The sequence below is a fragment of the Stomoxys calcitrans genome, chromosome 1 (assembly GCF_963082655.1).
Source record: "Stomoxys calcitrans chromosome 1, idStoCalc2.1, whole genome shotgun sequence".
NCBI classification, from domain to species: Eukaryota; Metazoa; Arthropoda; class Insecta; order Diptera; family Muscidae; genus Stomoxys; species Stomoxys calcitrans.
The window spans coordinates 49,616,056-49,688,144 of record NC_081552.1 but is presented as its reverse complement, the minus strand read 5'-3'; the positions used below and the strand labels follow the sequence as shown (position 1 = coordinate 49,688,144).

At 36.2% G+C, this 72,089-nt stretch overlaps 1 protein-coding gene across 1 annotated transcript; it reads left to right on the top strand.

Annotated features, from left to right (window-relative positions):
• The first annotated feature begins 26,272 nt into the window (after positions 1-26,272).
• Positions 26,273-59,200, top strand: LOC131995836 (uncharacterized). Its single transcript, XM_059365012.1, has 3 exons — positions 26,273-27,828; positions 28,786-29,314; positions 59,081-59,200. Exons 1-3 carry the CDS (start codon positions 26,273-26,275, stop codon positions 59,198-59,200), a joined length of 2,205 nt encoding a protein of 734 aa, XP_059220995.1.
• The last annotated feature ends 12,889 nt before the right edge of the window (positions 59,201-72,089 follow it).

Genomic DNA, 72,089 nt, shown 5'->3' with positions numbered 1-72,089 from the left:
CAAATCGGATGAGAATTGCGCCATCTAGAGGCTCAAGAAAACAATATCCAAAACCGGTTTATATGACAGCTATTCCTGGTTATTTACCGATTTGCGCCATACTAAGCGCAGTTGTTGGGAATCATAACAAAACACCACATGCAAAATTTCAGCCAAATCGGATGAAAATTGCGCCCTCTAGACGCTCAAGAAATCAAGACCCAAGATCGGTTTATATGGGAGCTATATCAGGTTAGAAACCGATTTGAACCATATTTGACACATTTTTTGGATATCGTAACAAAACACGTCGTACAAAATTTCATTTAAATCCGATAAGAATTGCGCCCTCTAGAGGCTGAAGAAATCAAGACCCCAGATCGGTTCATATGGCAGCTATATCAGGTTATGAACAGATTTGAACCATATTTAGCACAGTTGTTGGAAGTGATACCAAAACACCGTGTGCAAAATCAAATTCAGCCAAATCGGACAAGAATTGTGTCCTCTAGAGGCTCAAGAAGTCAAGACCCATGATCGGTTTATATGGCAGCTATATCATCGATATGGCCCATTTACAATACCAACCGACCTACACTAATAAAAAGTATTTGTGCAAAATTTCAAGCGCTTAGACTACTCCTTCAAATCTTAGCGTACTTTCGACAGACAGAGGGACGGACGGACATGGCTAGATCGACTTAGAATGTCATGACGATCATGAATATACAGGGTGGCTGATGAAAGCCGCTACCAAAAAAAAATGTAATAACTTTTTTTCTATTTAATAATAATAATTTAATAATTAATTTAATTAATTAATTAATTAATTTAATTAATAATAATTTAATAATTAATTTAATAATTTAATTTAACATGAATAAAAGAAAAATGTATTCCATACACCGAAAAAAAAATGTAGCAATATTCATCATTGTAGCAATATTCATCAGCCACCCTGTATATACTTTATGGGGTCTTAGACGCATATTTCGAGGTGTTACAAACAGAATGACGAAATTAGTATACTCCCATCCAATGGTGAAGGATGAGGTCCCTGAGGTAACTAATAAAACGTATCTGATATCCAATTGTCGGACCAAATGTCAGGGGGACCACCCCAACCCCCACAACACCCCTAAATCAGACATATTGACCGACCATAGCAAAACGGGACTAACTGGATGGGTTTTTGCGAGTAAAATACGAATCTAATATCCAAATGTGAGCCACGTTTCTGGGGCTCCACCCCTTCGCCAAAACACCCCCAAACAGGACTTATTTACTGACCATGGGAACATGGGGCTTAAATAGAAGGTATTTGAGAGTGAGAATTCGAATCTGATATCCAAATATGGGACTAAGTGTTTAGGCCTCTCACCAAACACATCCCGCAAAGGGGACAAAACTACGACCATAGCAATATGGGGCTCAAATGAAAGGTCTTTGATATCAATATTCGGGAAGTGTCTATGGGGCCATCCCACCCCCACAACACCACCCAAATAGGAAGTATTTGCTGACTTTTGCAATATGAGGTTTGTAGAGTAGAACACGCAGAATGACCGCCCATCCCCAAGCCGGTCATGTTTGCCCACTATGGAAATATGGGGCTCAAATTAAAGGTATTTGGGAGTAGACCACGTATCTGATATCAACATTAGGGACCAACTGTCTAGGGGACGTCCCACCACCATAACAACCCCCAACACAATATGGGTCTTAAAGAGAGTGTAACTAAATATTTATAGTTTTATAGGGGCCAATACCTCAACCCGGACTAATTTGCTGACTTTTGCAAAAAGGAGTTTAAATGAGATTTGAAAACGAATTTGATATCCAATTTTGAGGCCAATGGCAATATGGGGTTGCTGATATATTTTCCGCGCTTAGTATTTGGGGGACCAATCCCATTCCCAAAACACCCCTAAATCGGGTATATTTACCCACCATGTCAATGTGGAGCTTAAATGAAAGGTATTGGGGGATAGAGCAAGAATTGATACCCATTTTCGGGACCAATTTTCTGGGGGTCTACCCCTTTCCCAAAATACTCCACACACAGCAATTTTTTGGTGACCATCGCAATATGGGCCTCAAATAAAGGTATTTGGGAGTAGAATACGAATTTGATATCTAAATGATAACCTATTTTGGGGCCATGTGTTTGGGGGACGCCTCATCCTGTAAACTCCTCTTAAGCCATTAAATAGTATTTGAGAGAAGAGGACGATGCTGATATTTTTTCAACGCCAAGTATCTGGTAGTACACCTTTTATTCATACTTAAATTCGTAGACCAATAAAGATCATATGACATTCAGATAAAGGCACTTATATTGTTAAACTGTTAGTCAAGCGATATACTAATTTCGTAGCATGTTATTTCACTAAAAATCTTTAATTGCCGAAAATAAATATTCCAAGGAAACTTTTGTTCCGTATAAAGTAAAAGAAGGCGCAGCGGAGCGGCCCCGGGTCAGGTAGTTTGTTATACATAATTGAACAATGACTTGTACCGATTAGTATTTGGTCTAAATCGGAACATATTTCAATATAACTGCTATGGGACATAAGGTATGCAATTTACACCGGATTTGGATGAAAGGTGGTTTACCCGAGATGGTGGGTATCCAAAGTTCGGCCCGGCTGAACTTAACGCCTTTCTTTGGAGAAAGAGAGCTCTGGTAGCTGAGTTGATAGCGTGCTCTGAGTGATGACTGTGAGTTCGATTCCCAGCGGAGCTTTTAGTTAGAATGAAAATGTTCTAAGATGGTAATAGCCTCACCTACTCTAGAGAGGTAAAATTTCTTTCCTTAACTGAAAAATTCAGTCCAGTATTTCGGAATTTAAGAAAATTTAGAATTTGTCCATATGACAATTTTTATTAAATTTTAACGCATTTATGGCACTGATAGCCACACACATATGAATACCATAAACTTCATTTTATTTGCCACACAAAAAAAATTCATTTATTTAAAACATCTCTGTATACGACCAAGATACATTCATGAAGTTATCATTTTGATAAATGTCTGGAGAGATATAAAATATAGAGAAATAAAAGAACATAAACTATGTGAGTATGTACATATGTCTAAATTCTAAATTGATTTGAATAGAGTCTCATACAAGATAAATAAACGAAAGAAAGAAAGAGAAATGGAGCAGTATAAGGGTGGAACGAAAAAAACACACAAACAAATTTTACATAAATTTTGATATGAAAAAGTTGTAAATATCGATTTACAAAGCTATACAAAAGACTTCTAAGATGGAAATCAAATTCGTAGGGGCGAAAAATATCTCCTGATAAATCTATTTGAACCGAATTAGCTGTGGGTATTAAAGAGTGCAACTGAACTTCAGCTATCAGTTACGCATATTGGAAAGACATTGAGGCTTCAAGGGGCTAAAGATGTCAAACTAGGGGAATGAGTTATATGGCGACTTTATCAAAGCAACAACCAATATGGCCAATTTGCAATCCGCAAAGATCAATAAAATATTTCTGTGCAAAATTTGAAGCAGATCAATTAATTGATTTGAATCCTATCGTGATTTAAGCAAGCCAATGGAAGGGAGGACTTAACTTAGACTGTCAAAATGGAGCTCCAATGAGTGTAAACCTCATCATCTGGTGTAAAAAAAAGGTGGACAAAAATATTTTAAAAAATTAAAACTGTTTAAACCAAACTTTGCCTTAAATTCAATAATTTTATCCATGAAATGAATTTTTTTTTAAATTTTTTTTCATTTTGAGAGTTTTTGCCAAGCCTTTTGTTCTATCTCACTCTTCCATTTCTAGCCACCCTTATATTCATATATACGTACGTAATTTATCCGACACTTATGAATATTTCTAGTAGAATTTTCCTTTTCTTTCAAAGAGTTGGTCCGTCCACCCTTCAGCTATAGCCTCATTTGCCATCTTATGTATATGTATGTGTGTTAGCTAGTCTGCTTTTTTTTCACTTTTCCCATACTTTTGGTCTGGAAAAACTATATTTCCACTGCATTTCGCAGTAATAAATCACTTTCTCTCAAACAACTCTAAAAGTAACTAGAAAATTTTTTCTTTGAAAAAATGAAAAGTTTTTTGCGTTTTCTTTGTTTTAAGTCTTATCACCGAGAAGAAAAAATTTGCCATGTCTAAGATAGCAAGCAGCAGCCCAGAGACTATGAATATTTTTGTAGACATTTTTGGGTTGAAAGGGCACAATTGGTGGACAATTTGTAGCGATATATTGGCATTATGAGGTCACATGTTGATATTTTACTTTTCTTAGAATTTAAATGTTAACCAAAATTTCCGATTGGAGTTAAGGAATATGTTGTCAAAATTTATTACAGATAGGAAAATTTGTCTAAATTTCCTTAGATAGAATATTTGAACAAAATTTCCTACAAAAAAAAAATTTCCAATGAAAAAAAATCTTATAAAATAAAATTTTGACAAAACTTTTCTAACAATCCATTTTTTTTACAAAATGAAATTTTGACAAATTTTCCATAAAAATGAAATTTTAACAAAATTTCCTATTGAAATTAAATTTGGACGACAAAATTTCCCCTAGAAATGAGGTCATGACAATATATTTTATAGCATCGACATTTTGATAATTTTTTTTTGAAAATGAAATTTTGACAAAATTTCCACCAGATATGAACTTTTGAAAAAATTTCTCCTTAAAATGAATTTTGACAAAATTTCCTATAGAAATGAAATTTATCAAGTTTTTTGCCTGTGAGGGAGAAGATCATTAAATTTTTACAACTTTTGTTTGTTTCTCTTTCGAGAAATGAAATGTAATTTTGACAAAATTTCCTATAGAAATGAAATTTTGACAAAATTTCCTATAGAAATGAAATTTTGACAAAATTTTCTATAGAAATGAAATTTTGACAAAATTTTCTATAGAAATGAAATTTTGACAAAGTTTCCTATAGAAATGAAATTTTGAAACAATTTCCTATAGAAATGAAATTTTGACAAAATTTCCTATAGAAATGAAATTTTGACAAAATTTCCTATAGAAATGAAGTTTTGACAAAATTTCCTATAGAAATGAAATTTTGACAAAATTTCCTATAGAAATGAAATTTTGACAAAATTTCCTATAGAAATGAAATTTTGATAAAATTTCCTATAGAAATGAAACTTTGACAAAATTTCCTATAGAAATGAAATTTTGACAAAATTTCCTATAGAAATGAAATTTTGACAAAATTTCCTATAGAAATGAAATTTTGACAAAATTTCCTATAGAAATGAAATTTTGACAAAATTTCCTATAGAAATGAAATTTTGACAAAATTTCCTATAGAAATGAAATTTTGACAAAATTTCCTATAGAAATGAAATTTTGACAAAATTTCCTATAGAAATGAAATTTTGACAAAATTTCCTATAGAAATGAAATTTTGACAAAATTTCCTATAGAAATGAAATTTTGACAAAATTTCCTATAGAAATGAAATTTTGACAAAATTTCCTATAGAAATGAAATTTTGACAAAATTTCCTATAGAAATGAAATTTTGACAAAATTTCCTATAGAAATGAAATTTTGACAAAATTTCCTATAGAAATGAAATTTTGACAAAATTTCCTATAGAAATGATATTTTGACAAAATTTCCTATAGAAATGAAATTTTAAGAAAATTTCCTATAGAAATGAAATTTTGACAAAATTTCCTATAGAAATGAAATTTTGAAAAAATTTCCTCTAGAAATGAAATTTTGACAAAATTTCCTATAGAAATGAAATTTTGACAAAATTTCCTATAGAAATGAAATTTTGACAAAATTTCCTATAGAAATGAAATTTTGACAAAATTTCCTATAGAAATGAAATTTTGACAAAATTTCCTATAGAAATGAAATTTTGACAAAATTTCCTATAGAAATGAAATTTTTACAAAATTTCCTATAGAAATGAAATTTTGACAAAATTTCCTATAGAAATGAAATTTTGACAAAATTTCCTATAGAACTGAAATTTTGACGAAATTTCCTAGAGAAATGAAATTTTGACAAAATTTCCTATAGAAATGAAATTTTGACAAAATTTCCTATTGAAATGAAATTTTGACAAAATTTCCTAAAGAAATGAAATTTTGACAAAATTTCCTATCGAAATGAAATTTTGACAAAATTTCCTATAGAAATGAAATTTTGACAAAATTTCCTATAGAAATGAAATTTTGACAAAATTTCCTATAGAAATGAAATTTTGACAAAATTTCCTAAAGAAATGAAATTTTGACAAAATTTCCTATAGAAATGAAATTTTGACAAAATTTCCTATAGAAATGAAATTTTGACAAAATTTCCTATAGAAATGAAATTTTGACAAAATTTCCTATAGAAATGAAATTTTGACAAAATTTTCTATAGAAATGAAATTTTGACAAAATTTCCTATAGAAATGAAATTTTGACAAAATTTCCTATAGAAATGAAATTTTGACAAAATTTCCTAAAGAGATGAAATTTTGACAAAATTTCCTATAGAAATGAAATTTTGACAAAATTTCCTATAGAAATGAAATTTTGACAAAATTTCCTATAGAAATGAAATTTTGACAAATTTTCCTATTGAAATGAAATTTTGACAAAATTTCCAATAGAAATGAAATTTTGACAAATTTTCCTATAGAAATGAAATTTTGACAAAATTTCCAATAGAAATGAAATTTTGACAAAATTTCCTATAGAAATGAAATTTTGACAAAATTTCCTATAGAAATGAAATTTTGACAAAATTTCCTATAGAAATTAAATTTTGACAAAATTTCCTATAGAAATGAAATTTTGACAAAATTTCCTATAGAAATGAAATTTTGACAAAATTTCCTATAGAAATGAAATTTTGACAAATTTTCCTATTGAAATGAAATTTTGACAAAATTTTCTATAGAAATGAAATTTTGACAAAATTTCCTATAGAAATGAAATTTTGACAAAATTTCCTATAGAAATGAAATTTTGACAAAATTTCCTATAGAAATGAAATTTTGACAAAATTTCCTATGGAAATGAAATTTTGACAAAATTTCCTATAGGAATGAAATTTTGACAAAATTTCCTATAGAAATGAAATTTTGACAAAATTGCCTATAGAAATGAAACTTTGACAAAATTGCCTATAGAAATGAAATTTTGACAAAATTTCCTATAGAAATGAAATTTTGACAAAATTTCCTATAGAAATGAAATTTTGACAAAATTTCCTATAGAAATGAAATTTTGACAAAATTTCCTATAGAAATGAAATTTTGACAAAATTTCCTATAGAAATGAAATTTTGACAAAATTTCCTATAGAAATGAAATTTTGACAAAATTTCCTATAGAAATGAAATTTTGACAAAATTTCCTATAGAAATGAAATTTTGACAAAATTTCCTATAGAAATGAAATTTTGACAAAATTTCCTATAGAAATGAAATTTTGACAAAATTTCCTATAGAAATGAAATTTTGACAAAATTTCCTAAAGAGATGAAATTTTGACAAAATTTCCTATAGAAATGGAAGTTTGACAAAATTTCCTATAGAAATGAAATTTTGACAAAATTTCCTATAGAAATGAAATTTTGACAAAATTTCCAATAGAAGTGAAATTTTGACAAAATTTCCTATAGAAATGAAATTTCCTATAGAAATGAAATTTTGACAAAATTTCCTATAGAAATTAAATTTTCACAAAACTTCCCATAGAAATGAAATTTTGACAAAATTTCCTATAGAAATGAAATTTTGACAAAATTTCCTATAGAAATGAAATTTTGACAAAATTTCCTATAGAAATGAAATTTTGACAAAATTTCCTATAGAAATGAAATTTTGACAAAATTTCCTATAGAAATGAAATTTTGACAAAATTTCCTATAGAAATGAAATTTTGACAAAATTTCCTATGGAAATGAAATTTTGACAAAATTTCCTATAGAAATGAAATTTTGACAAAATTTCCTATAGAAATGAAATTTTGACAAAATTGCCTATAGAAATGAAATTTTGACAAAATTTCCTATAGAAATGAAATTTTGACAAAATTTCCTATAGAAATGAAATTTTGACAAAATTTCCTATAGAAATGAAATTTTGACAAAATTTCCTATAGAAATGAAATTTTGACAAAATTTCCTATAGAAATGAAATTTTGACAAAATTTCCTATAGAAATGAAATTTTGACAAAATTTCCTATAGAAATGAAATTTTGACAAAATTTCCTATAGAAATGAAATTTTGACAAAATTTCCTATAGAAATGAAATTTTGACTAATTTCCTATAGAAATGAAATTTTGACAAAATTTCCTATAGAAATGAAATCCATAGTTATATCAAAATAGGGGCTGATCTCGATCATATTTTATTCAGGTCCCCAGAACTCATATACAAGTAACAGTTTCAGCGAAATCAGACAAAAAATCCGCTTTTTTATAGGATTTAGACCCTAAATTGGAAGATCTGATTTGATTTATATTTGGGTCAGATGGTGAAGGGCTTAAAACAACTCACTGCTTCAAATCTCAGCGAAATCGGATAATAAGTAAAGCTTTTATGGGCTTCAGACAGTTTTTCGGCAGACAGATCGAATATGGCAGCAATATCAAAATATGGTCCGATCTGAACCATTTGGATCGGATGTCGTGAGGCTTAAAACAACTCACTCACAACTCAATTCCATCAAAATTTGATAAGAAATAAAGCTTTTGTGGCCTTCAGACGCTTTATCGGCAGATCGGTCTATATCGCAGCCATATCCAAATATGGTCCGATTTGGCCCGTTCAAGCAAAAATACGTATTTGTGCCAAATTTCAGCTCAATAGTTCAAATTTTGAAGGCTGTAGAGTGATTACAATAGACGGACAGACACACGGACATCGTTAAATCGTCTTAGAATTATACGACGATCCAAAAAATATATACACTTTGTATGATCGGACATAGATATTTCGATGTGTGCAAACGAATATGATCCCCATCCTTCGGTGGGGAGTATAAAAAGAGAAATTAAAGGTTTTCTTTTAATTTCCCTAAATTGTATTTTCATAAAAAATTTCGCAGAAATTTAATTTTTCACCACCTTATGTTTTGCTTTATTTTATTATATTTCCCTAAAATGACTGTAGTAGGGTATCATTTCCTTTTTTGTTTTTTCCAACTACCACGCACTCTTAATAAACACATTCAGTAAATGATTGTCTTAAGAACTGCAAAAGAAAAACTACAAAAAGAAATCTTTTTTTCACTTCCAAAGTGCTTACCAGCCAAAAGAATAAAACAAAACAAGCAAACAAGAAGGAAACCACACAACACATAGGTGCCAATGCCTGGCAAGGATAGAGCGCCAACAGCTTGCCCAAGACCACCAACATAGATGCTCCTGGCAGTTGAATAAAATTTAAATCGCTGTGCTTATTTCTTTTTTAAATTCCTGCAAGTGGAACAACCGAAAATAAAATGAGACACGACGATAAGGCACACATAGATTTATAATGCATTTGCCTATGTGTGTGAGTATGCGTTATGTTTGTTATAGTATGTGTAAATGCAAGTCCTTAAGGAAAGAAATGTCTGCACAGTTTTTATTAAACCGCCGCTTACAAACCTCTACTACTTCCACCTCCACGCAGCACAGCTGCCTTGTGATTCCCATCACCAAAATTCCTGTTGCTGTGGCACATTCTGTGGCGGATATTGTCATCACGAGCCATGTGTTTCGGTCTATGGAGGAGCGACGCACTCAAGTGCACAATGACAATCTTAGCGCAATTTCAAGTACACTTTGCATATCCGTTTTCTTAGTCGTCGTTCTTCTCATCTACTTCTCCTTCATCTTCTACATTCTCAATCGCTTTTGCCATTGTCTCGAAGGCAGTCTAACATATCTTTAAGGACATTCTTGCCATGTTACTACTGTTGTATTATTGCACAGCGCCTTGGCGGCTATATCTTATCGGAACTCTTGCACTTGAACCTCAGTTGCCGATGTGTGGTATAGCAAAAAAAAAAAAAAAACAAAAAACAAAAAAAAACCAAATTGGAGTTACATTTTCCTGCAATTCCCATAAGAATTAAAATTGTCTTGATGCAATGCAGTTACAATTGCTGGCTGTTTTCACTTATATGAAAGAAATTCTGTTCCTTTGTCTAGGTTTTTGAGCAAAACAGTTAGAATTGACTTAAAAGGGCATCTAGGAATTGGAAACTATGGGAGAGCATTATGAAAAAACTATAAATAAAAATATTAAACATATTTTCCACATCCTGTTGAATTTTTTTTAATAGTTTTTTAAATAGAAAACAAAAATTTTACAGAAAATTTTGAAAAAAAACTGTATATGGCGATACAATTCTGACAAAATTTTGTAAAGAAATAAAATTTTCAAAAATCTATTTACATAAAAATGAGTTTGTGTTTGTTTGTTTATTTGTGGGTATGTAAGTTTGTTTTTGCTCCTTATAGGCTCAAAAATGGCTGAACCTATTTATACCCTACACCACCACTGTGGTACAGGGTATTATTTTATTATCGGAAAGTGGCGGACCCTCCCCCGTTACCCCAAAAACATCGACCAAAATCAAAAACGGACAATAGGGACCATATGTGTATCAAATGAAAGGAATTGGAGAGTAGAATACGAATAATGTATTAAAAAAAATTGGGTCCAAATTACCAGGGGGCGCCCCATCCCCAGAACTCCCTCAAACAGACATATTAGACGTACACATCAATATAGGACTCAAATGAAAGTTATTCGGCAGTAGATCACGAATATGACATAAACAAGTAAAAAGGCGATAAGTTCGGCTGGGCCGAACTTTGGATACCCACCACCTCGGGTATATATGTAAACCACCTTTCATCAAAATTCGGTGAAAATTTCAAACCTTATACTCATACACCTCATACCGATCTGAACTATATACGACACGGATGTCGAAAAGCCGAACATAAGTCACTGTGTCAAATTTCAGTGAAATCGGATTATAAATGCGCCTTTTATGGGGCCAAGACTTTAAATCGAGATATCGGTCTATATGGCAGCTATATTCAAATCTGGACCGATCTGGGCAAAATTGAAGAAGGACGTCGAAGAGCCTAAACAAACTCACTGTCTCAAATTTCAGCGACATCGGACAATAAATGCGTCTTTTATGGCCCCAAAACCTAAAACCTAGATATCGGTCTATATGGCAGCTATATCTAAATCTGGACCGATCTGTACGATATTGCAGAAGTATGTCAAGGGGCCTAAGACAACTCACTGTCCCAAATTTTAGCAAAATCGGATAATGAATGTGGCTATTATGGGCCTTACACCATAAATCGGAGGATCGATCTATATGGCAGCTATATCCAAATCTGGAGCGATCTGAGCCAAATTAACGAAGGATGTTGATGGGCCTTACACAATTCACTGCCCCGAATTTCATCAAAATCGGATAATAAATGTGGCTTTTGTGGGCCTAAGACCCTAAACCGGAGGATCGGTATATATGGCAGCTATATCCAAATCTAGACCGATCTGAACCAAATTGACGAAGAATGTCGAAGGGCCTAACACAACTCACTGTCCCAAAATTCAGCGAAATCGGACCATAAATGTGGCTTTTATGGGCCTTAGACCCTAAATCGGAGTTTCGGTATATATGGCAGCTATATCCAAATCTAGATCCAAATCTATCCAAGATCTAGCTGAAGGACCTAACACAACTCACTGCCCCAAATTTCAGCTAAATCGGATAATAAATGTGGCTTTTATGGGCCTAAGACCCTAAATCGGAGGATCGGTCTATATGGCAGCTATATCCAAATCTGGACCTATCTGAGCCAAATTGACGAAGGATGTCGAAGGGCCTAACGCAACTCACTGTACCAAATTTCAGCAAAATTGGATAATAAATGTGGCTTTTATGGGCCTAAGACCCTTAATCGGAAGATCGGTCTATATGGCAGCTATATCCAAATCTGAACCGATCTGAACCAAATTGACGTAGGATATCGAAGGGCCTAACACAACTCACTGTCCAAAATTTCAGCAAAATCGGATAATAAATGTGGCTTTTATTCGCCTAAGACCCTAAATCGGCGGATCGGTCTATATGGGGGCTATATCAAGATATAGTCCGATTTGGCCCATCTTCGAACTTAACCTGCTTATGGACAAAACAAAGAATCTGTGCAAAATTTCAGTTCAATATCTCTATTTTTAAAGACTGTAGCGTGATTTCAACAGACAGACGGACGGACATGTTTAGATCGTCTTAGATTTTTACTCTGATCAAGAATATATACTTTATAGGGTCGGAAATGGATATTTCGATCTTTATAGGGTCGGAAATGGATATTTCGATGTGTTGCAAACGGAATGACAAAATGAATATACCCCCATCCTTCGGTGGTGGGTATAAAAAGTACAAATTTGGGGCCAAATGTTTGTGGACACCCCATCCCCTTAAACCAAAGGCAATATGGGGATTAAATAAATGGTATTTAAGAGAAGGGAACGATGCTGATATTTTTTCCAGGGTCAAGTGTCTAGGGGACCACCTCACCCAGAAAACAACCCTAAATCGGACATCATGAGAGTATCGGGCTGAAATAAAGTCTTTTAAGACCTTAAACCCTCCGAGCGAATTCATAGACCAAGCGAATTGATAGATCATATAGGATTCAGATAAAAGCATTTTTATACCCTCCACCATAAGATGGGGGGTATACTAATTTCGTCATTCTGATTGTAACTACTCGAAATATTCGTCGACACCCCATAAAGTATATATATTCTGGATCGTCGTGAAATTTTATGTCGATCTAGCCATGTCCGTCCGTCTGTCCGTCCGTCCGTCCGTCTGTCTGTCGGAAGCACGCTAACTTCCGAAGGAGTAAAGATAGCCGCTTGAAATTTTGCACAAATACTTCTTATTAGTGTAGGTCGGTTGGTATTGTAAATGGGCAATATCGGTCCATTTTCTGATATAGCTGCCATATAAACCGATCTTGGGTCTTGACTTCTTGAGCCTCTAGCGTGCGCAATTCTTATCCGATTGGGATGAAATTTTGCACGACGCGTTCTGTTATAATATCCAACAACGGTGCCAAGTATGGTTTAAATCGGTCCATAACTTGATATAGCTGCCATATAAACCGATCTTGGGTCTTGACTTCATCAGCCTCTAGAGTGCGCAATTCTTATCCGATTGGGATGATATTTTGCACGACGTGTTTTGTTATTATATCCAACAACTGTGTCAAGTATGGTTCAAATCGGTCTATAACCTGATATAGCTGCCATATAAACCGATCTTGGGTCTTGACTTCTTGAGCCTCTAGAGTGCGCAATCCTTATCCGATTGGGATGAAATTTTGCACGACGTGTTTTGTTATGATATCCAACAACGGTGCCAAGTATGGTTGAAATCGGTTCATAACCTGATATAGCTGCCATATAAACCGATCTTGGGTCTTGACTTCTTGAGCCTCTAGAGTGCGCAATTCTTATCCGATTGGGATGATATTTTGCATGACGTGTTTTGTTATGATATCCAACAACGGTGCCAAGTATGGTTCAAATCGGTCCATAACCTGATATAGCTGCCATATAAACCGATCTTGGGTCTTGACTTCTTGAGCCTCTAGAGGGCGCAATTCTTATCCAATTTGAATGAATTTGGCACGTAGTATTTTGTTATGATATCCAACAACTGTGCCAAATATGGTTCAAATCGGTTCACAACCTGATATAGCTGTCATATAAACAGATCTGGGGACTTGACTTCTTGAGCTTCTAGAGGGCTCAATTTCTATCCGATTTGGCAAGATGTTTTTTATACCCACCACCGAAGGATGGGGGTATATTCATTTTGTCATTCCGTTTGAAACACATCGAAATATCCATTTCCGACCCTATAAAGTATATATATTCTTGATCAGCGTAAAAATCTAAGACGATCTCGGCATGTCCGTCCGTCTGTCCGTCTGTCTGTTGAAATCACGCTACAGTCTTTAAAAATTGAGATATTGAGCTGAAATTTTGCACAGATTCTTTTTTTTGTCCATAAGCAGGTTAAGTTCGAAGATGGGCTATATCGGACTATATCTTGATATAGCCCCCATATAGACCGATCCGCCGATTTAGGGTCTTAGGCCCATAAAAGCCACATTTATTATCCGATTTTGCTGAAATTTGGAAAAGTGAGTTTTGTTAGGCCCTTCGACATCCTTCGTCAATTTGGCTCAGATCGGTCCAGATTTGGATATAGCTGCCATATAGACCGACCCTCCGATTTAGGGTCTAAGGGCCATAAAAGCCACATTTTTTATCCGATTCCGCTAAAAATCGGGACAGTGAGTTGTGTTAGGCCCTTCGACATCCTTTGTCAATTTGGCTCAGATCGGTTCAGATTTGGATATAGCTGCCATATAGACCGATCCTCCGATCTATGGTGTTAGGCCCATAAAGGCCACATTTATTACCCGATTTTGCTGAAATTTCGGACAGTGAGTTGCGTTAGGCCCCTCGACAGCCTTTGTCAATTTGGCCCAGATCGGTTCAGATTTGGATATAGCTGCCATATAGACCGATCCTCCGATTTACGGTGTTAGGCCCATAAAAGCCACATTTATTACGCGATTTTGCTGAAATTTGGGACAGTGAGTTTTGTTAGGCCCTTCGACATCCTTTGTCAATTTGGCTCAGATCGGTTCAGATTTGGATATAGCTGCCATATAGACCGATCCTCCGATCTATGGTGTTAGGCCCATAAAGGCCACATTTATTACCCGATTTTGCTGAAATTTCGGACAGTGAGTTGCGTTAGGCCCCTCGACATCTTTCTTCAGTTTGGCCCAGATCGTTTCAGATTTGGATATAGCTGCTATATAGACCGATTTCTTGATTTAAGGTTTTGGGCCCATAAAATGCTCATTTATTGTCCGATGTCGCCGAAATTTGGTAAAGTGAGTTAAGTTAAGCCCCTTGACATACATCTGCAATATCGCACAGATCGGTCCAAATTTAGATATAACTGCCATATAGACCGATATCTATGTTTTGCCCCATAAAAAAGTCTTTGCCCCATAAAAAGCGCATTTATAATCCGATTTCATTGAAATTTCGGCCCGGCCGAACTTAACGCCTTTTTACTTGTTATTGTTACTTTCAACAACTATGTCAAATAAAGTACAAGTCGGTTCATAACCTGATATAGCTGCCATATAAACCGATCTGGGATCTTGACTTCTTGAGCCTCTAGAGGTCGCAATTATTATCCGATTTGCCTGAAATTTTGTACGACGGATTCTCTCATGACCATTAACATACGTGTTTATTATGGTCTGAATTGGTCTATAGGCCGATACAGCTCCCATATAAATCGATCTCTCTATTTTACTTCTTGAGCCCACAAAGGGCGCAATTCTTATTCGAATTGGCTGACATTTTACACAGGTCTCCAACATATAATTTAATTGTGGTCCAAATCGGACCATATCTTGATATCGCTCTAATAGCAGAGCAAATCTTTTCTTATATACTTTTGTTGCCTAAGAAGAGATGCCGGGAAAAGAACTCGACAAATGCGATCCATGGTGGAGGGTATATAAGATTCGGCCCGGCCGAACTTAGCACGCTTTTACTTGTTTAATTGTTATACTGTTAGTCAAGCGATATACATATATTATTTTCGTAGCATGTTAATTCACTAATAGCTCTTTAATTTCCGAAAATAAACATTCAAAGGATAATTTTGTTTTATATAAAGTAAAAGTAGGCACAGTGAAGCGAGCCCAGTTCAGTTTGTTTCTTATAAAATAAAATGTTGACCAAATATAAAATTAAAATGTTGATTGATTGAATTGATTTTTGAAATTTTGAAAAAATCCTAAATCCAAAGTTTCCTAAGAAAAAAAATTTTGATAAAATCCTCTTAAAAAAGAAAGATTTCTGTTGAAACGAAATTTTTCCAAATTTCCATAGAAATGAAATGTTGACAACATTTTCCAATGAAATAAACAATTTCAGAAAAAATTATGTGTTTCCAAAATTTCCTTTAGAAATTAAACTTTGTTGAAAACAAATCCCCTAGAAATGAACAATTTTCCAAATTTCAGTAATAATGAAATTTCAATAAAATTTTCCTTATTTATAAAGTCCCGGGCAGTTTTATCCCTGTTTAACTGTTCACCACTGTAGTTGATATATAGACGAAAGAACGCAACAATCTAAAATAATATCATTTGATATGATATTTTCTTTTATTGTTCAACTTAATAACATCACAATTTTCAATGCTGAAATTCCATCGTATGTGCCACATATCTATGTAAAGGACAAAATAGAGAAATGAGATCCTCTGTGCAACTCCAACGTAAAACCTGAACTAAGGTATGCTCAAAAAAAAAAAAAAAACACATACAAACGTATTATATTCTGCTTCGGCTGTATGACATCGGCATTGTGGAGTAGGTTTCACATTTGCCATCTTCTTCATCGTTTTTTGCAATTTACTCACATTTTGCTTTGATATTGCAAAAAAAATAAACGTAGAATTTCAACGTTCATAATCCTTCCCATGAGACGACAATCATGCCTTTGTACATATACACATGTGAACACACGTACATATCCTTGGAATTATGAAGTGTACTCTTTTTTTTGCTTTTTTAAGCGACCATGTAAAATTACACCAAAATGCGGGTTCTTGAAAACTTTCATGCTATAGAATGTAGAATGTTTTTTTCTTTCACAGAAAGAGCTTTGCTTAATGAAGAAGGAATTTTATTTTACATTGAGGGTAGAATTTCTGGTTTAATTGTTTAGGTAAGAGGTTGATGCAGAAGAATTTTTAAGTATGCTGGTATTTTTAAAAAGGCTTAATGTGACATAAGGTATTTATAACCCTTTTTCTAAAAATAAGTTTAGAGTAAGAAAGCATGCAAGAATTGCCTTAAAGCTCAGAAAAAAAGTAAAAAAAAATATCAAAAAATTTTTCATAACACTAAGACTAGTTAGTGCCTTATGAATTCTCTAATATTTCTTAAATAGAAATTAAAAAAAAAATAATGTCTCCCCCTGCGTTTAGCTTTTTTGTTTGAATTGAAAACAAAAACAAGTAAAAGTGTGCTAAGTTCGGCCAGGCCGAATCTTATATACCCTCCACCATGGATCGCATTTGTCAAGTTCTTTGAATGAGTTTTGCAAATAGAGAAACGCCAGTCATAGTAACTGTTTTACTCCGAAATTTCAAGCAAATCGAGTAATAATTGCGCCCTCCAGTGGCTCAAAATGTCAAACTGGAAGATCGGTCTATATGGCAGCTATATCAGGTTAAATACCGATTTAGACCATACTTGGAACAGTTGTTGAAAATCATACCAAAACGGCATATGTAAAACTGGGTAAGAATTGCGCCCTCTAGAAGCCCCAGAAGACTAATCGGGTGATTGGTTTATATGGCGGCTATATCAGGATATGAACTAATTTAGACCATACTTGACACAGTTGTTGGATGTCAAGATAAAATACTTCATGCTACATTTCGGCCAAATCGGATAAGAATTGCGCCCTTTAGAAACTCAAGAAGTCAAGACCCAAGATCGCTTTATATGGCAGCTAAATCAGGTTATAGACCGATTTAAACTATACTTAACAAAGATGTTGAACTTCATGACAAAACACCAGTGTCTCAAGAAGTCAAGATCCAAGACCGGTTTATATGGCGGCTATATCAGGTTATGGACGGATTTAGACTATACTTGGCACAGTTGTTGGAAGTCTTACAAGAACACTTCATGTAAAATTTCAACCAAATCGGAGAATTGTGCCCGCCATGCCTCAAGAAGTCAAGATCCAAGATTGGTTTATATGGCGGCTATATCAGGTTATAAACTGATTTACACTATACTTGGCACAGTTGTTGGAAGTCAAGCAAGAACACTTTTTCACCTTTCACTTTTAAACTAAATCGGATGAGAATTGCGCCCTCTAGAACCTCTAGAAGTCAAGACCCAAGGTCGGCTTATATGGAAGCAATATCAGGTTACAGACCAATTTAAACCATACTTAACAAAGATGTTGAACTTCATGAACTTCAACCAAATCGGAGAATTGCGCCCGCCAGTGCCTCAATAAGTCAAGATCCAAGATCGGATTTATACTATACTTGGCACAGTGGTTGAAAGTCGTACAAGAACACTTCATGTAAAATTTCAGCCAAATCGGATGAGAATTGCGCCCTCTAGAAGCTCAAGAAGACAAGACCCAAGATTGGTTTATATGGCGGCTATATCAGGTTATAGACCGATTTAAACCATTCTTAACAGAGATGTTGAACTTCATGACAAAATACCTAAACACAAAACACCAGTGCGTCAAGAAGTCAAGATCCAAGATCGGTTTATATGGCGCCTATATCAGGTTATGGACTAATTTAAACTATACATGGCACAGTTGTTGGAAGTCTTACAAGAACACTTCATGTACAATTTCAACCAAATCGGATGAGAATTACGCCCTCTAGAGGCTCAAGAAGTCAAGACCCAAGATTGGTTTATATGGCAGCTAAATCAGGTTATAGACCGATTTAAACTATACTTAACAAAGATGTTGACTTCATGACAAAACACCAAAACACAAAACACCAGTGCCTCAAGAAGTCAAGATCCAAGACCGGTTTATATGGTGGCAATATCAGGTTATGGACGGATTTAAACTATACTTAGCACAGTTGTTGGAAGTCTTACAAGAACACTTCATGTACAATTTCAGCCAAATCGGATGAGAATTGCGCCCTCTAGGATCTCTAGAATTCAAGACCCAAGGTCAGCCAAGGTCGGTTTATATATTAACCGATATGAACCGTACTTGGCACAGCAGTTGTTGAAAGTGATACTACAACACCACGATTTTGCACGTTTCAGCCAAATCGGATAAGAATTGCGCCCTCTACATGCTCAAGACGTCAAGATCCAAGATCGGATTATGGCGCAGCTATATCAAAACATAGACCGATTTGGCCCATTTACAATCCCAACTGGCCTACACTGATAAGAAGTATTTGAGCAAAATTTCGAGCTGCTAGCTTTACTCCTTTAAAAGTGCGCGTGCTTTCGACAGACGGACGGACGGACATGGCTATACCGACTTAAAATATCACGACGATCAAGAATATATATATACTTTACGGGGTCTTAGACGCATATTTCGAGGTGTTTCCTATGGTGGAGGGAATACATATTTTTAACAAAAACGGACTTTTCAAGTTTTTAGATAAATAAAATGAAACATAAGAAATTTTCTGCTTTAATTTTTTCCTCTCCCACCATGTCCACATTTTACTTAGCCTTTTTACCCTCTCACTTCTAAATTCAATTCCATTTACCACTTAAACATTGGCCTAGAATTTCAGTTTTCCATTTCAGCCTTTTTTTTTTCCTTTACCAAATTAGCCTACACTGAGAGTATGAATGACACTTGAAAATAATAAAAAAAAAACCCAGTCATCTTATGAACCAAATATGCATGCGTGGATAAAAGCTTGGGGTATCCTATTATCACGATTGTTTTTATTACTTTTATTAGTATTATCTCAAGTGTTTCGTGTTTGAATCTGTTGGAGACAATTGAAAAAACAGAATGGGTCGTTTTATGGATTTGTGTCATGTCATTTTGGTTGGGCATCATTCATTGCAGCCCCAGTCAGACAGCCATGGTACTTCATTGCATTGGGCGCAGCCCATGGCTGATAGAGGGAGGCTGTGTACATTTCGATTTTTCTTGGTTTTCCATCATTGCGTTCTCTTTTTTTTTTTTGTTCATTTCCATTGTTTTGTTAATAGGCTCAAGTATGATTAACGATATTTTCATGGAGATCCAAAGCAGAGCAAAAAGAAATCGTCATCATTTCCCCATGCCCATTTCCAGAAGACTTCTATTGACGACTAAAATGCTGTTCTTTCTGCGCTTTTTTTTCTCGTCTCCTTGCATTGAGTTAATTTCCATTTTAAACAATGACGACAGAAGCATCAGCAGCAGCATAAAAGTGGATATTGAAATGCATTCGTTTGTTTTGCCAGAGGCTTAAGACATGGAATACAGTGGGGTAGAAGTTGAAAAACTCAAAGAAACTAAATATGTGAACAAAAACGCTAGTTAAAGCAAGTTAAGTTGGGCCGCGCCTAATCTCCACCAAGGTTCGCATTTGTCGAGTTCTTTTCCCGGTAACTCTTTTAAGGCAAACAGAGGATAAAATAAAAGAATTGCTTTGCTAACATAATTGAATGTTGGAGACCATAGTAGAAGTCATTGTGTAAAATTTCAGCCAAATCTAAAAAGAATTGCATCCTTTAGGGGCTCAAGAAATAAAATAGGGAGATCGGTTTATAGGGGAGCTGTATCAGGATTCAGACCATATTTAAAACATATGTTGAAGGTCATGGGAGAAGCCGTTGTACTAGATTTTAGCCAAATCGGATAATAATTGCGCACTTTAGAGGCTCAAGAAGTCAGGATCCCAGATCGGTTTACATGGCAGCTATATCAGGTTATGGATCAATTTGAACCATATTTACCACAACAACAAAACACCTCATGCAAAATGTCAGCCAAGTCGGAATACTTAAAAAAAAAAACTCTCCACAAAGAGATGTCGCACTGCGGCTCACCGTTCTCAGCTATAACAAGTAAAAGCGTGCTAAGTTCGGCCGGGCCGAATCTTATATACCCTCCACCATGGATCGCATTTGTCGAGTTCTTTTCCCGGCATCTCTTCTTAGGCAAAAAAGGATATAAGAATAGAGTTGCTCCGCCATTAAAACGATATCAAGATATAGACCGGTTCGGACCACAATTAAATTATATATTGGAGACCTGTGTAAAATTTCAGCCAATTCGTATAAGAATTGCGCCCATTGGGGCTCACGAAGTAAAATTGAGAGAACGATTTATATGGGATCTGTATCGGGCTATAGACCGATTCAGACCATAATAAACACGTTTGTTGATGGTCATGAGAGGATCCGTCGTACAAAATTTCAGGCATATCGGATAATAATTGCGACCTCTAGGGGTCAAGAAGTCAAGATGCCAGATCGGTTTATATGGCAGCTATATCAGGTTATGAACCGATTTGAACCTTATTTGACACAGTTGTTGAAAGTAAAAATAAAATACGTCATGCAAAATTTCAGCCAAATCGGATAGGAATTGCGCCCTCTATAAGCTCAAGAAGTCAAATCCTCAGATCTGTTTATATGACAGCTATATCAGGTTATGGACCGATTTCAACCATACTTGGCACAGTTGTTGGATATCACAACGAAATACTTCGTGCAAAAATTCATTCAAATCGGATAAGAATTGTGCCTTCTAGAGGCTCAAGAAGTCAAGACCCAAGATCGGTTTATATGGCAGCTATATCAGGTTATGGACCGATTTGAACCATACTTGGCACAGTTGTTGGGTATCATAACAAAACACGTCGTGCGAAATTCCATTCTGATCGGATAAGAATTGCGCTCACTAGAGGCTCAAGAAGTCAAGACCCAAGATCGGTTTATATGGCAGCTATATCAGGTTATGAACCGATTTGAACCATACTTGGCACAGTTGTTGGGTATCATAACAAAACACGTTGTGCGAAATTCCATTCCATTCGGATAAGAATTGCGCCCTCTAGAGGCTCAAGAAGTCAAGACCCAAGATCGGTTTATATGGCAGCTATATCAGGTTATGGACCGATTTAAACCATACTTGGCACAGTTGTTGGGTATCATAACAAAACACGTCGTGCGAAATTCCATTCCATTCGGATAAGAATTGCGCCCTCAAGAGGCTCAAGAAGTCAAGACCCAAGATCGGTTTATATGGCACCTATATCAGGTCATGGACCGATTTGAATCATACTTAACACAGTTGTTGGATATAATAACAAAACACGTCGTGCAAAATTTCATTTCAATCGGATAAGAATTGCGCACTCTAGAGGCTCAAGAAGTCAAGACCCAAGATCGGTTTATATGGCAGCTATATCAGGTTATGCACCGATTTAAACTATACTTGGCACAGTTGTTGGATATCATAAGAAAACACGTCGTGCAAAATTTCATTCCAATCGAATAAGAAGTGCGCACTCTAGAGGCTCAAGAAGTCAAGACCCAAGATCGGTTTATATGGCAGCTATATCAAAACATGGACCGATATGGCCCATTTACAATACCAACCGACCTACACTAATAAGAAGTATTTGTGCAAAATTTCAAGCGGCTAGCTTTACTCCTTCGGAAGTTAGCGTGCTTTCGACAGACAGACGGACGGACGGACGGACGGACGGACGGACGGACAGACGGACGGACGGACGGACGGACAGACGGACGGACATGGCTAGATCGACATAAAATTTCACGACGATCAAGAATATATATACTTTATGGGGTCTCAGATGAATATTTCGAGTAGTTACAAACAGAATGACGAAATTAGTATACCCCCCATCTAATGGTGGTGGGTATAAAAATGGGTCCCTTATCATTGAGCTTAAACTTTGAATCGGACAGCACTCAATGATCTATGGCAAGTTTGCCCCAGTTCTTTAGTGGATGATTTCAGGGGCAAATATGTTGTATTTGTATTTAAACCTGGACCGATAGGGCCCATTTACATTCCCAACCGACCTACACTAATGAGAAGTATTTGAGCCAAAATTTCAAGTGAATAACTTTACTCCTTCAAAAGTTTGCGTGCTTTTGACAGACAGATGGACGGATCTTCTTAGGCAAAAAAAGAGAAAAGAAAAGATTTTCTCTGTTATTAGAGCGATATCAAGATATGGTCCGGTTTGGACCACAATTAAATTATATGTTGGAGACCTGTGTAAAATGTCAGCCAATTCGAATAAGAATTGCGCCCTTTGGGGGTTGAAGAAGTAAAATAGAGAGATCGATTTTTATGGGAACTGTATCGGGCTATAGACCGATTCAGACCATAATAAACACGTATGTTGATGGTCAAGAGAAGATCCGTCGTACAATTCAATTTCAGGCAAATCGGATAATAATTGCGACCTCTAGATGCTCAAAAAGTCAAGACCCAAGATCGGTTTATATGGCAGCTATATCAGGTTATGGACCGATTTGAACCATGCTTGGCAAAGTTGTTGAATATTGTAACAAAACACGTCGTGCAAAATTTCATTCCAATCGGATAAGAATTGCGCACTCTAGAAGCTCAAGAAGTCAAGACCCAAGTTCGGTTTATATTGCAGCTATATCAGGTTATTAACCGATTTGAACCATGCTTGGCACAGTTGTTGGACATCATAACCAAACACGTCGTGCAAAATTTCATTCCAATCGGATAAGAATTGCGCACTCTAGAGGCTCAAGAAGTCAAGAGCCAAGATCGGTTTATATGGCAGCTATATCAAAACATGGACCGATATTGCCCATTTACAATACCAACCGACCTACACTAATAAGAAGTATTTGTGCAAAATTTCAAGCGGCTAGCTTTACTCCTTAGGAAGTTAGCGTGCTTTCGACAGACAGACGGCCGGACGGACAGACGGACGGACATGGCTAGATCGACATATATAGTTGTCGTCTAGGACCCCATAAATTATATATATTCTTGATCGTCTCGACGCTCTGTATCGGTCTAGCATTGTGCTTCCGTCCGTCTATCGAAATCACGATAGAGGTCGAACGCGTAAAGCTAGCCGCTTGAAATTTTGCGCAGATACTTAGTATTGAAGCAGATCGTCGGGCACTGTAAATGGGCCACATCGGTTCATATTTAGATATAGCTCCCATTTAAACCTATATCCCGATTTGATTTTTTCAGCCCCCTGAAAGCTGCAATGTTTGTTAGAATTGGCTGAAGTTATGCATGTAGTGTTCTAATATGACTTCCAACAACTGCGCCATGTACGGTTCCAATAGGTCTTTAACCTGATATAGCGCCCATATAAACCGAGCCCCTGGAAGCCACAACTTTTATTTGATTTGGCTCAAATTTCGCAGATAGTGTTCTGTTATGACTTCCAACAACTGTGCCAAATATGGTCCAAATCGGTCTATAACCTGTTATAGCTTCCATATAAACCGATCGCCCGATTTGACTTCTTGAGCCCTTACAAGCCGCAATTCTTGTCCGAGTTGGCCGAAATCTTGCATGTAGTATTCTGTTACAACTTCTAACAACTGTGCCAAGTATGGTTCAAATCGTTATATAACCTGATATGATGTCCCATAAAAACCGATCTGTCGATTTGATTTCTTGAGCCCTTACAAGCCGCAATTTTTGTCCGAATTGGCTGAAATTTTGGACTTAGTGTTCCGTTATGACTTCCAAACCAATCTCCCGATTTGATTTCTTGAAGCCTCAATTTTCATTCGATTTAGCTGAAATTTTCCACATAGTGTTTGCTGAAATTTGAAATACTGATTTGTTTTCAGTCTACAGTCGTCTGACTCAAATATGATCCAGATCGGTCTATATTCAGACATAGCTGCCATATAGGCCGATCTACCAATTAAGGTCTTAATCCCATAAATAGTGGATTAATTTTATTGCCTGATTTCGGTGAATTTTTGACTTCTAGAAGAGTTCATGGGACGAGACTAATATAAGATCCAGAGCAGCCCCTATTAAGATTTAACTATGGATATGGTAAATGGAGTTATAACACAATAAGAAAAAAGGCATTATGTTCGTCCGGGCCGAACTTTGGATACCCACCACCTCGGGTATATATGAAAACCCCCTTTCTCCATAATCAGGCGAAAATTGGATAAATTATGTACCTAAATTCGACACGGATATTGACTCGTGTAATAAATAAATTACTATTTATATTACTATCTAATAATTCATTGGTGTCGGACGTGTTTCGTGTGTGCTCCTGGTTGATTTTGTTGTTCCTCGGTAAATAAGACACGACTGAGAAAGTATTATACATCAAAGTGAAGCATTTTCGAGGCAGAGTTGTGTTGGTTGGAGTTGTACTAGTTTAAAGGCACTGGTGAGCAATTTTTAAAATAAATTTCGCAAAAACATATTACACAATTATCACTCAAATATTGGAAATTGGATGTAAACAAACACAAACGAAAATAAAATAACTATATCATCTGGCCTTGTCCAACGAACATCGAGATGACATATATTCGATAAACTCAACGAAGGATATCGATAACAACAAAACCACGGCATTGCCATACCAAGTTATTTATAAAGGGTTTTTGCCCACACTAATAATCTTAAGGAGCTATGTCACTTATGAACCAGACTCCAAAGAGGAAATGCAAAGAAATTCTGTCACCTCAAAATCAAAATAAAGTTACAATGGATCCAAATGATTTAATTACTTTAATTAGGGACACAATAAACTCAAATTTAGATGAGAAATTAAAATCTCTTCCAACAAAAGCCGACCTGGAAGAAATTAAAAATGAAATTACAGCCGTTAATTCAGAAGTACAATCTTTGAAATTAGAAAATTCGCAACTGAAAGAAGAACTAAGTAAAGTAAAGAATGAAAATGAATCGAATAAAAGGAATATTCAATGGTTACAGAACCAAGTAGCTACGAACAAGTTGTTTATTAAGGGTTTAGCTTCTGCAAGCAAACCGGAGGAAGAAGTAAAGAAACTATTTTCGGAAAATCTAGGTGTCGCACCAAGCTTTAAAACAGTTCGAAAAATCTTTGATCGTAACGGAAAGATGGCCGTAATAGTTGAACTTGAAAACCAGGGCGCTATACAAGAGGTTTTCAAAAACACGCGAAAACTGGTGAATACGTCCATCTCTATAGAGCGGGATATGATGCCAATGAAACAAGACCACAAAAAAGCTTTCCTACGATTAAAAATAGAATTACTTGCTATAAGCAAAGATTATAAAATAATGATTCGAGCGGATAAAATGAAAATTCAAGATCAGTGGTTTAGGTGGAGCAATGGAAACATACTTCTCTGTGGAAATGGTAATGGTGTGGAACAACTGGCAAAACTTTATGGAGAGGCGATAAGAAATATAAATATTAACTACGATGATTTAAAAACCTACACAAATCCAAAAAACTAGGAAAGACCCAATCAAATAATGTAAATGCCGGACAGACACCAACTCAACATACGATTTCAATTTTATCTTATAATATAAATGGGTTGGAAAATAAATATCTGTATCCTACTTTTTTCAACTACATAAAAAGTTTTGAAATCTTTATTTTATTGGAGACACATCTAGAAGATGAAAGGTCAGAAAGAGCGCGAATGTTTTTCAATGGGTTTCACTTAATTTTTATACCGGCAACACGTAATCATAGGCATGGAAGAGCTATTGGTGGAAAAATATACGGAATTAGCAAAAAATTAGAGGATTTTGGAATTACATATGAAGTGAATGAAAGTTCAGATGCGCAGCTACTAATTATACGCACCACTACATATGTCTTCACTTTAATACCGACATACATTCGTCCAGATTCTTGGTCGGAGGAATTCAATAGTCTGAAGGATGTATATAATAATCTTGAAATCACTAATGGTATTATAATGGGTGACCTGAACGTTCGCATTGGAGAACTGAAACAATATCTAAATGAAATAGGTACGGAGATGTTCGTTGCTGGTTATGACGTGAGAAAATCAAAAGACAAGGTCATTAATAAAAAAGGCAAGCAATTTGTTGAGTTTTGCAATGACTCGAATTTATTTATTTTGAATGGAATTACTCTCGGAGATGGTGAGGGTAATGTGACATATGCCAATACACTTGGTCAATCTGTAAATGATATATGTTCTGCATCTCTTGAATTGCTAGGCTTTGTTAACAACTTCTCAGTGGACGACAAAATATGGTCCGACCACTTCCCAATTGTACTCAAATTGAATTATAATATATCAGCAGAAAGTGGACAAAAAATGAATTTGTTGCCAAAGCTAATCTGGAAGGATAAGATGAAATATAAATATCAGAGAAGACTCAACGAAATTATGGATAATTATGAGTTAGCAACCAGCAATCTCAAACTAAGTAATCTTTGCGAAATGATAACGAAATCTTGGCCGCAAAAGCCGAATGAAATGCAATCATTTCAGCCGAAGCATAAATGGTATAACTTTTCCTGCAATGAAGCCCGACTAAAAAGCTTCAAATTACTGGCAAAATATCGGAAGTCGAACAATTTGGAAGATAAAATACTTTATTTGAAAGCTCAAAACTCCTACAAATCAATATGTACTAATAGTAAAAACATGTACTATCAAAATATATCTGCAAAGATAAATATCATAAATAATGCCAAAGAGTGGTGGAAGATGGCCAGAGAGATGCGAAATCACCAAAATAAAATTAGCTCACATATAAGTCCTTTACTATTCAAACAACACTTTGAAAATCTGTTAAATACGTCACAAATCATGTCCCAAATACATTATGCGCCACCGTTAAACCATGATCCGATTTTAGATGGACCCATAACCATGGGTGAATTGGAAAATATGCTTCACAAAGTCAAGTTGAATAAGGCACCGGGTGAAGATAGAATACCATATGAGTTCTTCGTATACGCAACAGAGCAATTTCACCTCCAGCTTTTAAGCACTTATAATAACATTTTCAATGAAAGCACCATGGATAAGATCTTTACAAAATCTATAATTTACCCTATTCATAAGAAAGGCGATTACGACAACCCTTCCAATTATAGAGGTATCTCATTTATGAATTGTGCCGCCAAGATATTTATGGGTATTTTAAACGATCGCATTTATACATGGGCCGAGGAAAATCATATTCTGGTAGAATACCAAGCTGGATTCCGGAGGCAATATTCTACTGTTGACAATATATACAACCTGGCAGCTATAGTTAGTCTGAAACTTAGTGAAAGGAAAAAAGTGTACGCTTTTTTCATTGATTTTAAGGCTGCCTTTGATAACATATCTCGCCAGGCATTGATCTTTAAATTGCACCAAATTGGGCTGTCATATAAAATAGTAAAAGTTATCGAAAACATATATAAAAATACGGAGTCGGCAGTATGGACTGGGCAGGAGAGGTCAGAGTACTTTGCAACAACAAGAGGTGTAAAACAAGGGTGTCTACTTTCACCCATGCTTTTTACACTTTATATAAATGATTTGCATGACAATCTGGGAGGAGGATTATATATTGAAAACATCAACATTCGCCTATTGCTATACGCCGATGACATTGTTTTACTTGCAGACGATATAACAATAATGCAAGAGATGATAGGTAAACTCGAAACCTATTGTAAAACTTGGAATCTCGAAGTAAATCTAGAAAAATCAGATATAATGGTATTTAGAAATGGAGGTAGACCTAGCAAAAAAGAAGTATGGAAGTTTAATGAAAGACAAGTCCGGATAACAAATGAATTTAAATATCTTGGTGTAACCTTTACCCCAACCATGAAATTTGGAAAACATGTACAAAATCGGAACATAATGGCGAAGAATGCTCTAAATACTACATGGGACAGTGTAATTGGGCGAAATGATATATGCATGAATGCGAAATGGAGACTTTATTTATCGGTCTGCAGGTCAATACAAACTTATGCAGCACAAGTTTGGGGTTTTGCTCATTTCGAAGAAGTTAATTTCTTGCAAAGATTTTTCATTAAGAAATTATTGCGATTACCGATGCATACACCAACATATATCTTAATGTTAGAAACTGATGTGGAAGATAGCCAAATTTATTCATTAGGATTGCACTTGAAATATCTCGGACGAATCATGTTTCAATATAACAGTTATCGTCTGCCTAACCAATTAACAGCAATAGTGATGCGCAAAAATATCTTTTGGGTGAAAGAGTTAAGAGCAGTAACACAGAGTCTTAATGTACAATGGCCCGAGACTATAAATAGCATTGAATCTTGGAACACTTTCTCAACAGAACTACTATGTTCATTAAAACTAGATCTTAAGCATAAAAGGATCCAACGAAAACTACAAAGCGATTCCCGAGATTACAAATTTTTGAATCCATCTAGAGCACAGCTGTATTTGAATGACAAATATACACAAGAAAAGATTGCATGGATATTTAAAGCTAGAAGTGGAATGTTATACCTGGGGTACAACAGATTTACTACCAGTGAAGAGGAGCGATTATGTAAATTGTGCAACATGCGAGCAGAAGAAACCTTTCAACACTTCCTTGGTATATGTCCTATTTTAAGCGAGTTTAGAATGATGGCCTTTGGAAAGACAATATTGAATCAGGAAGAGATTTTGGAGAAATTGGACGGCAAGAATGATGCCGATTGGGACAACATCGTAACATATTTAAAATCAGCATACACTTATAGACACTATTTATTATCTGAATTCCAATAGAAAGAATTCCCAAGATGTTAAAATTTATTGAGCGACAGACGTTAAATACATTGTCGCAATAACATTTATTTATTTACTTCTTCACAACGAATTGATGATACATTGTCCATATTAAAAATAAATTAGAATAACTGAATGTATTCTTGATATTAAATGAAAAGAAAAAATAGTTAAATAAAGAAGAAGAAGAAGAAAAAAAAAAAAAAAAAAAAAAAAAAAAAAAAATAAAGCTTTTATGAGCTTCAGACCCTTAATCGGCACATGAGTCTATATGACAAATATATCTAAATACCGTCCGATCTTTACCATATTTGGGTCGGATGGCGGTTGGCCTAAAACTCCTTACTATTTCAAATTTCCCTTTATCGGGATATCGGTCTGTATGGCGGCTATATCTAAATATAGTCGGATCCGAACCATATTTAGAACGGATGTCGGGAGAACTAAGACTACCCACTGTTTTAAATTTCAGCGAAATCGGGTAATAATTAGAGCTTTTATAGGCTTCAGACCCTTTATCGGCAGATCTACAATATATGGCAGCTTTATCAAAATATAGTCCGATATGAACCAAATTTGGGTCCTATGTTAGGAGGCGTATAACTACCCAATATTCCAAATTTCAGCGAAATCGGTTAAAAATAAAGCTTTTGTGGGCTTTAGACCCTTTCTCTGGAGATCGGTCTATATGGCAGCTAAACCTAAATATAGACCGATTCGATCCATGTTAAGGTCAGATATCAGGAGGCTTAAGATAAGATAAATAAAGCTTTTATGGGCTTCACACCCTTTATCAGCAGATCGGTCTATATGACAGCTATATCTATACATTGTCCGATCTGAAGCATATTTAGGTACTATGTTTGGAGGCATAAAACTACTGTTTCAAATTTCAGCAAAATCAGTTAAAAATAAAAGCTTTTACGGGTTTTAGACCCTTTATCAGGAGATCGGTCTATATGCCAGCTATACCTAAATATAGTCCGAATTGATCAATATCGGATAATAAATACAGCTTTTATGGTCTTCAGAACCCTTATCGGTGCATGTGGCAGCTATTCTTATGTATAACAAGTAAAAGCGTGCAAAGTTCGCCCGGGCCGAATCTTATATACCCTCCACCATGGATCGCATTTGTCGAGTTCTTTTCCCGGCATCTCTTCTTAGGCAAAAAAGGATATAAGAAAAGATTTACTCTGCTATTAGAGCGATATCAAGATATGGTCCGTCTTGGACCACAATTAAATTATATGTTGGAGACCTGTGTAAAATGTCAGCCAATTCGAATAAGAATTGCGCCCTTTGGGGGCTCAAGAAGTAAAATAGAGAGATCGATTTATATGGGAGCTGTATCGGGCTATAGACCGATTCAGACCATAATAAATACGTATGTTGATGGTAATGAGGGAATCCGTCATACAAAATTTCAGGCAAATCGGATAATAATTGCGACCCTTAGAGGCTCAAGAAGTTAAGATCCCAAATCGGTTTATATGACAGCTATATCAGGTTATGAACCGATTTGAACCATACTTTGCACAGTTGTTGGATATCATAACAAAACACGTCGTGCGAAATTTCATTCCAATCGGATAAGAATTGCGCACTCTAGAGGCTCAAAAAGTCAAGACCCAAGATCGGTTTATATGGCAGCTATATCAGGTTATCGACCGATTTGAACCATACTTGGCACAGTTGTTGAATATCATAACAAAACACGTCGTGCAAAATTTCATTCCAATCGGATAAAAATTGCGACCTCTAGAGGCTCAAGAAGTCAAGACACAAGATCGGTTTATATGACAGCTATATCAGATTATGAACCGACTTGAATCATACTTGGCACAGTTGTTGGATATCATAACAAAACACGTCGTGCGAAATTTCATTCCAATCGGATAAGAATTGCGCACTCTAGAGGCTCAAGAAGTCAAGACCCAAGATCGGTTTACATGGCAGCTATATCAGGTTATCGACCGATTTGAACCATACTTGGCACAGTTGTTGAATATCATAACAAAACACGTCGTGCAAAATTTCATTCCAATCGGATAAGAATTTCGCACTCTAGAGGCTCAAGAAGTCAAGACCCAAGATCGGTTTATATGACAGCTATGTCAGGTTATGGACCGATTTGAACCATACTTGGCACATTTGTTGGATATCATAACAAAACACGTCGTGCAATATTTCATTCCAATCGGATAAGAATTGCGCACTCTAGAGGCTCAAGAAGTCAAGACCCAAGATCGGTTGATATGGCAGCTATATCAAAACATGGACCGATATGGCCCATTTACAATACCAACTGACACTAATAAGAAGTATTTGTGCAAAATTTCAAGCGGCTAGCTTTACTCCTTCGGAAGTTAGCGTGCTTTCGACAGACGGACGGACGGACATGGCTAGATCGACATAAAATTTCGCGACGATCAAGAATATATATACTTTATGGGGTCTCAGACGAATATTTCGAGTAGTTACAAACAGAATGACGAAATTAGTATACCCCCCATCCTATAGTGGAGGGTATAAAAATCGATTTGTGTTTGTTTGTTTGGTTGTGTGTTCCTAATAGACTCAAAAACGGCTGAATCGATTTTCCTGAAATTTTCGCAGATGGTGCATAATGACCCCGTGGTGAAAATAGCGTACTACATTTTTTGGTATTTGATGGGGGGCGGCGGACCCTCCCCCTTACCCTACATTTCAGAAACGCCAGATTTCGAAAATGGGTGGTGCTATTTAAGCCAAATTTTGTGCACTCTCTTACAGTAACCAAAAAACTAAAATTTGGTATACAAATTTCGGATAAGGTAACTAGGGGGCCGCCCCACTCTAAAACTTACCAAATATATATATATATCAATCACGACAATATAGAACTCAAACGAAAGGTATTTAAGGTATAAAGGTATAGAAAACGTATCTGATATCCAATTGTCGGATCAAGTGTTTGGTGGACGACCCCAACCCTCAAAATACCCCAAAATCGGACATATTTACCGGCATATGGGACTCAAATGAAAGGTATTTACGAGCAGAATACGAATTTGATATCAAAATGTGCGAATAAGAATCTGATATCAAAATGTGCGACCAAGTGTTGGGGGGCCCTCCCTAAAAATACCCCCAAACAGGACTTATTTACTGACCATCGCAATATGGGGCTCAAATATTGTAGAAGTTATTTTAGTGTAGATTACGAATATGATGTCCAAATGTGGAACCCTAAAAATACCCCCCAAAGAGCATAAATTTACGAGCATAACAAGACGGACTTAAATGAAAGGTCTTCGGAAGTACCCCACGAATCTGATATCAATATTCGGGAAAAGGCTCTATGGGCCCAAATCACCCCATAACACCACCCAAATAGGAAATCTTTGCTGACCATTGCTAAATATGGGTCCCTATGAGAGGTACTTTTGAGTATAATACGAAGCCGATATATATTTTCAGAGAAAGTCGCTGAATGGCCGCCCCGTTCCCCAGAACACCCCCCAAACCGGACATGTTTGTCGACTATGCAAAGATGGGGCGCAAATGAAAGGTATTTTGGAGTAAAACACGAATCTGATATCAACATTCGGGACCAAATGTCTAGGGGACGTCCCACCCCCCATAACAACCCCCAAATGGGACGTATTTGCTAACCATGGCAATTTAAGTCTTAAAGAGAGTGTAGCTCTCCACAAAGCGGACATATTTGCTGAATTTGCAATAATAATTCGAGATTAGAAAACGAATTTGATATGAATGAAAGGTAATTGAGATTAGGAAACAAATATGAAAACCAATTTTGGCGCCAAGTGATTGGGGTACGCTTCATCCCATAAACTTCCCTCTAACCAATGGCAATATGGGGCTAAAATAAACGCTATTTGAGAGAAGAGCACGATGGGGATATTTTTTTCAGGGCCAAGTGTCTGGGGACCAACTCACCCCAAAAACACCCATAAATCGGACATACATATTTACGGGTCAAGGCAATATGGGACTCAAATGAAGGCATTTGGGAGTAGATCACGAAATTCATACCCACTTACGGGACCATGATTCTGGGGGTCCACATCACTCCCTAAACCTTCTTACTCCCATAATCCTCATGAGAATATCGGACTCAAATAAAGTCTCCTAAGAATGGAGTACATCTAACATCCAAACTCAAATGACCCTAAACCCGTTGATCAAATTTATAAATCAGTGAAGCGATTCAGATAAAGGCATTTAAATTGTTGGTATTTCACTAAATGATCTTTAATTGTCGAAAATAAATATTTAAAGGATAATTATGTTCCATATAAAGCAAAAGAAGGCGCAGCGGAGCGGGCCCGGTTCAGCTAGTATATAAATAAACATAGTTCGATATGGACCATATTTGGGTCAGATGTCGGGAGACGTAGAACTACTCACTGTTTTAAATTTCAGCGAAATCGTATGAAAAATAAAGCATTTATGGGCATTAGACCCTTTATCGGAAAATCGGTCTGTATAACAGCTATATCCAAACATGATCCGATTTGGCCCGTTCAAGAACTTAACCAGCGTGCATCAAAAAGACGTATCTTTGCCAAATTTCAGCTCAATATCTCAATTTTCGAAGGCTGTAGTGTGATTACAATAGACGGACGGACAGACGGACAGACACACGGACATCGTTAAATTGTCTTAGAATTTTACGACGATCCGAAATATATGTACTTTGTAGGGTCGGAAATTGATATTTCGATGCTTTGCAAACGGAATGATTAAATGAATATACCCCTTATCATACGGTGGTGGGTATAAAAAGGATGTTTATTATATCCATGGTGGTGGGTTTCCAAAGTTCGGAAACGTTTTTACTAGTTTTTTTTTATAGACCACCACCGAAGGATGGGGGTATATTCATTTTGTCATTTCGTTTGCAACACATCGAAATATCCATATCCGACCCTATAAAGTATATATATTCTTGATCAGCGTAAAAATCTAAGACGATCCAGACATCTCCGTCCATTTGTCTGAGTGTTGTGTTAGGCCTTTCGACGTCCTTCTTCAATTTCGCTCAGATCGATTGGGGCCATAAAAGGCGCATTTATTGTCCGAATTTGTCGAATTTTGAGACAGTGAGTTGCGTTTGATTCTTTGACGTCCTTCGTCAATTTGGCCCCGATCGGTGCAGATTTGAATATAGCTGCCATATAGACCGATCTCTCGATTTAAGGTTTTGGGCCCATAAAAGGCACATTTATTGTCCGATTTCGCCGAGATTGGGGACATTTCGTTGTGTTAGGCTTTTCGACATCCGTGTCGCATATGGTTCAGATCGTTTTATTTTTAGTCATTTGTTATACACAATTGAACAATGACTTGTACCGATTAGTATTTGGTCTAAATCGGAATATATTTCAATATGACTGCTATGGGACATAATGAATGCAATTTACACCGGATTTGGATGAAAGGTGGTTTACATATATACCCGAGATGGTGGGTATCCAAAGTTCAGCCCGGCCGAACTTAACGTCTTTTTACTTGTTACTAGCTTTTTTTACCTTATCTCCACAAATTTTGTTTACAAAATTTCCTCTCCATGAAAGTGGGCTTCTTAATTTTGTGTTTTTTTTAAAGATTGTTAACGAAAATTGTTTCTCCAAAAATTACGCCCGAAAATCACTCCATAAACCATTTTCTCTTAAAAATTTGTCTTCAGACATTACATTTTCAACACAATTCTTTCACACAAAAGTGGGGTTAGATTTTTTTCTATAAAAAAAATGTATCGATAAGTGCTTTGTATAAAAAATGTATCTCCACAAAATTTTTCTTTAATTTCTCTCCACAATAAGAAATTTAACTAAAATTTTACTTCATCTTCCTTTGTATTTTTATTCGCCGTTTTCGTAATTTTCACTTCATAAATATTTCATTATAACTCAATTAAGTTGAGCTAATTATGCTATTGACAATATGTTGGTTTATCCTACCCCAACCCTAATCCCACTGTGCCCCTCATACTGAAATTGAAGGGATTTCTTAAGAGAGTTCCCTTGGCTGCATGTCTGTCATTGAGCTCAGTTTTTCCTTTTTAATGATTGATTTCTTTTGGTGACACTGCCTCAGACTGCGGCCCAAAGTCTTGAAAGTCATTTGCGACGGATATTTGCCCCATATGCAACTGGCAATGTCACCAGCAAAGTTGGATACGAATTGCAAGAGAGCGAGCGAGCATGACACCATTCCAATGACATAGCTTTGAGTCATCACCAACATCCACATCGTCATCTTAGGCAGCCATGACTGGCTATAGGGATCATTTACAATGGGCCCCTTCCTGCAAAGGAGCTAGATGGATGAATATGGCATTGAAATGGAAAATGAGGATATCTGTGTGTTTTTTGAGGCAATGTTTGTGGCATGTCAAGGAGATGTCGCATTGATGTTTTTTCAGCAGCCGAAAATATGTTGCGGAGGAGTTTTGTATGTTGACTGTGATTGAGACGCTGAGCTGAATGAAATGCAAACAATTGGAAAATTGTCAGTCGGAGCGGAGTATGGTTGTCCGGGAGGCAGCACAGATATTAAGGAAATGTGTTCATATGATGAACTCACTATCTGCCATTAGCATTGCCATTTCGATTTTAGTTATAAGTAGTTTTTTTTTTTTTTTTTTTTTTGTAGTTGACTCTTGATGATTTCTTTGTGTCGTTTGTTTTTGGTTATAATGACATTTTTTGTTAGTAAGGACAATGTCTGGAAAATGTATTAAATTCCATTATTTATATTGTCTCATATGTTAATACATTGTAATGGATAGTTGACTCATGGGGATTGGCATGTTGACAAAAGCCATAGTCATATGAAATAGTTTCCGATGGCTTTTAATGATGTACATAGGTAGGATTTCTAGCAAGTTGAGTTCATAATTTACTAAATTCTGTGTGTCTTAAATTTAGAGTTAAGGCAAGAATCTTAGGTGAATAATCCCAAGACAGCTTTTAAAAGGAAAAAATCATACATTTGAAGCAAGACTGGGCAAGTTGGAAAAGGCTACGGGGAGATTTATAGGAGCTGTTGAAGTTTCTTTCCTACCTGTCAATACCCCCATTATTCGTTAAGCTTTTAATATTCCGAACAATTTTAAAAATTTTCTCTTAAAATTTAATTTTCATTATTAATTGCTTCTAATGCATTTTAAATTTTGTTAAAAATTCTTTTCTAAAAGTGTCTCTCAATGTTGAGGGAAGCCTGTGATAACTGTAACTTAACTCATAAGATCATGGAATTTTCTGTCTTTTTGTCGATGTTATCGCAACTTGTCAAACCATGCCAGAGACAAAGCATGAAAATCCTAATTTCCCCTTCATGCTGTCGATAAGCACTCATCTGTGTTAATAAATGTCATTTAAACCATTTTCAATTAGTTTTTCATTGTCATTGAGACGTTGATGACATTGTCGCTGCCCAATTCGTATTCGAAATGTTGATGGACTTGTACCCAGGGAGGGAGAGAAAAAAACCACCATTTCGATCAAATGTGTGTGATAACAATAATTTCTTTTCCCATCCCTCCCCCATTCGTCGAACAAAAAAAAAAAAAAAGACCACAAAGAAAATTCATTTAAGATATTTCCCATTTGTACAAAATTTAAAAATAAAGGGGATTTTTGGAGCGTACCAAACAACATTTTGACTTTTCAAACTGAGAAAGCCAAACTAGCTAATGGTTAAACACGCCAAGTATGGATTTCTAGCTTAGGGGGAGGCAAAACGGAAACAAGAAATTTCCAATGTCATTGTTTTCGTTTCGCTTTAGTTTTATCACAAATAAAGATTTCGATGTTTGTTGCGGTTCAGGGTGTTCCAGCTATTCCTCTCTCAGCACTCTGCCCCAACTACAAATAGTCATTTGAGGCAAATGTATTGACAGCTAATATGGACTGGTTTCCGTTTAATTAAAATGCATTCCTCTTTAGACCAGCTTTAATTTTCTTTCTTTGTTTCGTGTGTTGGGTGGGAGGAAAGCAAAAAAAAAAATGGTGGCGGGCGGGGGGTGTAATGATTGATAAAATCTTAGCTTTTAACATATTTCTAAATGAAAAAGGTCTCAAAAACACCATGGAAAGGTATACGTGAAGTCTTTTCCTCACTGCTGCATATGGAAGAGGTTTAGCCATAAGGCAAATTTCAAATATCTGAAAAGCTGATTTCGACTCATAGACGATCACTAATTTTTATTGAAGATTTTTTTGTGGTTTCTGAAATGTTCAAAAGATTTATGCTGCCTTTGGCACCTTATATATTTTAATTGGGCAGATGGGAGTTTTTTCCAAGAGATCCCTAAGGATGCTTATCTCTTATTGGTTGAAGATTGTGTTTAAATTTGACCCAAATTCGTAAGGGAACGTAAATCAGAAAAAAAATCTGATAAATTAATTTCTCATTCAAAGTTGAGGTTTTGTGAAAACAAATGTTTTTACGGTTAATTTTGTTTGGAGGAAAATTGTCTAAAATGGCCGACTTGAAACAATTAATTAGCAAAGAGACAAAGAAGCTACCTAGGGGAAATTTTCTCAAAAGCCAACATTTCGAAACAATTTCATCTACAAGATAGAATTTTAATATAACTTTCTCCAAAAAAAAAATTTTAGTAAAAATTTTCCAGAAATAAAGTAAAATCTTCCCTAAAGAGAAAATTTAGTAAAATTATCCATAAAGGAAAATTTAAACATAATTTTCTAGAAAAACAAAAAAATTTAGTAACATTTTTCCTAAAGGTAATTATTAAAATTTAATTAGGAACAAAATTTTACTAAAATTTTCCTTAAGCCAAACATTTCGTAAAACATTTCCTCACAATCACAATTTTGGTAAAAAATTTCTTTATATAAAATTTTCCTAAAAAACTAAATTTAAGGGAACATTTTACCATAAAAACAAAATTATAGAAAAATTTTCCCGAAAAACAAAATGTTCGTAAAATCTTTCCTAAAGACATAATTTAGTAAAATTATCCATAAAGGAAAATTTAAACATAATTTTCTAGAAAAACAAAAAATTTTAGTAAAATTTTTCCTAAAGGCAATTACTAAAATTTAGTTAGGAAAAAATTTTACTAAAATTTTTCCTAAGCCAAAAAATTAGTAAAATTTTTTTAAATCACAATTTTGCTAAACAATTTGGTAAAAAAATTATAATTAAAACTTTCCTAAAAAACTAAATTTTAGGAAAATTTTAGCTTAAAAACAAAATTCTACTAAAATTTTCGCGAAAAACAAAATGTTTATAAAATTTTTCCCTAATACGAAATTTTAGTAAATTTTCCCCTCATACAACATTTTCCTAAAGTTTTTCCGAAAGACTAAATTTTAAGCATAATTTTAACAAGGTCAAATATTTTGTAAAATTTTTATAAAAAAAAAACAAAATTGTAAAATTTTTCCGAAAAATAAAATTTTTGTAAAATTTTTCATTAAAACAAACCAAAGATAGACGGTTGAAGGAATGTACGAAAAGAGTAGCGGATAGGTGCATCAGTCTACTCCCACCTTGCTGTCTGCTCGGTGTGTACAAACCAAGGGCACTGATTCCACACACATGCACGCACTTGTAGAATTTCATTGTGTCGAAACCATCCCCTATTATTGCCGTGTCTGAGAAGATCTTCCCAAAAATCACCCAGATCGGAAAAAATGCTCTCCAAAATGGAAAGCCTGGGACCCTTAGACCAGATTGTCTACTCCTCATTCTCGTCAAGGCATCTTCTGCTATAATGACTATGGAGGATTCTTGACATTCCCTCTACTTTATCCAAAAGTTCGACAAACGGCACATATGCAAGACAGGTGCAAGAACGTCTCGCTTGCCGTTAACGGGACCTATCTGGCATATTCGTTCGCCCCTATATGTTTCGAAATACCATACTGTACAAAAAGCTGAAGGGCTCATAAAATATCGTCACGCACCTCGAGCTACGATTTTACAATAACAACAAGTAAAAGCGTGCTAAGTTCGGCCGGGCCGAATCTTATATACCCTCTACCATGGATCGCATTTGTCGAGTTCTTTTCCCGGCATCTCTTCTTAGGGGATCAAGAAGTAAAATAGAGAGATCGATTTATATGGGAGCTGTATCGGGCTATAGACCGATTCAGACCATAATAAACACGTATGTTGATGGTCATGAGAGAATCCGTCGTACAAAATTTCAGGCAAATCGGATAATAATTGCGACCTATACAGACTCAAGAAGTCAAGATCCCAGATCGGTATATATGACAGCTATATCAGGTTATGAACCGATTTGAATCATACTTGGTACATTTGTTGGATATCATAACAAAACACGTTGTGCCAAAATTCATTCAACTCGGATAAGAATTGTGCACTCTAGAGGCTCAAGAAATCAAGATCCAAGATCGGTTTATATGACAGCTATATCAGGTTATGGACCGATTTGAACCATACTTGGCACAGTTGTAGGATATCATAACAAAACACGTCGTGCGAAATTTTTTCCAATCGGATAAGAATTGCGCACTCTAAAGGCTCAAGAAATCAAGACCCAAGATCGGTTTATATGGCAGCTATATCAAAACATGGACCGATATGGCCCATTTACAATACCAACCGACCTACACTAATAAGAAGTATTTGTGCAAAATTTCAAGCGGTTAGCTTTACTCCTTCGGAAGTTAGCGTGCTTTCGACAGACAGGCGGACGGACGGACAGACGAACGGACAGACGAACGGACATGGCTAGATCGACATAAAATGTCACGACGATCAAGAATATATATACTTTATGGGGTCTCAGACGAATGTTTCGAGTAGTTACAAACAGAATGACGAAATTAGTATACCCCCCATCCTATGGTGGAGGGTATAAAAAGTGCTTTAGAAACCAAGTTTTACATTTTTCAAAAATTTTAAACAAATCTATTGAACTTAAAATGGTCAAAACCTAAAACACTAAGACTCTTTTCAGACTAGTTTATGGCCATTGGTTGGTCGAATAACCAAATGAATTAGGAATTCTTTTCTTGATCATAAATTGAAATTTTAAGTTAAATATGAATGTGTACACTGTACACACACTTTATTCCCAAATTCATTCGCATTTTTGGAGCGTAATATTTAAAAAATTTTCCCAATCACCTTTAAAATGGGTATTAAAACTAAAGTTTCCTGCAAGTTTAGAAATTTAAGAACAAAAATTCCTGAGGTATGCCATAAAATCGCTATTTAAAGCATTACTCGAGGAAATTAGGGAATTCCTTCTTGCTGCTGCAACGATACCAAGAATTCCCCAGAAATGAATTTTTTGCTTTGTAAGGTGGATTGTATTGAAATGATGACCCTTTAGAAAAGCCATCAATCTCTTAAGAGGCCCATTAAAATAGCTGCAGCTTAAATTTACCATGACAATGAGGAGGTTGATGAAAATAATGACGATTAGGATAAGGCCTCTTAATTTAATGTTGATTTGATGTGACAAATTCATAAAATAGACACCATCACCTCTAGATGGCTAATAAGAGTGCACAGAGCCATAAAACGTTTTCACTCCACTGGTCCTGGAGACAGAGACGGCGTTGGCATCGGCGTCAGCATCAACAACCAAAAGGTGTCAATTGATTTTATGTTTTCAGTTTGTTGGTATCGTGGATGAATAGCTGGATGGCTACATGGCTGCCCGTATTCATCTTTTCCATAGGGAGACTTTTTTTCTTCCATTTTGTTGTTGCCACTCTCGGCAAGGTCTGATGACAGTGAACACTTTATTAGATTTATGGAAAATTTAATCACAGAATGTACCACCAAAGAAGACACGCGATGTAGATGCAATGAGGCGGCTGTCTGGAAGCCTCAAAGTTGCATTCATGAAATGGTTGAACGAGACAACCATCATACAAAGACATAACACACCAGCAATATAAGAAGGAGGTAGCCAGGCCAGAGTTCTCCCAACATAAAGCAGGGAATGGGCAAAAAAAAAAAACAAGCGCATCCACGGCCAAAGGTGCAGACAGTTTTATAAGAAGAAGAAAAAAACATTGTTTCACAAAAACACAGCAAGTAGAAATAAAAAATGAAGAGACGCCACTCATAAAGCTGAGCTGAAAAGCCATGCAACCAAACCTGGAGGCCAACAACAAACCCTTGTCTTTGGAGACAAATTTTACAGTAACAACATGGGCCCCAAAGTGTTGCCCAATGGTGTGTTCGTCTTTGCCTCAAGCATTTCAAACGCATAAATTTCAAAAGCTTATAAAAGAAACACTCCCACATACAACACACAGAATCTCATTTTTTTTTTTTTCATGAAATGGGAAAAAGCAGAAGAAAACGAAAGCCTTACTTTCTTCTTGCTACAACAGTAAATAAGATTAAATATTTAACATTTCAATGCGAATTTTTGTTCTTTCTGGGTCTTTTACCTTCGTTTTGTTCAAAAGGACATAAAGAAAAACTGATTTAAATCACCATCAAACTTAAAGGACCTCTTGAGAACAAATGCCCTACAATATGTCAGATAAAAAAAGATAACAAAAAATACAACATTCGCAAAAATAAACAAAAAAAATAGAATAAACTCACCTAAACGAAAAACAAAAAAATTACATGACACAAAATTAAATAAATGAAAATAATAAAACAAAACAAAACAAAACAAAACAAAACAAAACAAAACAAAACAAAACAAAACAAAACAAAACAAAACAAAACAAAACAAAACAAAACAAAACAAAACAAAACAAAACAAAACAAAACAAAACAAAACAAAACAAAACAAAACAAAACAAAACAAAACAAAACAAAACAAAACAAAACAAAACAAAACAAAACAAAACAAAACAAAACAAAACAAAACAAAACAAAACAAAACAAAACAAAACAAAACAAAACAAAACAAAACAAAACAAAACAAAACAAAACAAAACAAAACAAAACAAAACAAAACAAAACAAAACAAAACAAAACAAAACAAAACAAAACAAAACAAAACAAAACAAAACAAAACAAAACAAAACAAAACAAAACAAAACAAAACAAAACAAAACAAAACAAAACAAAACAAAACAAAACAAAACAAAACAAAACAAAACAAAACAAAACAAAACAAAACAAAACAAAACAAAACAAAACAAAACAAAACAAAACAAAACAAAACAAAACAAAACAAAACAAAACAAAACAAAACAAAACAAAACAAAACAAAACAAAACAAAACAAAACAAAACAAAACAAAACAAAACAAAACAAAACAAAACAAAACAAAACAAAACAAAACAAAACAAAACAAAACAAAACAAAACAAAACAAAACAAAACAAAACAAAACAAAACAAAACAAAACAAAACAAAACAAAACAAAACAAAACAAAACAAAACAAAACAAAACAAAACAAAACAAAACAAAACAAAACAAAACAAAACAAAACAAAACAAAACAAAACAAAACAAAACAAAACAAAACAATAAATTAAATTAAATTAAATTAAATTAAATTAAATTAAATTAAATTAAATTAAATTAAATTAAATTAAATTAAATTAAATTAAATTAAATTAAATTAAATTAAATTAAATTAAATTAAATCAAATCAATTTTTTTTTTTGTGTAAATAAAAATCTAATCAAACCAAATCAGAGTTCAGTTTCATTGCGAACGCTCGTGTGTAAAGATTTATTAGAACAAAACATTTAATAATTTACGAATTAAATATAAAATTATCAATTATAAAAGTCAAGTTGTGGTAAATTAGAAGAGTGTGAGAATGGCTACAATGCAAGAAATAATCTGTGCTCAATGTGATGTGGCAATTAAAAGTAAATTCATGAAATGCTGTGTGTGTACTTCATCTTTTCACTTCTCACCGTAAAATACGAATCTGATATCCAAATGTGGGACCAAGTGTATGGGGGGCCGCCCCTTCCAAAAATAATCCCCAAAGAGGACAAATTTACTACAATAGCAAAGTGGGGCTCAAATGAAAGGTCTTTGGGAGAAAAGCACGAATCTGATATAAATATTCGGGAAAAAATGTGTATAGGGCCACCCCACCTCCGTAACACCACCCATATAGGACGTATTTGCTGACAATTCCAATATGGGGCTGTAATAAGAAGTATTTTAGAGTAGAACACGAATCTCATACATATTTTCAGGGTGAAGTCACTGAACGGCCGCCCCATCCCCCCAAAAACCGGTCATGTTTGCCGACTATGGAAATATTGGGCTCAAATGAAAGGTATTTGGGAGTAGACCACGAATCTGATCAACATTCGGGACCAATTGCCTAGGGGATATCTCACCTCCATAACAACGCCCAAATAGGACGTATTTGCTCACCATGAAAATTTTGGGTCTTAAAGGCAGTGGATCTCGATATTGATAGTTTTTAGCTCCCATACCCTAAACCGGACATATTGGCTGAATTTTGCAAAAAGGAGTTTAAATTAAAGGTATTTGAGATTAGAAAACGAATTCAATATCCAATTTTGAGGCCAATGGCAATATGGGGTTCAAATAATTGATATTTGAGAGTAGAGCACGATGCTGATATATTTTAAGGGCTTAGTGTTTGGGGGACCATCCCACTCCCCAAACACCCCTAAATTGGGCATTTTTACCAACCACGTCAATGTGGGGCTCAAATGAAAGGTATTGGGGGTCTACCCCTTCAGATAAAGGCATTTATATTGTTATGCTTTTGCTGTATACATGTATTATTTTCGTAGCATGGCATTTCACCAAAAATAAATATTTAAAGGATAATTTTGTTCTATATAAAGTAAAAGAAGGCGCAGCGGAGCGGGACCGGTTCAGCTAGTTTTCTATAGAAATAAAATTTTTACACAATTTTGTATGGGAACAAAATGTTGACAAAAATTTCAAGAGAAATCTATTTTTAACATTATTTTCTATGGAAATAAAATTTTGTTGAAATTTTGTATATAAATAAAATTTTTTGACAAAATTTTCTTTAAAAATAAAATTTTTACAAAAAATACAAATACAAAAAACTAGCTAAATATAAAGTTGTGGTTTCATTCTTTAGCGTATACTTGAAGTCTCTATATTCCCCATTACTTGTTTCTTTCTACTTAAAATCCTAACACTGTAGCTGACCAACAACAACGTAATGCAGACAGAAGCCAACAAAATTTAATGAATTTATAAAAGTTGTATCATTTGCTATTGCTGTTGCTGTTGCTGTTTTATTACGTTTATCGTGATTTGCATTCATTGTTTGGAAAGTGGACAGAAGCTCATGTAAATCCTTCGGATAAGAGATGGGTCATAAACATAGGTAGCCTTTGCACACAAAATTGTGCTTGCCAGCGCTCTACAACGCAGTTTAGAAAAATAAATTAGAAATAAAATATTTTAAATCACATTGTCCTTACAGACGATAAGCTTAATAACGTGCTTGTTGTTGTGAAGTTTTTCAGGTTCAGTAGCGTTTTTGAGAAAATTATATAAAGGACATACAGAGCGAGAGATAGCGGGAGGGAGAGATAACGAGATTAAAGCGACTTTTGAAACAATTTTCAGTACAAGCCAAATAAATCAGTCTAAAGTATAAGGTGGGTTAGTATGAACTTATAAAACTAATTAAAAAAAAAACAAATAAAAGCGTGCTAAGTTCGGCCGGGCCTCCACCATGGATCGCATTTGTCGAGTTCTTTTCCCGGCATCTCTTCTTAGGCAAAAAAAAGGATATAAGAAAAGATTTGCTCTGTGATTAGAGCGATATTAAGATATGGTCCGATTTGGACCACAATTAAATTATATTTATGTTGGAGACCTGTGTAAAATGTCAGCCAATTCGAATAAGAGTTGTGCTCTCTGTGGCCTCAAGAAGTAAAATAGAGAGATCGATTTATATGGGAGCTGTATCGGGCTATAGACCGATTCAGACCATAATAAACACGTATGTTAATGGTCATGAGAGAATCCGTCGTACAAAATTTCAGGCAAATCGGATAATAATTGCGACCTCTGGAGGCTCAAGAAGTCAAGATCCCAGATCGGTTTATATGGCAGCTATATCAGGTTATGGACCGATTTGAACCATACTTGGCACAGTTGTTGGATATAATAACGAAACACGTCGTGCAAAATTTCATTCCAATCGGATAAGAATTGCGCACTCTAGAGGCTCAAGAAGTCAAGACCCAAGATCGGTTTATATGACAGCTATATCAGGTTATGAACCGATTTGAACCATATTTAGCACAGTTGTTGGATATCATAACAAAATACTACGTGCCAAAATTCATTCAAATTGGATAAGAATTGCGCCCTCTAGAGGCTCAAGAAGTCAAGACCCAAGACGGGTTTATATGACAGCTATATCAGGTTATAGACCGATTTGAACCATACTTGGCACAATTGTTGTATATCGTAACAAAACACAAAATTTCATTCTAATCGGATAAGAATTGCGCACTCTAGAGGCCCAAGAAGTCAAGACCCAAGACCCAAGATCGGTTTATATGGGAGCTATATCAGGTTATGGACCGATTTGAACCATACTTGGCACAGTTGTTGGATATCGTAACAAAACACGTCGTGCCAAAATTCATTCAAATCGAATAAGAATTGCGCCCTCTAGAGGCTCAAGAAGTCAAGACCCAAGATCGGTTTATATGGCAGCTCTATCAAAACATGGACCGATATGGCCCATTTACAATACCAACCGACCTACACTAATAAGAAGTATTTGTGCAAAATTTTAAGCGGCTAGCTTTACTCCTTCGGAAGTTAGCGTGCTTTCGACAGACAGACGGACGGACGGACGGACAGACGGACGGACATGGCTAGATCGACATAAAATGTCGCGACGATCAAGAATATATATACTTTATGGGGTCTCAGACGAATATTTCGAGTAGTTACAAACAGAATGACGAAATCAGTATACCCCCCATCTTATGGTGGAGGGTATAAAAAAAAAACACGTAAAAGCGTGCTAAGTTCGGCCGGGCCGAATCTTATATACCCTCCACCATGGATCGCATTTGTCGACTTCTTTTCCCGGCATCTCTTCTTAGGCAAAAAAGGATATAAGAAAAGAGTTGCTCTGCTTTAAAAACGATATCAAGATATGGTCCGGTTCGGACCACAATTAAATTATATGTTGGAGACCTGTGTAAAATTTCAGCCAATTCGTATAAGAATTGCGCCCCTTGGGGCTCACGAAGTAAAATAGAGAGAACGATTTATATGGGATCTGTATCAGGCTATAGACCGATTCAGACCATAATAAACACGTTTGTTGATGGTCACGAGAGGATCCATCGTACAAAATTTCAGGCATATCGGATAATAATTGTGACCTCTAGGAGTCAAGATCCCAGATCGGTTTATATGGCAGCTATATCAGGTTATGAACCGATTTGAACCTTATGTGACACAGTTGTTGAAAGTAAAAATAAAATACGTCATGCAAAATTTCAACCAAATCGGATAGGAATTGCGCCCTCTAGAAGCTCAAGAAGTCAAATCCCCAGATCTGTTTATATGACAGCTATATCAGGTTATGGACCGATATCAACCATACTTGGCACAATTGTTGGATATCACGACGAAATACTTCGTGCAAAAACTCATTCAAATCGAATAAGAATTGTGCCCTCTAGAGGCTCATGAAGTCAAGACCCAAGATCGGTTTATATGGCAGCTATATCAGGTTATGGACCGATTTAAACCATACTTGGCACAGTTGGGTTGGGTATCATAACAAAACACGTCGTGCCAAATTCTATTCCAATCGGATAAGAATTGCGCCCTCTAGAGGCTCAAGAAGTCAAGTCCCAAGATCGGTTTATATGGCAGCTATATCAGGTTATGGACCGATTTGAACCATACTGGGCACAGTTGTTGGATATAATTACAAAACACGTCGTGCAAAATTTCATTTCAATCGGATTAGAATTGCGCACTCTAGAGGCTCAAGAAGTCAAGACCCAAGATCGGTTTATATGGCAGCTATATCAGGTTATAAACCGATTTGAACCATACTTGGCACAGTTGTTGGATATCATAACAAAACACGTCGTGCAAAATTTCATTCTGATCGTATAAGAATTGCGCGCGCTAGAGGCTCAAGAAGTCAAGACCCAATATCGGTTTATATGGCAGCTATATCAGGTTATGGACCGATTTGAACCATACTTGGCACAGTTGTTGGATATCATAGCAAAACACGTCATGCAAAATTTCATTCAAATCGGATAAGAATTGCGCACTCTAGAAGCTCAAGAAGTCAAGACCCAATATCGGTTTATATGGCAGCTATATCAGGTTATGAATCGATTTGAACCATACTTGGCACAGTTGTTTGATACCATAACAAAACACGTCGTGCAAAATTTCATTCCAATCGGATAAGAATTGCGCACTCTAGAGGCTCAAGAAGTCAAGACCCAAGATCGGTTTATATGGCAGCTATATCAAAACATGGACCGATATGGCCCATTTACAATACCAACCGACCTACACTAATAAGAAGTATTTGTGCAAAATTTCAAGCGGCTAGCTTTACTCCTTCGGAAGTTAGCGTGCTTTCGACAGACAGACGGACGGACGGACGGACGGACGGACAGACGGACGGACATGGCTAGATCGACATAAAATGTCACGACGATCGAGAATATATATACTTTATGGGGTCTCAGACGAATATTTCGAGTAGTTACAAACAGAATGACGAAATTAGTATACCCCCCATCTTATGGTGGAGGGTATAAAAACGGTAAGAAAAGGCAATAGTCGGGCGGTGCCGACTTTATAATACCTTAAACCCACCCTTAAGTACAAAGTGCGAGCTACATCTAGTTCTTAACCAATTTTGATGGACCTCTGCGGATGTTTTCAGATGGGTTATTAAACAATCCGTATCAAATATCGAGCAAATATGTTCAAACTGTAATAAATACGGTTGACAAATTACAACATTATTGCAAATTACTCGAAATCTGGGAGCTACGTCTAAATCTGAACCTATTTGGACCAAAAATTTTAAATATTGCGCTAAGCATCGAGGAAAGAATTGTGCAAAATTTTAGCAAGATTGGTCAATAAATGCGCTGGCAGTGGCTGTAGGAGTGAATATCGGGCGATACATATATATGAAAGCTATATCTAAATCAGAACCGATTTCTCTGAACTTCACCAGTAACGTCAATAGTCAAGAGAAAATTCCTTCTACCAAATTTCAAGAGAATCGGTTTACAAATGACCACTTTAATGCATTATTACTGCAAATCGGTTAAACATATATATGGGAGCTATATCCAAATCTGAAACGATTTTCTATTGGCTTCGTCTCTAGGTCGATAAACGAGCCTGTACCGAATTTGAAGACGATGGGATGAAAATTGCGAATAGCTAAATCGAAACAGAAAAAAATTCCGAGTCGATCGGTATACTTATCAATGGGTGTTAGACACAAAGTTATAATATCCTGTACCACAGTAGTAGTGTAGGGTATAATAAATTAAATAGAAAATATGTAAGAAAACAAAATCTTCACCAAGGAAATGAATCAAAAACCTTTTTATACCCTCCACAATAGGATGGGGCGTATACTAATTTCGTCATTCTGTTTGTAACTACTAGAAATATTCGTCTGAGACCCCATAAAGTATATATATTCTTGATCGTCGTGAAATTTTATGTCAATCTAGCCATGTCCGTCCGTCCATCCGTCCATCCGTCTGTCCGTCCGTCCGTCCGTCCGTCCGTCTGTCCGTCTGTCCGTCCGTCCGTCCGTCTGTCCGTCCGTCCGTCTGTCTGTCGAAAGTACGCTAACTTCCGAAGGAGTAAAGCTAGCCGCTTGAAATTTTGCACAAATACTTCTTATTAGTGTAGGTCGGTTGGTATTGTAAATGGGCCTTATCGGTCCATTTTGTGATATAGCTGCCATATAAACCGAACTTGGTTCTTGACTTCTTAAGCCTCCAGAGTGCGCAATTCTTATCCGATTGGAATGAAATTTTGCACGACGTGTTTTGTTATGATATCCAACAACTGTGCCAAGTATGGTTCAAATCGGTCCATAACCTGATATAGCTGCCATATAAACCGATCTTGGGTCTTGATTTCTTGGGCCTCTAGAGGGCGCAATTCTTATCCTATTGGAATGAAAGTTTGCACGACGTATTTTGTTATGATATCCAAAACCTGTGCCAAGTATAGTTCAAATCGGTCCATAACCTGATATAGCTGCCATATAAACCGATCTTGGGTCTTGACTTCTTGAGCCTCTAGAGTGCGCAATTCCTATCTGATTTGAATGAATTTTTGCACCACGTGTTTTGTTATGATATCCAACAACCGTGTCAAGTATGGTTCAAATCGGTCTATAACCTGATATAGTTGCCATATAAACCGGTCTTGGGTCTTGACTTCTTGAGGCTCTAGAGAGCGCAATTCTTATCCAATTTGAATGAATTTTGGCACGTAGTATTTTGTTATGATATACAACAACTGTGTCAAATATGGTTCAAATCGGTTCATAACCTGATATAGCTGTCATATAAACAGATCTGGGGACTTGACTTCTTGAGCCTCTAGAGGGCGCAATTCTTATCCAATTTAAATGAATTTTGGCACGTAGTATTTTGTTATGATATCCAACAACTGTGCCAAGTATGGTTCAAATCGGTTCATAACCTGATATAGCTGCCATATAAACCGATCTGGGATCTTGACTTCTTGAGCCTCTAGAGGTCGCAATTCTTATCCGATTAGAATGAAATTTTGTACTACGGATCCTCTCATGACCATTAACATACGTGTTTATTATGGTTTGAATCGGTCCATAGCCCGATACAGCTCCCATATAAATCGATCTCTCTATTTTACTTCTTGAGTCCCCAATGGGCGCAATTCTTATTCGAATTGGCTGACATTTTACACAGGTCTCCAACATATAATTTTATTGTGGTTCTAACCGCACCATATCTTGATATCGCTCTAACAACAGAGCAAATCTTTTCTTATATCCATTTTTTTGCCTAAGAAGAGGTGCCGGGAAAAGAACTCGACAAATGCGATCCATGGTGGAGGGTATATAAGATTCGGCCCGGGCGAACTTAGCACGCTTTTACTTGTTTAAATTATATTATTTAATATATCCTTTTTTAATTACAATTGCAAATAGATTTCATGTAATTTTAATTTTTATTTTAAAATTTGAATTTAAGCTTTATTTTTGTTTTACATTTCTTGATTTTGTTTTAATTTTTAGTAATTAAGTTTTAAATTTTTTTGGTTTTTCCAAAAAAACTCATAGTTGTTTTACTTAGAATTTTTGTCTACTTTTTTATCCGTTTGTTATTTTAAATTATCTTAAGGTTAAGAAAATCTCTTTTGAAGTCTTAGTAAAAAATAATTTTCCCAAAATATTTTCTTCTATCTTAATTTATGCTTTTCCAAATCAAACATCAAAGTGCAAATTGATTTCTTTTGCCCACATTTTATGCTAAAAAAAAAACTTGAAGGCTAATAAATAACCACAAAATTTAACTTCTGGAGGCACGATTTGTTTTCTTTTTTTTTGTCATGACCAATGACCCTGTTTATATCTTTGATCCCAAAGGCAACACTTGCAAAGGTATTTTCGGGCTATAGGCCATGAGCTGGGCAAATTTTATTTTATTTTATTTTACCAAAAAAATAAAAGGTAAAAGAAATTGTGTCACTGGGCTGGTGGCTAAGATGAAAACCATTAAACATTAGTGACAGAGTTAAGAAAATTATTTTTTACACAACATATAAATAAATGCCAAAGTTAAAAAAAAATAATTCCCAAGAGAATAAAGGTCGCGACTCTAAAATGGCTGGGCGAAAACAAAACGAAAAAAAGCATGAAATTAGAAAATGGAAAAAAACAATATCTTAAATAGCTAATAATAAACAGAAGGCCTATTTCGGCCAAACAGAAAAATAAGAGACATGGTGAAAAGCTCAACCATTAAAATGACTTCCAAACGATTATCATTGAAAATTGATCTTTCAAAAGGTTCAACTTCTACTCCCTCCCAAAAATTTGCATTTGCTTTTGCAACTTTTTTCATACATACGCATGCATTGGGCCACAAGCACATGAACGGAAAACGGAGATGCATGGCAAATATGCATTGATATGCAAATCGTAATGGCGATTTGATGCAGACTTGTGTTGGGCTTGGACTTTAGTTGTCCACATTCATAGCGGTTCAATAGTTGGCCTATCAGCAGAGATCAGCCTTTATGCTTTCATGGATGGCATTATGCTTGATGAATACTTAACATTGCCAAACGAAAAGCTCATCTTATCAACGCTTCATCATCGCTAATGAAGAAATGTGTGGTATGTACATAAAAAGGATGGACTTGGCAAGAAAAAAAAAACGAAAGACAAACTGAAGAGAAATTGAAGCTATACAATGACAGAAAATCATGCTATAAAAATATATTTGGACACAATTTCCCTTAGAAATTTAGTTTTCACCAATCTTCCCTTAAATTTCCCATAGCAAGAATATTTTAACAAATTTTACCAGAGCAAGGAAATTTTTGTAAAATGTACTTAAGAAACGAAAATTCTTAAAACATAAGAAAATTCGGACTAAATTTTCCATGGAAATAAAATTTCTACAAAATTTAATTTGGAAATGAAAATTTGAAAAAATAAAGCGTCTAGACGAAAAGTTTAATACATTTCCTTCAATCAAATTTCCTTTTAACCAAATTTCTCATGCCAAGGAACTTTGGTTAAAAATTAATTTCTATAGCAAACGTTGACAAAAAATTCATTTCTAAAGGAAATTTGTTAAAATTTTCTTCTAAAGGACTATTTTCACATTTTTATCTCCAAATTTAATTTCGTAGTAGTGAAATGAAAGTTTGACAAAATTTCCTACAGAAATGATATTTTAACCGATTTCCCCGCAGCAAGGAAATTTTCAGGAAATTCTCAATAGAAACTAAATTTAGACAAAAGTTCCCATAGAAAGGAAATTTTAACAAAAGTTCCCATAAAAAGGAAATTTTAACAAAAGTTCCCATAGAAAGGAAATTTTGAAAAAAATTTCCAACAGATTGAAATTTTAACACAATTTCCCATGGAAAGGAAATTTTGACAAAATCTCTCATCTTAAAGAAGTTTTGGCAAAATTTCCTATAGAAATTAAATCTCGACAAAATTTCCCAAAGAAATGGAATTTTAACAAATTTATTTTTATAGGAAATTTTTCTTTTATTGGAAATTTGTTATACCCACCACCGAAGGATGGGGGTATATTCATTTTGTCATTCCGTTTGCACCACATCGAAATATGCATTTCCGACCCTATAAAGTATATATATTTTTGATCAGCGTAAAAATCTAAGACGATCTAGATATGTCCGTCCGTCTGTCCGTCTGTCTGTTGAAATCACGCTACAGTCTTTAAAAATACAGATATTGAGCTGAAACTTTGCACAGATTCTTTTTCTATCTCTTGATTTAAGCTCATAAAAGGCGCATTTATGGTTCGTTTTTCCCAAAAGTTTGGACAGTGCGTTGTGTTAGGCCCTTCGACACCTTCTTTAATTTGGCCCAGATCAGATCTCTCGATTTAATGTTTTGGGGCCATAAAAGTCGAATTTTTCTGTCCGAATTCGCCGAAATTTGGGACATTGAGTTGTGTTGGGCTCTTCGACATTTTTCTGCAACTTGGCCCAAATCGGCCCAGATTTGAATATAGCTGCCATATAGTCCGATATCTCGATATAAAGTCTTGTTAAAATTCTAATTCTTTGTTGGTATATGTCAAAACTTTATTTCTAGCCCAAAATTTGTCAAAATGTATTAAGTTTTTTTTTTTGGAAATTTTGTCAAAATGTCGTTTGTGTGGGAAATTTTTTTCTTAATGGACTTTTATAACAAAATTTCTGTTCTGTATAAACTTTTGATAAAACTTTATTTCTTTAAAGAAATATATCAAACTATATTTCATTTCCTACATTTTGCCAAAACGAAGATTTTGTAGCAAAGTTGGTCAACATTTTTTTGTTGGAAATTTTGTAAATTATTTTTTATGAAAAATTTTTTTCTTCATTCGTTTTTTTAATTTTATTTCTATCTAACTCTTATTCAAACTTAAATTTCTATGAAATTTTCTCAAAATTAAATTTCTTTGAAATTTTCTCAAAATTAAATTTCAATGAAATTTTATCAAATTAAATTTCTATGATGAAATTTTGCCAAAATTTCAAAGAGAGAGAAGATGACCGCTGCCCCGCCCATGATATAAAAATCGTTCTGGGAGATTTAATGCGAAGACAGGGAAGGAAGACATTTTTGGTCCAACAGTCGGAAATTTAGCCTCCACGAGATAACGTCCAGTAATGGGTTGAGGCTGATAGATTTCGACGCGGCAAAACACATGGTAGTTGGTAGCACCAGATTTCGACATAAAAATATTCACAAAGCCACATGGCTGTCACCCGATCAAAACACGAGAAACCAAATTGATCACGTTGTGATAGATGGAAGGCATCCATCCGGGGAGCGAATATAGATTCCGATCATTACCTTGTTGCAGCAAAGGTTCTCACCCGTTTGAACATGGCGAGGAAAGTACGATCTGACACTGCACGGAAGCAGGACTTTGAAAAGCTGCAAACACAACAAATGGCAGCGGCATACTCCACTCGACTGACCCAACTGCTTGATGAAAGCACCGCTTGTTCCGATGATATAATGGCGCAGTGGCAAACTATTGCCCACTCCATGGAAAATGCCGCGAAATTTGTACTTGGGTACCGGAAGCCTCCTCCAAGAAACCCATGGTACGACCAAGAGTGTCGAGATGCTACTGAATCCAAGCGGTACATGGAGCAACCGTGCAATCAGAAGCAACGCGCAATATGAAGGAGAGGTATCGGGAGAAAAGGAGAGAGGAGAAACATCTATTCCGCAGAAAGAAAAAGGAAATGGAAAAACCTGAGTATATGCGAATTGAGATGTACAGGAGTCAGAATGAAGTCCGGAAATTCCACCAAAGAATTAAACATCAAACCGATGGATTTGGTGCAGGCACATCCTCCTGCAGAGACAAAGAAGGAAATCTGGTAACTGACACAGATAACATACTGGCATGTGGAAAGAATTTATTACCCAACTCCTAGCGTCCGACGTTGGCGGCGAAGAGGATACCGCAATCCCTTATGATGGCATAGAATGCTTAGCAGTGACCCGACTAAAGAACAACAAGGCAGCAGGAACCAACGGGTCACCCGCTGAACTCTTTAAGACCGGAGGCGACACGCTGATAAAGCGTATGCATCAGCTGATCTGCGCAATCTGGCTAGAAGAACGCATACCCGATGATTGGAACCTCAGCATACTATGTCCCGTACACAAGAAAGGAGACAAGACGGAATATGCCAACTACAGATGGAATAAGTCTCCTCCCCATCGCATACAAGATACTCTCGAGCGTACTGTGTGAAAGATTAAAACATAAAGTCAATGAGATAATTGGGCCCTATCAATGCGGCTTTAGACCTGGTAAATCCTTCCTAGAACAGATAATCACACTGCGCCAAATTCTGGACAAGACCCGAGAAGGACAAATCAACACCTACCATCTCTTTGTTGACTACAAAGCCGCCTTCGATACTTCTTTACATTCAAAGCTATTTCAAGCCATGTCTGAGTTTGGTATCCCTGCAAAATTAATAAGACTCTGCAGGATAACATTTGCTGATACGCGTTCCTCAGTAAGAAAAGGAAAGAATCTCTCCGAACCATTTAATACCAAGGAGACAATTTGTGACAAAATATCCAATAGAAGGGGAATTTTTACAAAATTTCCTTTAGAAATAAATTAAAATCAAATTTCCCATAGCAAGGTATTGTTGGCAAAATTTCCTACTGAAATGAAATTTTTACCAAATTTTTTTGTAGCCACATTTTTTATGGAAATTTAATTGTCCCAAAATTCCCCTCAGGCAAGTCATCATTCTAGCATTTTTTATTATTATTTTTTTTTTGAACAATGCCTTGCGTAGCATGCCCTAAAATGTCCATAAGTAAATGCGATTTGCATTTGACTTCGCAGAACTGTCAAAACATTCGTAAAGACACCATATATGAGTCCATAAAATTTTTTTCCAAGACTAGACTTTTTTTCCAAGACCAGATTCAAGTACCCAAGAATTGGTTTGACCATCCACCCAATCCCACTATGAAGTGTGCAATGGTTCGTAGGTAAACTACGTAGATGCATGTGACCACCATACCATTGTCGTTGATCACAACGAATTGCGCGCATTTTGTGGCATGATCACGTATAATTTGATCAATGAAATCACGTTTAGGCGCTATGATTGAGGCTTATGGTAATAATCAACAATTAAATATGCATAGTCGTGTTTTCCCACTTTATAAACGTGAACATATTTCAATGCATCAATATTTCTTTTGTTGTCAGACTTCAGTTGAGTGAGGAAAGGCTTAAAAGGTACCGTAAGTAAGATACGACAAAAAAGATGGTTTGAAACAGGCATGCACAAGTGGTAAGAATACGGAAAACCCCTTTGCTTTGTAGCCATGCATTATATGGTGTTGACCTCCATGACTGATTTTCCACATTTCGACGATTTAGGTGTCTTCTGTTTTCTTTGGGAGTTTTTCTCATCTTCAATTGATTTCTTCATTTGAGTTTTGGTTGCTGCTTGCCACATTAGTGCCCATATTTTTCACCGGTACATCACATTTCACTTTGACTGCCACGTTTCATGGCATTGTGTCAAGTTCGTTGGTCTAAGGTGATCATATAGCACCTGCCTGACTGGAGGTGCCTCAGTGATTACTCCATGGAAGCACGTTTAAGATGCTTGAAAGAGCATAGCTTTCATTTCAACTTCTTTCTATGGGCAAGTGAAGACTGCAATCAACTAAAACTCCTTAGGCCATAGAAAGTTTGACATTTGAACACTGAAAATTATTAAGTGAAAAAATTTAATTTGCTAATTTTGTGTGCTAAAAAAACGTGCCAACTATTGTCTGGGAGAGTGTCAATGTTTTTCATTGAGATAATAAGATGAGGGAAAATATACAAAGTGAGCTTAACTTATAAAGGTGAAATTTTTAGCTCATATAAAGAAAAAAAAAAAAGGAATTATGTTTCTTCGGTAAAAAAAAAAACATATGCGGTTAGCTAGAGGACTTAAATTTCCTTTTGTCTTTAAAACTCCAAGCTTCATTAATTTATCCCCTTTTTCCATGGCATATTTCTACAAAATGGAAAAATATCGATTCATTTCACTCTCAATATTTAAAAAAAAAAAAATTGGTCATCAAAGCGAATAATTCATGTCGTATGTGAAGCATAACCTAATTTTGCCTTATTCAGAGCGCAATTGCCATTCATTCATTAATCCATTCATTCGATCCGCCCTTGAGCTTAATGTGTGACATGCATATTCTGGTCTGACATTTTCATTTGTGACATCTTTATTTTTCATGATGCCATTAATTACGATATCGTAAATCGCTTTGAATCATTAATATAGAAATGCACAAATAACATGCATATAAATATACAAAAATAATTATTATAGAGAATTTAAATGTGAAAACAGGGATATCGATAGAAAGAACAAAACAAATTTTTGTCGAAAATTTATTTCTATTGAAAATTTTTAAAGTTTTATTGCTATAGAAATTTTTCAAAATTTTATTTCTATCGAAAATTTTTAAAATTTTATTTCTATAGAAAATGCTCAAAATTGTATTTCTAAAGAAAATTTTCAAAATTTTATTCCTTTAAAAAATCTATTAAATTTTTTATACAATTTGATTCAAAAAATATTTTTGTCAATTCTTGTATTTGTATAGAAATTTTTCAAATATTTAGTTCCATATTCCTATAGAAAAAATAGCAAAAAAAAACCCAAAATTTTATTTCCTTAAAAAAATTTATTAAATTTTTCATATAATATTGTCACGATTTGATTTTAAACAAGTAAAAGCGTGCATAGTTCGGCCGGGCCGAATCTTATATACCCTCCACCATGGATCGCATTTGTCGAGTTCTTTTCCCGGCACCTCTTCTTAGGCAAAACAGGATATAAGAAAAGATTTGCTCTGTTGTTAGAGCGATTTCAAGATATGGTCCGGACCTGTGTAAAATGTCAGTAAGAATTGCACCCTTTGGGGGCTCAAGAAGTAAAATAGAGAGATCGATTTCTATGGGAGCTGTATCGGGCTATAGATCGATTCAGACCATAATAAACACGTATGTTGATGGACATGAAAGAATACGTCGTATAACATTTCAGGCAAATCGGATAATAATTGCGACCTCTAGAGGCTCAAGAAGTCAAGATCCCAGATCGGTTTATATGGCAGCTATATCAGGTTATGAACCGATTTGAAACTTATTTGACATAGTTGTTAAAAGTAAGAATAAAAAACGTCATGCAAAATTTCAGCCAAATCGGATAGGAATTGCGCCCTCTAGAAGCTCAAGAAGTCAAGACCCAAGATTGGTTTATATGAAAGCTATAGCAGGTTATGAACCGATTTGAACCTTATTCGGCACAGTTGCTGAAAGTCATAGCGAAACACGTCGTGCAAAATTTCATTACAATCGGATAAGAATTGCGCACTCCAGAGGCTCAAGAAGTCAAGACCCAAGATCTGTTTATATGGCAGCTATATCAAGTTATGGACCGATTTGAACCATACTTGGCACAGTTGTTGGATATCATAACAAAACACGTCGTGCAAAATTTCATCCCAATCGGATAAGAATTGCGCACTCCAGAGGCTCAAGAAGTCAAGACCCGAGATCGGTTTATATGGCAACTATATCAGGTTATGAACCGATTTGAAACTTATTTGATTTGTTTTGTTAAAAGTAAGAATAAAAAACGTCGTGCAAAAGTTCATCCAAATCGGATACGAATTGCGCACTCTAGAGGCTCAAGAAGTCAAGACCCAAGATTGGTTTATATGACAGCTATATCAAGTTATGGACCGATTTGAACCATACTTGGCACAGTTGTTGGATATCATAACGGAACACGTCGTGCAAAATTTCATCCCAATCGGATAAGAATTGCGCACTCTAGAGGCTCAAGAAGTCAAGACCCGAGATCGGTTTATATGGCAGCTATATCAAAACATGGACCGATATAGCCCATTTATAATACCAACCGACCGAAGAAGTATTTGTGCAAAATTTCAAGCGGCTAGCTTTACTCCTTCGAAAGTTAGCGTGCTTTCGACAGACAGACGGACGGACGGACGGACATGGCTAGATCGACTTTATGGGGTCTCAGACGAATATTTCGAGTAGTTACAAACAGAATGACGAAATTAGTATACCCCCCATCCTATGGTGGTGGGTATAATAATTGAAATGTAATTTATTTGACTTAATTTTATTTTTTCTCCTCTTTAATTAATAATTTTCTATTTTGTTTTTGAACATTCTTTCTATTACCCAAATAATTTCCTCAAAATCTCCTTCTAATGAACTTTTATGAAATCCTGCGCTCATTCATAAATCCCTGACACTTATTTATTTTTATTCGAATGGCAGGAGTATGTTATGTCATGTGGTTGGGATGTGTCTATTTTTAACGCTTATAATTATCACTAATTGATGCAATTTGTTGTCTATTTTTCTGTTGTTGATGTAATGCCTTTGTTATTCACATGTAGGATGATGATGATTGTAAGGCTGAGGCTGATGACGATGAGCATGTTGCTCCTGCCTGCTACAAAACACCCGCACACGTAGCAAACAACGAGCAAAAACAAATAGAAGAAAACCCCATATAATCTACTAATAACGTATTTAAGAATAGCTTTTGTTTTTTGTTTATGTTGTTGCAGTTTTTTGTTTTGTATTCTCTGCTCTTTGTCAAGAGATGCCCTTTTCACGTCTGTGTGACTCTCTCTCTCTCTCTCTCTCTCTCTTTCTATTTGGCGGGATTTTGCTTTAAAAGTCCTTGAAGAAAAATCGCAGCGTATTTCTTGTGATTGTGTCAAAGACCGTTACTCCGTTTTTTTCTAAATTACGAGTAAAACCTGCCACACAGACAGCAGCATGAAGAGCCAACGTGCAACATCCGACATTTTCGAGTGATTTTCAGCTCGACAAGTTGCAAAAAGAGAACATAGAAGGCAAGGAACAAGAAGGACAAGTCCCCGAAAAATAAAACAATACTGACTGACTTACGTAGAGTAGTAAATGATTTTGATAAATGCACCTACGTGCCTTAGAGATGCTTTTCCCCGTTGCTGTTTCCGTTGCCAATGTGACAAACGAAATTCAACAACATTTCTCGAGGTTGACATAGTCTACAACTAACGTTGAAAAGTGTCTGCTGTAGTAATGCTACGTTGTACATTAGGTCTTGAAACAACTGCTACTCCTACTGCCTTAGCAGGGAGTTGTTGTGCTCACCACTCAGAGCAAATTTTCAGAATATCCTTGAAATTCTCGGTAAATTGTTGAGGAAAAAAATTAGAAATAATTTAACAATGCTTGTTTGGGAGTTACAACTAACCAGCGAAACGAACGAACGTGAACTTCTGATTTTCAGATATTCATTCACACAAATTAAGAAAATCCATTCATGAAAAAAGGCCATAGGGTGGAGTGACAGAGGAGTGATGGAGATGGTTACAAAACAAAAAAAAAAAAACAATAACAATAACAAAAACAATTAGCGAACCAATGTTTACAAATGTTGTCAAACATTTTGTTTTTTTTTGCAGAAGGAATTATTAAAAAACAAGTAAAAGCGTGCTAAGTTCGGCCGGGCCGAATCTTATATACCCTCCACCATGGATCGCATTTGTCGAGTTCTTTTCCCGGCATCTCTTCTTAGGCAAAAAAGGATATAAGAAAAGAGTTGCTCTGCTATTAAAACGATATCAAGATATGGTCCGGTTCGGACCACAATTAAATTATACGTTGGAGACCTGTGTAAAATTTCAGCCAATTCGTATAAGAATTGCGCCCATTGGGGCTCACGAAATTAAATAGAGAGAACGATTTATATGGGATCTGTATCGGGCTATAGATTCAGACCATAATAAACACGTTTGTTGATGGTCATGAGAGGATCCGTCGTACAAAATTTCAGGCATATCGGATAATAATTGCGACTTCTAGGGGTCAAGAAGTCAAGATCCCAGATCGGTTTATATGGCAGCTATATCAGGTTATGAACCGATTTGAACCTTATTTGACACAGTTGTTGAAAGTAAAAATAAAATACGTCATGCAAAATTTCAGCCAAATCGGATAGGAATTGCGCCCTCTAGAAGCTCAGTTGTTGGATATCATAACGAAATACTTGGTGCCAAAAATTCATTCCAATCGGATAAGAATTGCGCACTCTAGAGGCTCAAGAAGTCAAGACCCAAGATCGGTTTATATGGCAGCTATATCAGGTTATGGACCGATTTAAACCATACTTGGCACAGTTGTTGGGTATCATAATAAAACACGTCGTGCGAAATTCCATTTCAATCGGATAAGAATTGCGCCCTCTAGAGGCTCAAGAAGTCAAGACCCAAGATCGGTTTATATGGCAGCTATATCAGGTTATGAACCGATTTGAACCATACTTGGCACAGTTGTTGGATATAATAACAAAATACGTCGTGCAAAATTTCATTTCAATCGGATGAGAATTGTGCACTCTAGAGGCTCAAGAAGTCAAGACCCAAGATCGGTTTATATGGCAGCTATATCAGGTTATGGATCGATTTGAACCATACATGGCACAGTTGTTGGATATCATAACAAAACACGTCGTGCGAAATTCCATTTCAATCGGATAAGAATTGCGCCCTCTAGAGGCTCAAGAAGTCAAAACCCAAGATCGGTTCATATGGCAGCTATATCAGGTTACGGACCGATGTGAACCATACTTGGCACAGTTGTTGGATATCATAAAAAAACACGCCGTACAAAATTTCATTCCAATCGGATAAGAATTGCGCACTCTAGAGGCTCAAGAAGTCAAGACCCAAGATCGGTTTATATGGCAGCTATATTAAAACATGGACCGATATGGCCCATTTACAATACCAACCGACCTACACTAATAAGAAGTATTTGTGCAAAATTTCAAGCGGCTAGCTTTACTCCTTCGGAAGTTAGCGTGCTTTCGACAGACAGACGGACGGACGGACGGACGGACGGACGGACAGACGGACGGACATGGCTAGATCGACATAAAATGTCACGACGATCAAGAATATATATACTTTATGGGGTCTCAGACGAATATTTCGAGTAGTTACAAACAGAATGACGAAATTAGTATACCCCCCATCTAATGGTGGAGGGTATAAAAAACTTTATACAGGAAATTTTTGTAGAAAATAATGTTTAAAATTTCACTCTTAGGACATTTTGTCAAAAAATCTTTGCTATAGGAAATTAAAAAAAAATCCATTGACCAAAATTCGTTCGTATAGGAAAATTTGTTGAACATTGCTATTGAAATTTTTATCAAAAATTCTTTTCTATAGAAAATTAGATCAAATATGGCCCGAGATGACCCATTTACAATCTTTACCGACCGACACTAATAAGAAGTCCTTGTGCAAAACATCAAGCCTAGCTTTACTATTTCGAAAATTTGTGCGCATTTCACAGACAGACAGACAGACGGATAAACGGACGGACATGGCTAGATCGACTTCAAATGTCAAGATCAAAATCAACAAGTAAAAGCGTGCTAAGTTCGACCGGGCCGAATCTTATATACCCTCCACCATGGATCGCATTTGTCGAGTTCTTTTCCCGGCATCTCTTCTTAGGCAAAAAAGGATAGGAATAAGAAAAGATTTGCTCTGCTATTCGAGCGATATCAAGATATGGTCCGGTTTGGACCACAATTAAATTATATGTTGGAGACCTGTGTAAAATGTCAGCCAATTCGAATAAGAATTGCGCTCTTTGTGGGCTCAAGAAGTAAAATAGAGAGATCGATTTATATGGGAGCTGTATCGGGCTATAGACCGATTCAGATTGTAATAAACACGTATGTTAATGGTCATGAGAAAATCCGTCGTGCAAAATTTCAGGCAAATCGGATAATAATTGCGACCTCTAGAGGCTCAAGAAGTCAAGATCCCAGATCGGTTTATATGGCAGGTATACCAGGTTATAAACCGACTTGTACTTTATTTCAAATAGTTGTTGAAAGTAACAATAAAAAAACGTCTTGCGAAATTTTAGCCAAATCGGATAGGAATTGCGCCCTTTAGAAGCTCAAGAAGTCAAGTCCCCAGATCTGTTTATATGACAGCTATATCAGGTTATGAACCGATTTGAACCATATTTGGCACAGTTGTTGGATATCATAACAAGATACTACGTGCCACAATTCATTCAAATTGGATGAGAATTGCGCTCTCGAGAGGCTCAAGAAGTCAAGACCCAAGATCGGTTTATATGGCAGCTATATAAGGTTATGGACCCATTTGAACCATACTTGGCACAGTTGTTGGATATCGTAACAAAACACGTCGTGCAAAATTTCATCCCAATCGGTTAAGAATTGCGCACTCTAGAGGCTCAAGAAGTCAAGACCCAAGATCGGTTTATATGGCAGCTATATCAGGTTATAGACCGATTTGAACCATACTTGGCACAGTTGTTGGATGTCATAACAAAACACGTCGTGCAAAATTTCATCCCAATCGGAAAAGAATTGCGCACTCTAGAGGCTCAAGAAGTCAAGACCCAAGATCGGTTTATATGACAGCTATATCAAAACATGGACCGATATGGCCCATTTACAATACCAACCGACCTACACTAATAAGAAGTATTTGTGCAAAATTTCAAGCGGCTAGCTTTACTCCTTCGGAAGTTAGCGTGCTTTCGACAGACAGACGGACGGACGGACGTACGGACAGACGGACGGACATGGCTAGATCGACATAAAATGTTACGACGATCAAGAATATATATACTTTATGGGGTCTCAGACGAATATTTCGAGTAGTTACAACCAGAATGACGAAATTAGTATACCCCCCATCTTATGGTGGAGGGTATAAAAATACCCCAAACAAATAGTTATTTGTGCATTGTGTAATACTGCGCTAAAAAATGAAAATTATGTTTATTGTGCCCACCATCAAATGATCTAGTCATTCCATTTGTAACACCTCGAAATATGCGTCTAAGACCCCTTTAAGTATATATTCTTGATCGTCTCGACGTTTTGAGTCGATCTAGCCATGTCCGTCCGTTCGTCCGTAGTCGAAAGCGGTCGAATGCGTAAAGCTAGCCGCTTGAAATTCTGCACATTTACTTAATATTGATGTAGGTCGTTGGGGATTGCAAATGGAAATTAAGGGGGTTTAGATATAGTTTAGATCCCCTATAAACCGATCTCCCTATTTGACTTGATGACCCTTGCAAGCCGCAATTATAGTCCGATTTGGTTGAAATTTTGCATGTGGTGTTCCGTTATGATTTCCAATAACTGCACCAAATACGGTCCAAATCAATCTATAAGCTGATATAGGTCCCATATAAACTGGTCTGTCGATCATCCTTGATCAGAGCCTATGCCCTTATTGCTTTTCTTTTCAAAAATTCTTTTCTATGGGAAATTTAGCCCAAACTACCTTGTTGTGAAATATCATCAAAGTTGCTTTGTAACAGAAAATTTGTCATACACTTTTCTCAAATTTCCACACCCTTTGCCTTATAGCGAAGGACAACACTAAACAGAACTACCAAGAAATCTTTCAAGATTTGTCACACACAAAGCATGAATGGTTAGGATTTTTCGTACTACACGCATCCAGCACACCAACTTCTTTGGCAGTAATCAAACCAATCGCACAATGAGAAACCAAGGAAAATCGTAGGGATTGCTTTACGGCTGTCATTTGCCGCAAAGCAAAGAAATCCTTAAATGAGGAAAGGCGCACACATAACAGCAACAAACACATAGTACACGCACACACGTACGCAAAAAAGTGAAACCTTGACGAGTGAAGTAACAGTCAAAAGTACGTGAGACTAATTGATTTAATGCCTGTGACAAGGACTCCTCACAACCCAACTAGCTAAGCTAACCAGCGAAAGAAAGATGCATAGAGAGAAAGAGCGAGAAAGAGTGTGATTTCGTTCATCCATCTTTCTGCCCGTTTTCTCGATGCGGTTGTATCTTATGGCTCTGTAATTATTGCGTTGACGACTAAAGTATATGTGAGCGAGTGCGTTTGTTTGCCGGTGTGAGTATACACTCAAAAAAAAAATGTAAACCCCAATTAAATGAAAAATGAAAAAATATGTAAGTTAAATTGTCCATGACTTGGCGCATATGATTTTGTTTTTTTTTTTATACCCTCCACCATAAGATGGGGGGTATACTAATTTCGTCATTCTGTTTGTAACTATTCGAAATATTCGTCTGAGACCCCATAAAGTATATATATTCTTGATCGTCGCGACATTTTATGTCGATCTAGCCATGACCGTCCGTCCGTCCGTCTGTCCGTCCGTCTGTCTTTCGAAAGCACGCTAACTTCCGAAGGAGTAAAGCTAGCCGCTTCAAATTTTGCACAAATACTTCTTATTAGTGTAGGTCGGTTGGTATTGTATATAGCTGCCATATAAACCGATCTTGGGTCTTGACTTCTTGAGCCTCTAGAGTGCGCAATTCTTATCCGATTGGAATGAAATTTTGCACGACGTGTTTTGCTATGATATCCAACAACCGCGCCAAGTATAGTTCAAATCGGTCCATAACCTAATATAGCTGTCATATAAACCGATCTTGGGTCTTGACTTCTTGAGCCTCTAGCGTACGCAATTCTTATCCGATTGAAATGAAATTTTGCACGACGTGTTTTGTTATTATATCCAACAACTGTGCCAAGTATGGTTCAAATCGGCCCATAACCTGATATAGCTGCCATATAAACCGATTCTTGGGTCTTGACTTCTTGAGCCTCTAGAGGGTGCAATTCTTATCCGATTAGAATGGAGTTTCGCACGACGTGTTTTGTTATGATACCCAATAACTGTGCCAAGTATGGTTCAAATCGGTTCATAACCTGATATAGCTGTCATATAAACCGATCTTGGGTCTTGACTTCTTGACCCTCTAGAGTGCGCAATACTTATCCGATTTGAATGAATTTTTGCACGAAGTATTTCGTTATGATATCCAACAACTGTGTCAAGTATGGTTGAAATCGGTGCATAACCTGATATAGCTCTCATATAAACAGATCTGGGGATTTGACTTCTTGAGCTTCTAGAGGGCGCAATTCCTATCCGATTTGGCTAAAATTTTGCATGAAGTATTTTATTTTTACTTTCAACAACTGTGTCAAATAAGGTTCAAATCGGTTCATAACCTGATATAGCTGCCATATAAACCGATCTGGGATCTTGACTTCTTGACCCCTAGAGGTCGCAATTATTATCCGATATGCCTGAAATTTTGTACGATGGATTCTCTCATGACCATCAACAAACGTGTTTATTATGGTCTGAATCGGTCTATAGCCCGATACAGATCCCATATAAATCTTTCTCTCTATTTTACTTCGTGAGCCCCAATGGGCGCAATTCTTAAACGAATTGGCTGAAATTTTACACAGGTCTCCAACATACAATTTAATTGTGGTCCAAACCGGACCATATCTTGATATCGTTTTAATGGCAGAGCAAATCTTTTCTTATATCCTTTTTTGCCTAAGAGGAGATGCCGGGAAAAGAATTCGACAAATGCGATCCATGGTGGAGGGTATTCAAGATTCGGCCCGGCCGAACTTAGCACGCTTTTACTTGTTTTTGTACTGTTTGGTATACACAATTCCATATTTTAGGTATATGCGAATGACCTAAAATATGACATAAAAGCTGAACGCGATTTCAAATTGGTTTGAACATAATTATAAGGAAAATTCTTATGACTAATGTTTATAATCTAAACTTCTAGGTATCATCGTGTATGTATCGTGACTTCAAATATACTCCACATTGTTGGCATTCACAACTTGCCAATACCTTTCGGCTGATTTTAAATGTTTTTTTTTTATTTTCATTTATTATTTGTAGAATTCGTATCAATGACCTGCACAAAACCATGGTGACTGTTTTTGCTGAACTCGTGAACACTGAAGCCACATGATGTTATATTTCAAGACTACTGAAGACCGCGACACTGAAGATAGAGTAAAATGAATAAGTTGCTGTTGAGTAGATAATCTTGAAAAACAACCACAAGTTTATCTGAGCAAAATGTATCCGAATACATTCATTGTACAACGTGCACTCACTGAAATCTGAATCAAGAAATTTGACTTTATATAGTCATGTCAGGTGCTTAACATACTTATTGTTTACAGCTTTAACATGTGGACGGAATAAATGTGTACCCTACTGCCATATACCCATCATTTGAATATCATATTGCCATTATTTGGCTACATGTCAACTTAGGTGTAATGCAGATTCGCAGCCACTTGTGTATGTTCGTACCCTACCCCTAAAAACATTCATTTAGATCGAGATTTTGTTAAATCATGTTGCCGATTTAACAAAATCTCGGCCAGGCTTGGGGGCACTTGCGAGCAGGTTAGAAAGCCCTTGAGATTGTAGGCCAAAAATTTAGATGTCAAATTCCTACTGTTTTTTCAAATACCTTGAATTTGATCCACATATTGTTATAGTAAGGCTACATGTTTGTTGGTTCCTTTTGGGTTAAAACTCTCTGAAAGTTGAATCCATATATATCAAAGTAAGGTTCGTACTGTACTTGTAAGACCCTCATTGTCATGATAGGTGTTTTAAGGAAAAATGATGACCGCCAAACGCTTGACGTCATATTTTTATGACAGGTTCGTTTTGGCTTCCCATATTACCCAGATCGGACCGTCCGTCTTTCTGTTGAAATCACGCTACTGTCTTTAAAAATAGAGATATTGAGCTGAAACTTTGCACAAAATCTTTTTTTGTCCATAAGCAGATTAAATTCCAAGATGGGCTATATCGGACTATATCTTGATATAGCCCCCATATAGACCGATCCGCCGATTTAGGGTCGTAGGCCCATAAAAGCCACATTTACAATACGATTTTGCTCAACATTTGGGACAGTGAATTGTATTAGGCCCTTCGATATCTTTCTTCAATTTGGCCCCGATCGGTCCAGATTTAGATATAGCCGCCATATAGACCGATCTCTCGATTTAAGGTTTGGGGCCCATGAAAGGTGCATTTAATGTCCGATGTCGTCGAAATTTGGGACAGTGAGTTAAGTAAGGCCCCTCGACATCTCTCTGAAATATGACACAGATCGGTTCATATTTGGATATAGCTGCTATATAGAACGATCTCTCGATTTAAGGTCTTGGGCTCATAAAAGGCGCATTTAATGTCCTATTTTGCCAACAGTTGGGGCAGTGAGTTGCGTTGGAGCCTTTGACATCCTTCTTCAATATGGTCCAGATCGCTTCAGATTTGGATTTGGATTTCCCAATTTAAGGTCTTGGCCCCATAAAAGGCACATTTATAATCAGATTTCGCCAAAATTTGACACAGTGACTTATGTTAGGCTTTTCGATATCCATGTCGTATATGGTTCATATCGGTCTATATTTGAATATGGCTACCAAACAGACCAATATTTTGTTCTGCAAAATTGAACAATGACTTGTACTCATGTACCAAACTTCTGTCAAACCAACAAAAATTAGAGCTATATCAGTTTATAGACTGATTTCGACCGTACTTGGGGCACAGTTGTTGGAAGACAAATCGGATAAGAGTTGCACCCTCTAGTGCCTCAAGAATTCAAGATGGCAGCTATATCAGGCTATGAACCGATTTGAACCATACTTGGCACAGTTGTAGGACGAACAAAATACTTTGTTTAAAATTTCGGCCAAATTGGATGTGAATTGCACCCTCTAGTGGCTCAAGAATTCAAAATCCAACATCGGTTTATATGGCAGCTACATCCAAACAAGGAACGATATGGCCCATATACAATCCCAACCGACCCACACTGATAAAATGGACGGACGGACATAGCTCGATCGACTTAAAATGTCATGACGATCAAGAATATATTTACTTTATGCGGTCTCAGACGTATATTTCGAGGTGTTACAAATGGAATGACGAAATTAGTATAACACACAATCCTATGGTGGGGGGTATGAAATGAAAACTTATGAAAAAAGTCATAACAAAACATGCAAACTACTGTGTCTTGTAAAGGACTATATCTACTACAAGATGCTATTGAAGATGTCTTAAGAGTTCATTACCATAATTAAGGGGTCATGTAAACCACATTTCATTCCCCATTAACTAAAAATTTTTTTCATTTACTGGTTCTAAAAATGTGTTGAACTTCATACCGACATGTCCTCCAAATATCTTACATATAAAAATAAATTTGTGTTTGTTTGTATGCTTGTGTGTTCCTTATAGTCTCAGAAACGGCTGAACCGATTTTCTTGAACTTTTCACAGACGGTGCATAATGACCCCGTGGTGAAAATAGGGTACTACGTTTTTTGATATCTGGAGGGGGGCGGACCCTTCCCCTTACTCTAATTTTCAGAAACGCCAGATCTAGGAGATGGGTGGTGCGATTTTGTGTGCTCTCATATAGTATCCTTAAAATAAAAATTTGGTATCCAAATTTCGGATGGGGTACCTAGGGGGCTGCCCCACCCTGAAACCTACCAAACATATATTTAGACCAATCACGACAATATGGGACTCAAATGAAAGGTATTTAGGACAAGAAAACGTATCTGGTATCCAATTGTCGGACCAAGTGCTAGGGGGAGCACCCCAACCCCCAAAACACCCCTAAATCGGACATAGTTACCGACCATGGCAATATGGGACTCAAATGAAAGGTATTTGCGAGTAGAATACGAATCTGATATCCAAATGTGGGACCACATTTCTGGGGGTCCACCCCTTCCCCAAAACACCCCCCAAACAGGACTTATTTACTGACCATGGGAATATGGGGCTTAAATAAAAGGTATTAGGGTGTAGAACTAGAATCTGATATCCAAATATGAGACCAAGTGTTTGGGGGCCGCTTCTCCCCAAAATCCTCCCCCAAAGGGGACACATTTACGACCATAGCCACATGGGGATCAAATGAAAGGTATTTGGGAGTAAAACACAAATCTGATATCAATATTCGAGAAAAGTGTCTATGGGGCCACCCCACCCCCACAACACCACCCAACCCCCAAAACACCCCTAAATCGGACATATTTGCCGATCATGGCAATATGGGACTCAAATGAAAGGTATTTGCGAGTAGAATACGAATCTGATATCCAAATGTGGGACCACGTTTCTGGGGGTCCACCCCTTCCCCAAAACACCCCCAAACAGGACTTATTTACTCACCATGGGAATATGGGGCTTAAATAAAAGGTATTTGAGTGTAGAATTAGAATTTGATATCCAAATATGAGACCAAGTGTTTGGGGGCCGCTTCTCCCCAAAAACCTTCCCCAAAGAGGACACATTTACGACCATAGCCACATGGGGATCAAATGAAAGGTCTTTGGGAGTAAAACACAAATCTAATATCAATATTCGAGAAAAGTGTCTATGGGGCCACCCCACCCCCACAACACCACCCAACCCCCAAAACACCCCTAAATCGGACATAGTTACCGACCATGGCAATATGGGACTCAAATGAAAGGTATTTGCGAGTAGAATACGAATCTGATATCCAAATGTGGGACCACGTTTCTGGGGGTCCACCCCTTCCCCAAAACACCCACAAACAGGACTTATTTACTGACCATGGGAATATGGGGCTTAAATAAAAGGTATTAGGGTGTAGAATTAGAATCTGATATCCAAATATGAGACCAAGTGTTTGGGGGCCGCTTCTCCCCAACAACCTCCCCCAAAGGGGACACATTTACGACCATAGCCACATGGGGATCAAATGAAAGGTATTTGGGAGTAAAACACAAATCTGATATCAATATTCGGGAAAAGTGTCTATGGGGCCACCCCACCCCCACAACACCACCCAACCCCCAAAACACCCCTAAATCGGACATATTTACCGATCATGGCAATATGGGACTCAAATGAAAGGTATTTGCGAGTAGAATACGAATCTGATATCCAAATGTGGGACCACGTTTCTGGGGGAGTGGACCCCTTACCCAAAACACCACCCAAACTCACTGAGTGGCCACCCATCCCTCAAAAAATCCCCCAAGCCGGTCATGTTTGCCGACTATGGAAACATGGGGCACAAATTAAAGGTATGTGGGAGTAGACCACGTATCTGATATAAAAATTAGGGGCCAACTGTCTAGCGGACGTCCCACCACCATAATAACCCCTAAATAGGACGTATTTGCTCACCAAGACAATTTGGGTCTCAAAGAGAGTGGAACTAAATATTTATAGTTTTTAGGGCCAATACCCCAAACCGGATATATTTGCTGACTTTTGCAATGAGGAGTTTAAATGAGACTAGAAAACGAGTTTTATATCCAATTTTCAGGCCAATGGCAATATGGGGTTCAAATAAATGATATTGGGTTGCCCTAAAAGTAATTGCGGATTTTTTAAAAGAAAGTAAATGCATTTTTAATAAAACTTAGAATGAACTTTAATCAAATATACTTTTTTTACACTTTTTTTCTAAAGCAAGCTAAAAGTAACAGCTGATAACTGACAGAAGAAAGAATGCAATTACAGAGTCACAAGCTGTGAAAAAATTTGTCAACGCCGACTATATGAAAAATCAGCAATTACTTTCTGGGCAACCCAATATATAGTTATATGAGAATAGAGCACGTTGCTGATATATTTTCAGGGATTAGTGATTGGAGGACCACCCCACTCCTCAAACACCCCTAAATCAGGCATATTTACCGACCATGTCAATGTGGGGCTTAAATGAAAGAAATTGGGGGGTGGAGCAAAAATTGATACCCACTTTCGGGGGTCTACCCCTTTCACAAAATACCCCAGAAACCGCAATTTTTGACTGACCATCGCAATATGGGGCTCCAATAAAGGTATTTGGGAGTTGAATACGAGTTTGATATCCAAATGTAGGAGCATGTATTTATGGCATCAATACTTCCCCAAAACACAATCACCCCTAATCAGACATCATGAGAATATCGGGCTGAAGTAAAGTATTCTTAAATTCGTAGACCAATAAAGATCATATGGGATTCAGATAAAGGCTGTTATATTGTTAAACTGTTTGTCAAGCGAAATACTATTTTCGTAGAATGGTATTTCACTAAAGGATCTTTAATTGTCAAAAATAAAAATTGGAAGGAAAATTTGATTGCATATAAAGTAAAAAAATGCGCAGCGGACACATACATAAAATTTTTTACTACACTTTACGATATCCTTTTTTCAGTGTATATGTATGTGTACTTCCTGTCGTGTATGAGTGTAAGATTTCCTCGCTATACCGTAAGGTTAATTAATTTTATTTTATTTGCGACGTTTGAAGTATCACTGAACTGAAAATAGGATTTTGTGGTTATGGAGCTAAAGATTCAATAATGCAGCTCTCCCCCTAGTACCATTACCCCTACCCAAAGAAATCTCAGAAAGCCTCATACAAATACACACACACACACACACACACCCACATACACATAATATATAGAAAGCAAAGCGTCGAATC

What these genes read in the sequence shown, in the direction of transcription:
- LOC131995836 (XM_059365012.1), top strand. Translation starts at nt 26,273, where the DNA reads ATGTTTTTCAATGGGTTTCACTTAATTTTTATACCGGCAACACGTAAT. An exon ending in TACCAAGCTGGATTCCGGAG is followed by an intron (nt 27,829 to 28,785) that starts GCAATATTCTAC and finishes TCAATATAACAG; the next exon opens with TTATCGTCTGCCTAACCAAT. An exon ending in ATGCCGATTGGGACAACATC is followed by an intron (nt 29,315 to 59,080) that starts GTAACATATTTA and finishes ATTCACATGTAG; the next exon opens with GATGATGATGATTGTAAGGC.